The sequence below is a fragment of the Lygodium microphyllum genome, chromosome 14 (assembly GCF_053477565.2).
Source record: "Lygodium microphyllum isolate KBCC chromosome 14, Lygodium_microphyllum_v1.1.10, whole genome shotgun sequence".
Classification (NCBI taxonomy): Eukaryota; Viridiplantae; Streptophyta; class Polypodiopsida; order Schizaeales; family Lygodiaceae; genus Lygodium; species Lygodium microphyllum.
In genome coordinates, this window is record NC_141148.1 from 11,299,721 (window position 1) to 11,371,809 (window position 72,089).

A 72,089-nucleotide genomic window follows, 5' to 3' on the forward strand; every position below is an offset into this window, starting at 1 on the left:
GTGTGAATGTTATTGTGTGAATACTAGTGTGGGAGTCCTAAGATATAGTGTGTAAGTGCTAGTGTGTGCAAGTACTAGTGTACAAGTGGGATAGTAGTGTGTGAATGGGAGTGATTTGCAAGTCCTAGTGTGTGAGTGGGATAGTAGCATGCAAGTGTTAGTATGCGAATCCTAGTGTGCACGTGCTAGTTTTGTGAGCATATGTTATGACAAAGCATTAGGAGAAATACCAAATGCCATTAATCCACAATCTAATACATTGTGTAAAAGCCATCATACTCATTAAAAGTAGCAACATTAGAAAGAGCCATCAATTCACCATATAAGTGAATCAAGCCTCAAAATGTAGCCACGCCATAAACAAGAATAACAAGAGGGAAGAGCATCACCTATTACCTACAAAATCAAACAGGTAGATTGTTTGATGTGCATGTGTGATTGTGTAAATGGGAATGAGGTAAGTGTTTAATGCATGTGTAAATGTGTTTTAGTGTGTGTGGTTGTGGTTGTGTGTATGAGTGTGTAAGTGGATAGTGGAAATGGTAGCATGTGGAGAAGCAAGTGTGTAAGAGTGATGTGTTCATATGTGATGTAGGTTTAGTGTGTAAATGAATGTGTTTTCATGTTTATACATGAATGTGTTTTATGTGTGGGTTTGAGTTTGTTTTTGTATGTGAATGGATTTATTTGTGAGTGCACATATGGGTTGGTGGATGGCATAGTAAAGTGTACGTGTGGGGTGAGGGTAGTGGGTGGTGTAGGTGTGTTACCAAATAGCATTAGCATTCTTAAAAAACAAAAAGATTACCATAGAATCAAATGAGGTACCATTTTGAGTAATTTTACCATAAAGGGGAGGAAGGAGAGACTCATAACTATATGTCACAATTCTAACATTTCCTTCAACATCATTAAAAATAGATTTTTTGCAAAAAGGGGACATAAAAAGTTTCTTTATTTAAAATTTTGGAACATTTTGCAACATAGGAACTTGCAAAAATGCAAAATACAAATCAAGTAGGGGTAAAGTTTGGTACCTACATCCGTACAAAAGAATATGGTGAGAACCATGATTATTGATGCATATTACAGATGTCTCAAACCTTACCGGTTGTTATCCCTATCAACCCTTTCAATGGTTTACTTTGTCAGAATCCACGTATGGTAGAGCATCTTCCCAAGTAGCTAGATAGCTACATATAGTACCAGATTGAGTAGAGCATAAATGAGAGCTTGGAGGGCACACCATCTAGCAAGGTTTTTATAAGTGGAGGTTTCCACTAGGCATCATTGAGAGGCCTAAATCACATAAGGCATGGAGGATAGAGATAGATAGGGGTGGGCAACCTATACTATAGGTTAGTGGGGAAGTTATTTTAAGGTGACAGAGTGAAACATGATGATTTATAGGGTTGGGGTTGATGCATACATAAGTATGTAAGTACGTAAATAATTGTTAAGTAATATACAATTTTTATTCATACACATATATGCAGATATAGAAGCAACATATATAGATGCAAATAGAGAAGAAAAAGGGGGGTTTGGTTGATAATTACATAAGTCATTTGGTGATGTGTATAGGTATATCACTTTGATAACTTGCATATGTGTCCTAGCATTTCTATGCAAGTTTATAAGTTTCATTATCTTGCATGAGATTATCTAGCATTTTATATTATTAATCATTCATTACTAGATTTAAGTGCTTGTTTACGTACTACATCACATATGTATGTTATAGGATGGTCACCTTGCATGCTTGGATATCATTGTAGCTTGTGTGTAACCAGAGAAGTTCCTAATTAAGTACTCAGATCCATGGAATAAGAACGCTATAATTACCTAGGTTGGCAACATGTAAATCTGGTGGTGGATCCTCTTGGGTGACCTTGCAGTAGTGACAACCTTTGACTCTATCATCGTGCAACTTGGGAAGAATTTTTCATGATCATGGTCTCGTATCTTTAGTGGATATGATGGGCCAATAACCTACTATGGTTGGCTTAGAAGTGGTCCACTTCTTAGTGAGAGGAGGCAAAATGCATCCCAAGATGGTAGTCCCAAGGGTGTCATAATATCCGAAGTAGGACCCCTGGCTAACTTATATTTTCGTCCTTTTTCCATGTGAACTATGCTATTCTCCTCGGAATTCGATTATGAGTGGATGAATAGCGTTGTTCGGCCCCCCTTCTTGCCCATTTCTCCTTTTTTCACCACCCTGTTTCGACCTACAACTTTTTCGTTATTAATTTTTATAGGTGTTTTCAAGCTTCATTTTATTGTTTTTCCCATGTGGACACCTTCTAACCCCATCGGAACTGAGTTCTAATGTGCCAGCCCTAAAGATCATTTGTGTCCTGACATTTCTCCTTTTGACTGTCCTCCATTCTGGTGGACATCTCATTAACTATTAATTTTTGAATCCCTTTGTAGGTACGATTTTTGGGTTTCTCCCATGTGGACGCATCTTATCTTGATCGGAATTATCTTCTAATATGATAGGATTGTCGAGCACGTTCGACACATTTCTCATTCTCCCGCACTTCATTCCAACGATCGAATTCTCTGATATTAATTCCCGTATTCATTTTTGGGCTCGATTTTTGCATTTTTCCCATGTGAACGCCCTACATTCTCCTCAGATCCCCTGTTGCATTTTTCTAGTGCCTTCTGGCACATTTTCCATTTTTACAACGTTTCATTCCGATGCACACTTTGGGTTTTATTAATTTATTTTTAGTGTTTTTACATGTGTACACACCTCCCGCGTTGCGTGTGAACATCCGCGTTTTTCAATTTACACGTCTTTCGATGCGTCCATCAAACCGTTGGCCCCCGTCCCGACCGTCTATGGGTCCCGCCACTGCAAATTTTTTTACCCTCGCCCTGCGCCTGTGCACAGGATGATGGAGGGGACTACCTTTGATTTTTCTTTTTTTTACTAATTGTTTTTTACTTAATAATACCCTCCCCCCTCCCCAACGGTTCCCCTCTCCTCTCTCTCCTCTCTCTTCCTTCTTTATTTCTCTCTCCTCCCCTCCCTCTCTCTCCCCGACACCCCCTTCTTTGCTCCTTCCCTCTCCTTCTCTCTTCCTCTCTCTCTCTTCATCTCCTCTTCTTCTTCCTCCTCCTCTTCCTGCTCCTTATTCTCCTTCTTCTTCTTTTTGTCTCCTTCCTCCTCCTCCTCCTTATCCTCCTCCTCCTCCTCCTTTTTCTTCTCCTCTCTTACCTGTTGTCCGTTGCCTTCGCTCCGCTAGCCGTCGCCGCCGCTACTCCGCCCGCTGTCACCACTACTCTGCCCGCTGCCACCTACTCCCAGACCCCCACCCCAATCGCCCAGTCTCACCCACCCCCCAGCCCCTCCTAAGCCCCTATTCCCATTCCCACTCCTTTCCCCCCCAATTCCCCCCCCCCCCCCCCCCCCCCTCCCCCCCCCCCCTTGGATTCCCCCATAGAACCCCCCACCATTCCTCACTTTTCCCCTCTTTGCCCATGCTCTTGAGAACCCCTCTGTTCTCGTCAACACCCCCGCCGTCGACAACACCTCAATTTCCACGAAACAACGGGTCACCCACCACCACCTTGTCCCACCACAACGATTGCGGGTGATCCTGCGCGTGTGGGTGTCGTTGTGCCGTGTTCGAGCATTGCTCGTGAGTGTTCCCACGTGAGGACGCATGCCCGGTCTTTCATGCGGTGGTGGGGACGTGAGTAGCCGTTCACGTGTTGTAACCGTTCCTACGCAGTTCATATGTGTTGGCAGCTATTCTCATGTAATTTTCAAGCCCGAACCCATTTTAAAAATCCATTAAAAAACACCAAAAACCATGAAATAATAAAAAAACATTTAAAAATCTATAAAAATTTTAAAAATCACAAAACATAACTGAAAATTTCTTAATCAATTATTGATTTTTGGAATCATTTTTCTTTGTTGAACGCATATAAATAAATGATAAAAATATTATAAAAATTACATAATCCTTTCAAAATTTATTTAAAAAACATTAAAATCTAATTAATAAAAATTTGAAATAATTTAAAAAACCAAAAAAAATTCCACACTCTTTCATATTTTTTTCAATATTTCATGAGCTTGCATTGCCTATATAAATGTCGAACTCATTTAAAGGAAAAAAGACAAACCGACAAAACACCACACAAACAAACAATCTTACTAAATGGTCAAAAAATCTTAAAACAAACCCATGAAAAATTTTCAATCCCCCTTCCCTAACAATGTGATCATCCACATTGCACAAGTCCCCCATCTTTTTCTTTGGTGCATCATGGTATTCGTCTTTTGGTTTGTATTTGACAAGAGGCAGACTGTTCCCTAGTCACCTTGCTGTTACTACTTGTGGATTTTTTCTCTTTTGTGCGGATTCTTTGGACGCGGAGTTCGATTCAAACCTTGCAGGTGTCCACCCACCGCCAAGTTCCTTTCCTTTTTCCCTCTCCCACATACACTACAATACACCATCAATTGTAATTTAAAATCTACTAACCATTGCACCCACCAAATGAACACATTGCACATCATAAATGGTAATTAAAATGAACCTAACCATTAATTATAAAAGAAACCCTGCTGTTGCACGAGTATTGTTGCATCATAACCCACGTCATTTGTAAATTAAAATCCATTCATAGTGCACGCGCACATGCGCTACATACACATTTAAATTGTAATTAAAATAAACCCCCCAAAGTCACGCATGCATGCTCTTTGCGCCAAACATAATATAATTTTAAAAATGAATTGCATTTTTTGAGACCTCCAGTCTAGTCAGTTAGTTATTTTGTCAAGAGAGGGGTTGGGTTACAAAATTGATCCACCATACATTAAGGGTTTATTTAAAAATGCATTGCAAACTAATTTTTCATTAATTAAAATGAATGCGATAGTAATCACCCGCTCCCTTCACCGCACTTTAGGTGTACGCTCAATGATTACGGGGATTGGGATTCCTTAGTCTAGAGGTCAGTCATATTTGTCCATGATGGTCTGAATCGGTCATTCTATTTTCAGTCGAGTCAATGTCTAGGCTACAATATGCTGGAACTTATATATTTATTTTTTCGTGCTTGATTACGGGGATCAATGTGCTTGATTGTTTACATATCACGAAGCTTTCGGTCGCACATGTGCATAGGTCATGTTGAATTTTTTCGTATGCTATGGTTTACTTGGGGAAGTCTAGTCCAGTCCTGTTTTTTTTTTTTATGTTGTGACTTTTTTGTGATATCCTTCTTAGCTGTGCTTTTGTTTGGATTTTGCATGAATTTTTTCTATTTTTTCCTAGTTGTGTGTGTGTGTGGGCATCCTATGTAGTCTAAATGGCATCGTCTTCCTCTACTCCCCCACTTGTGATCCAGCATGTGTCATTGCCGGTACATGATTATTCCCTCCTCCTAGAGGTGGATTGTATTTGCCGTGTTGGTCTTTGTCCTTTTGTGGCCCCGAAGTTTCTGCCAGTGGACAACACGATCTGCTACTCCTTCCTGGCATCATACAGGAACTAGTCTTGCTTGGTTTATAACCGATGCTTCTACTTATCCATAGCCAACATCAGTGATGCATTGTATTTTCCTCTTTTAGCTTTTTTTATCCCTAATGGAAACCAATTATTGACAGCTAATGAGATCCTTTCCCTTCTTCAAAAGGAGACGTCTACCCATTTGGTGTCCAGCAAGGTTATTACCAGTTCAAGGGTTTCTATTGCTCCTATCACCTCCCTGATATACGGAAGCAAATTTGCCAGTTTCTACAAGATAGATTTATGTCGGGCAAGCTTGCATCTAAATGTCTCTCCAAGGAGCTTTTCACTGCTTCTATTTGGATCCTAGAAGGGGCTAACTTTAATTGGTCAGCCTTCATGCTAGTCAAGATGGATCAACATTTTCAAAGAGTCAGAAAAGGTCAAGGCAGTAATGTGTCTTATGGTGCTTTCCTTTAGAAGATTATCACTCTTACCCCTCCTCCTGGTGGTGTGGCAATGGCTGATCCTGCTCCTCTTCTGAAGCAGCCACCACCTCGTGTTCCATCCCCTCCCCCATTACATGTAAACTCAAATTCAAAGGATGAGCCCCCTCCAAGATTTTTCGGAATTAAGCACCGACATACTAAAGGGTCACCTAGTCCCTCTACAATATCAACTATAAATCCTCTGGTCAAGTATACTACCCCTCCTGTTTCTAGCAATTCCCTTCCTGTGTTCCTCTCATGTCCTAACCTATTTGCAGCTCAAAGAGATGGACAGCTAGATCAATAGATTCCTGCTTCCTTACAAACGTTGATAGGTGGACTGTTGCTCTCTCAAATAGTTTTTGATGTCCAGTCTATGTTAGAGACCTCCCTTACATCCTGTCTTCAGTCTTTTACACAGGAGTGTATACTTCCTTGCAAGACAAGGTGGATTCATTGACCAGCCAGTTGAGTAAAGCCTTGGAGGATTTGGCATCAGAAAAAGCTACCATGAGTGACATTGATAAGCAGATGACCAAGGTGAATGTTTTGATGGATAACCAGAAAGCCAAAATTCAGGAGAAGGAAGCTAAAGTAGCTACATTAGAAGTTGAGAATTTGTCCTTAACGACTGACAAAAATGTAGCTCTTGAGGAGACGTTAGAGACAGCTCATAATTTGGGAACTTGTGAAGATCAACTGCAACATTTCCAAGAAACTGTTGAGGCCCAAAAGAAGCTTATTGTGGAGCTTAATTAGAAAGTTGCCACTCTTTCTATTCCTCCTCTAGCCCCTGTGGTTTCTTCAATTGTATCTTCTAGGGAGGAGCTTAACCAATTGCAGCATAAAGCTAAGCGGTAAAGTAGAACACCTCCAACATCGCATGAATTGTGTGTAGAAAGATTTTATTCACTATTCTGACTTTGTGTCACCATCTCCTTCCTTTTGGGTTAAATATCATCAACAAAGATTTGTCTTATACATATCCTTAAGCAATGTGGATTTGGAACCTCCAGAGGATGGATGGTCAAATCTCTGGTTTGTAGATTTGTTAAGAGTTGTTTTTGATAGATTCGTGGATGAGTTGATTTCCCATGAAGTTCAGTTATTATCTTTTATGTATCTTACAAGCCATTTGCAAATCCTTGATGAGGAAGATCTAAATGTTTATGTGGGGGATGTGATCTTGCAAGGTGTTCTGTATGTGCACTTAGTGGAGCTTTTGCTAGCAGAGAGTTTAAAGACTTATCATGAGCATACATCTTGGTGTAAAGGACATGCTTGGCATCCACCTTTGGAGATTCCTGATTTGGAACCTCGTCGTCTCAAGAGTGTATTCCATAAATCTGATATCCAACCTTTACAATCTCAGTTATTGAGCTATCTTTCTGATCATCCATTATTTATTGATTCTTTTGTCTATGATCTTAATTTTTGTTGTTCTTTCTATCCATTGGATCCTGCAGATCTCTTGTCTTATTCCCTCATATCTTATCGTTTTCCTTTATATGTTTCTCTTATTTCATCTAAACATGATACCATTCCTCTTTTATCTTTTACTCCTTCTAGATCGCCTCACATTCTTGTGTTTACTATTTGTCCTTTTTTTCTAATCCCATGATATCTCCTACCCCTTATGAACCTCTTCCTACCATTCCTATTCCTTCTGTTTTTTCTATAGATTCCCTTCAAACCTTTTTGATGTATCCTCCATCTTTTCCACCTTTCTTATCACTTCATTTACCCTCATTCTATGACTTATCTTATCCTCCGTTACAATCTTCTCCTCTTATTCCATTGCCCTCTCCATCTGATTACATTAATCTTCCTCCCAGACAGTGCTGGATACACCTAGCTATGATCATGATATTCTTCGTTGACAACAATGGATGCTGCATGATTCTATGATAGTCGGTGTTTAATTGGCCTTTTATTTTAGGGTCCTGGGATACGTCTCTGGCATGTTCGAATTCTTATCTTCATTTTGCTAGAGTACATATTACTTCTAAGGATACCGCTGTTCGTCTTGCATCTCATTTTTGCTGGTAGCTTGCCTTCATGCATCAGCAATCTCATTTGAATACTCGGGAGAGTATCCCCTAGTTGATCATAGATCCAAATGTGGAGGTAACTGTTGCTCAAATGGATGTACTCTATTACTTTACACAGGCCTTCCCCACCAGGTTTATCATCTTACTGGAAATTATGTGTTGTCTCCAATTCCTCCAAAATGTACCTCAGCACTTTGTAGATGAGAACAAAGCCTTGGAACATCTTAAACCTAATATGCAATTTAAGAAGAAACATCTTCATCCTGCTTAGCAAAAGAGGGTTTTCATGATTGTATAATCTTTTTTCTTAATGAAAATATTTTCATTTACTCTCCATTTTTGGGAGTGTATGCCATTCAGATTACCCAATTTTGTGTCAAGTGTCAGTGTATGTGTATGTATTATTTTTCTCTCAAGTGGAGTTGAAGATGAAGATGAACCTAATCGTGAAGCTGATTGATGGATGGATGGATAGAAGAAACTTCTTATATCCTTTACCATTTTTTTTGTTGATTTTAAGAAGTGTTAATGGATAAAGGGTTTTTCCTTTCGTTGTATTATTTATCAAAGATATAGGTTATAAGTTGGGGTCGTAGTTGGATGGAGTTTTCATAAAGATTGATGTTGAAGTTCAATGATATGAGCTCTTGAATGAACTTGTATTTTCTTTTTCCTAGGTCGTGATGACGCTTCCCTTATTAAGTGTGGGGGTATGTTGAATGCTGAAATGACTACATTTTTTTGTTGATTTTTGTTATTCTTTAGGTCTGAATGGTTGATTTTTGATGGATTTTGAATAATGACAGATTATTTTGGAAGTTTTTGAGAGTGTTTTGGATGAGATTGATTATGTTTTGGAAGCTCATGATGATTTTCAGTAGAAATATGAGGCTCTGTGATGTTCCAATAGGTTCTGATTGGTTCTATTTAGCTTTTGTTTTGTTCTGATTTTCTTCTATATGAAGCATGGATTAATGATTGATGGAGGTTGATATCTTTTGAAAGATCATTGAATGGTTTTTGATAGTTTTGAATGGTTTTAGTATGAGTTATGTGGTTCTGATACCCTCTATTGACCTTCAGTAACCTTATGTTGAGCTTCTGTAGAGCCTCTGTCCCTGTTTTGTTCTGTTATGTATGCCTTAGTATGTGTTCAGTGGAATGTATTTATGATTTTGGAAAATTTTTATAGCCTTGAAAAGAGGTGAATATAAGTTCAAAAGAGCTTGACGAAGTGGAAGAAGCAACTGCTGAAGACTCAAGAGAAGACTGGAGTGAAGTGACAGTAGTGAGTTATGAAGAGACACTGTAGTGGCTCTGGTTACCTTTCATATCAACACACCTTTTGGAAGGGGTATCCACAACCAAAGAAGGATTATTATGAGTGATTATTGAGTATTCTAGTGAGGAGATGACGTACTATTGATTGAGAGAGAAAGAGAGTCAAAAATAGCCAATTCTATGCCAAATAATGTATATATCTATGAGAGACTGTGAGAGAAAACTATGAAGACATTGAATATGAATTCTATGTGATTATTTCCATTCAAAGTGGTGTTTCTCTTGTATTCTCTTTGTCTATCAATGAAAAATATAAAGAATATGAAGAGCAATATCAAAATTTTTAAGAATAAAGCTGCGGGAGAGTTGTTTATATGATGCTACGTGAAGATTTTTTATTATGGTGTACTTTTTCCTTATTGTGATCATATAAAGAATGAAAAAAAATCTTGTTGATGTTATAAGATATATTTTCTCCATAAGTGACCAAAACGTCGTGTTAAGAAAAATAACAATAGGAACGGCTGCATAGGTAAGGGTGACGAGGGCTAGTGAGTGGGTAAGGGACCCATTAAGGTAAAGTCAAGACATGGGATATACACAGACTTTGTGAATGACATATGCAATATGTATGCCCAACAGACACGCAGGGATGCATCTCCACTCTCAAAACCTTACTGGGTAGGGTGAAATGACTCCGCATGAACACAAGACATGTCACCGGATTGTACATTTATGTCCCCACACTTAAAACGTGACCATCACTTGCAAACAGAAGGTGTAGGGTTAGAAAAACTTGGCCTAGTTTACCAAGCATTGTGGTTGACTGTTGATGTCGCGTCCTGTGTCACAATTAGTTGTTGCAGGAGGTACCAATATGTCTTCATAGTGACCAAAACACCGTGTAAAGAAAAATAACAATAGGAACGGGCTCATAGGTGAGGGAGACAAGGGCTGGTGGGTGGGCAAGGGACCCATTAAGGTGAAGTGAAGACATGGGATATACACAGATTCCGTGAATGACATATGCAAGATGTATGCTTGGCAGACGTGCAAGGATGCATCCCACACTTAAAACCTTACTGGTTAGGGTGAAATGACTCTATATGAACACAAGACGTGTCGCTGGATTGTACGTTAATGTCCCCACACTTAAAACATGGCCATCACTTGCAAACAAAAGGTGTAGGGTTAGAAAAACTTGGCCCAATTTGCCGAGCATTGCGGTTGACTGTTGACATCACGTCCTGTGTCTTAGTCAGCTGTAGGAGGTACCAAGATATCTTCACAGCATACGTCAAGTGTGGCAAGGACTATGCAGCAGTACCCAGAGAGGCAACTTTGCTGATAAAGGTGTAGGAATTTGGGTGATGACGAAGGATATTGCACTCAATGCATAGTCACTTAAATGGGGAGGAAAGAACACTTACTCGCTCCATAACATACATCAATTGATGAATCTCGCAAAGAAACCCATAACGTACATCTGGTTTAGAATTTGGCAAGGAGAATTTGATAGAAGGAGTATGCCAGGGTGCACAATTGATGGTGCATAAGTATGTCCAACTCCGTCTGGCATAGGTGCAAGTAAGAAGGCCAAGGAGCTTTATCGTGCAGTGTACAAAACAGGGTGACATGTCATGTGATGATGGTAGAGACCCATCCCATGGTGGGTGCATAGGGAAAGGAAAATGTACGTTGCGCCAAGTGTCGTAACGTCCCTCAATCTCACCTCTTAATGATTGTTTTGAGGACACACCAGTCACACTCGACCCCTCTCTGACTGACTCTCTGTTGGAAAATACAGGAAGGCAACCCAATCCTTAAACCCATTATTGTTATCCTCACAATCTCTTGTGCAAAGGTTGTATGCCTTGTGTGCATTTGATGGTGCAGCAGTGTATCCCGTCCTATGCTGGCATACAATGAGAGAAGGAAGGCCAGGGGGCCTTATAGTGCAGTGCACATGAATAGATCGTGCGTTGTGCATTGAGAGGCCCAACCTGTGCATGCAACCCTCCATTCCATACAGCTCACCTCTCATTTGAATTGAAGGGAAAGGGCTGGTCACTCACCCCACCCTTTGTCTCACGCTCTATTGATAAATACAGAGGGCAATCCATACTCACAACCCATCCTATTAGGATGGAAGCTCAGCTTACTCAATTGTTTGTCGATGAAGATTGCTTCCTATGTTGCTAGCAACAAGGAGTTGACGATGAGGCATACCTAGGGACGTAGCCCATATATCTGGTACTGTAGATTTTCTAGAGATCATGTCATTTATGTTAGGGAATCACATGTTCAGCGGGGAGTACAGAGGCAACACATTAAGGGAGGTGGCTTTGGAATTTCTTCTGAAAAAGTTTCTGTTGATAATTTGGCTATCTTGGACTACTAAGGGGTGTTACCACCTTTTCCACAGCCAGCTTCCTGTCCAAGGGTGTTTCCACTTTTCTCAAAACGAGGCCTACTATGACATAAAATTGCTTCATTTTCTCCCATAACAGTTTTTTTCCTTTTTTTCTCTTTCTTTATTTCCTATTCCCGAGGGTATTTCCACCTTTTCTCGAAGAATATATCAGCATGATAGGGACCGAAGTCCTTTTCTCCCATGATCGATATTTTTTTTCTTTTTTAAAAAATAAAGATAATGGTAGAAATACCATATGTCAGGACCATCCTCACTAATGTTACTGGATCAGACGAGAAGAGAACAAGGTAGGGGTGGGAGGTATCTGTGAGGGGCTAGCAGAATGAGGCCGCCTCATGAAGTTCTTAAGGGCTATTAGGAGCATGAGAAGAAAGATAGTGCGACATCCAAAAGGGGAAGGGTAGGCCGACTATGATTGTTAGGATCCCTAAGGAAGGAAGTACTTCTTTAGGCGATAGCCATTGATAAGGAAAGGATCATCAGAGGCATTAATAGCCTACACTTGGATAGAGCCATTAGGGTTGATAGCAAATACCTTATAAGGGCCCATCCATCATTGTTGAAGCTTGCCATGAAACTTGTCAAATCACGAATCATAGGCCAGGACAAGATCACCTTCCTTGAACTCCTTGTGCTCAATGAAGCTGTCATGATAGGCCTTTCATCGAGCTTGTGTGGCTTCCATGCACTGTAGAGCCATCATGCGAATCTTGTCTAGACATTCCAAGTGCAGGAGATGGCATTGTAAGGACTTGTCATCTCCCAAGCACTCCTTGATAGCCACTTGTAGGGAGGGCAACTCTAGTTCAACAAGAAAAATGGCTTTTGTACCATACACCAACTGGAAGGGTGTCTGTCATGTAGCTACCTTATGGGAGGTTTTGTATACCCAGAGGGCCTGTGTAAGTTGATTATCCCAATTACGGTGATGTGCGGTAATCGACCTTGTCAAGATCAAGCAAAGGATGTAATTGGTGACTTCAACTTGGCCATTGGCTATGGGGGGTAATAGAGGGTGGACTTGCGATGGCGAATCTTATACAGCTCTGTGAGTTTTTCCATGACCTTATTAATGAAATGAGTGCCTCCGTCACTTACCAGCTCTAGGGGACTGCCAAAACGGGTGATGATGTTCTCGTACAGGAACAAGGCCACGCTATTTTCATCATGCTATTTCCATCATCCCACTTCAGAGCTTTAGCTTCACACCACTTGATGACATAATATGTACATACTAGGATGTATCTATTCTGATTCCGTCTAGTGGGGGGATCGATTGGACCTATGAAGTCAATGCCCCACTTCTCAAATGGTTTCAAAGGAAAGATCGATTGCAATGGCATGGCATTGATCTTGGTGGGTTTCCCCATCCGTTGACATGCATCACATAGCTTATAGTAGTCATATGCATCCTTATGGAGGGTTGACCACTAGTATCCTGCTAACAGAGTCTTTCTGGTTGTTGCTTCTCCTGCAAAGTGGTCTCCACATGGCTCGTCATGGCAAGCCTTTAGAACAATCCCAATCTTGTCTCCTGCAATACATCTTCTGAGCAGTTCATCTTTGCATTTCTTGTACAGTGCACCACCTAACAAGGTGTAGGGGGCTGATTTTAACAGAAGCTTCTTCCTTTCTCGACTAGAGATGCCAGGAGAATGTTGTTGGGTTGCCAATAAGTTGGCAATGTCTATATACCAAGGGGTGACAATTTCTACCAAGAACAGTGAAGCATTAGGGAGGTCTGGATCATCATGCTCCTCGTCTACATTCTACTGGATACGCGACAAATAATTAGCCAAAATGTGGGAGCAACCAGGTTTGGTGATTACCTCAAAGTCAAAATCCTGGAATAGAAGGAGCCATCTCATCATTCTTTCCTTCACATCTGCTTTGTTCATTAGGAAGGAAAGGGTCTCATGATCCACATAAAATTTAAAATGAGTTGACAACAGGTAGTGGCGAAACTTCTCTAGAGGGCAAACACCATTGCCAAACACTCCAACTCTATCATTGTATAGTTTCACTCTCTGTCAGTGACCTTTCTGCTTGCATAATAAATAGGTTGATCCAACTTCGAGGATCCCTTCTGGCATAGGATTGCACCTAAGCCTTCAACTGATGCATTAGTGTGTACATGGAACTCCTTCGTCCAATCAAGAGGTTGCAAGATGGGTGCCTCAATCAGACACTGTTTCAGAGTGCTGAAGGCTTTGTCACATTCTTCTGTCCAAATAAACTCCACATCTTTCCTTAGAAGCTTATGTAAGGGGACTGCCTTTGTTGCAAAATGGGCTATGAACCTTCTGTAGTAGCCCACATGGCCTAGAAATCCCCTCAACTGTTTGAGGTTGATTGGTGTTATCAAGGATGCGATCTTCTCAATCTTTGTAGGGTCTATTGATATCCCTTGTGCAAAGACAATGTGGCCCAACAAAACTCTAGAAGAGACTCCAAATATACATTTGTCGGGGTTGAGGGAGATCCCATACTCCCGGCATCGATCAAAGCATTGCTCCAAATGTCCCCAATGTTTAAGGATCAAACTGTAAACACAGAAGTCACCCAAATATACCTCAATAAAGCCATGTAGATGATTTTGGAATGTGGCCATTATGACTCTCTAGAAGGTAGCAGGGGCATTGCAAAGCCCAAACGGCATCACCCTGTAAGCATAGGTCCCCCATTCTATGGTGAAGGTTGTTTTGGACTGATCTTCTTCTACTATCTGCACTCAGTTGTATCCACTAAAGCTATCTAACAAGGAATGAAGCTCATGTCCTGTAACAGTGTCTAATAGTTGGTCTGTAAAAGGGATAGGAAAGTGATCCTTCTTGGTTTTGGAATTCAATTTGCAAAAATCCACACGTATGCAAAGCTTCCCATTCTTCTTGGGCACGACCACGATGGGTGAAATCCATTCACTATTAGCCATTGGATAGATGAACTCGGTTTCCAAAAGCTTTAACAGTTTTGCTTGCACCAAGGTGGAGTAATTTGGATTCATGCGCTTCTGTCGTTGTTGTACTAGCTTAGCATCAGGCTCTAAGTCAATGTGATGCTGTCATATTGTGGGATCAATCCCTTTCAGATCTTTATAGGACCATGCAAACAAGTCTAAATTCTATTTCAATAAGTTGTATAAGATCAACAACTCCCCTTATGGCAGGCTGCTACCCACCTTCGAGTGGCATTCAGTACCATCTGCATCCACAAAGGTTAACTGCCTTTCACCTTCCACTTCACGAATGAAGGTCCCAAGGACTGCTTCTGGGTAGTACAGATCCGACTCCTTCAAGGGGGTGATGCCTTCTTCTGATGTCCCACTAGACTCGACTTCTTGTTTTAGTGAGGACTTGGGTTGCTCCTTGGGATGCTAAAATGGTATTAGGACTATCTCGAATTTGGTTTGGGTATTAATTACATCAGAGCTCGATGACTCCTCTACTGAGGATGCATCGAGGAATGTCACATAATAGGGACTCTCGAAATTCTATTGGGCCCTTGGGGCTGATGCTTATTAACAAAGGGCGTCATCATCATTCTTTCTTGGCAAGGGTAGATGAAGGTGGCAAGAACCACTGATAAAAGATGGCTTATTTTTCTTAATCCATTTCTTATAAAGGCTTTGTATATGAGAAGATCCATTTACTAGTCCAAAGGGTACCACCATCATTCTGTCCAACACCATGAAGTCTTCTGCTTCTGAGGCTTTTGGGACTCCCTTTTCATCCATGTCTTCTTCGGATGGAATAGATTCTTCTGTCTCGCTTTCATAATCTTCTTCTTTAGGTTTATCATCATCCTCTTCAGGCTTTGACTCTACCTTTGTAGGAGCTCTATAAGAGAAGAACAAGTTCTCTGCTTTGCCTTCTGCCTCTGTTTATGGCTCTGCTATGGCCATGTAACAGGGAGAGCAATACATCCATGCTTCTATCTCACTGTCAGTAGTGATTTTAGAAGTTGTTCCTGGCTCAAGCAAGATGTATTCACCCATTGACAAGGACTTTGCATCTTTTGGGAGTTGATTTACAGTGTCCACCGTTAGGGATTGTGCCTCTATTTTCTTGGGGAGGATCTATTTGGAAGTATCTTCTTTTACTGATGTTCCATCTATAGCCTCATTGGGAGAGCTGGAGGAGATTTCCAAGGAGGTGGATCCATGTCCTTTTTTAGCACCATATAGCTTCAGCGCCACTTTGTTCGGTCCCCTACCCAAGGTTAGGGTTCCTTTGAACCAATCCGTCCTTGCTCTGCCTTCAAACAGTCATGGTCTTCCTAGCAACAGAGGGTAGGATGTACCATAAGAGTTTGGCTTTACTACTAGGTACACGAGCTAATAATCTCTTCCAGCCACTGTAGTCTTCACATATGGGATAGTGCCCAAAGGCTTGATTCTACTCTGATGATCTACCAGTCGAATAAGCCATTGAGTTTGTTGTATACCTTGGAGGCCTAGATCCTTCATTGTCACATCCGTCATTATGTTCACTGATGAGCCTCCATCAATCAATGCATTTGCAATAAAGCAACCTTCAATCCACACATCGGTCTCTGGGGTACCAGGATCTAGGAAGGTGTTAGTCACATCCACTTCCTTTACAGGCTCTAGAGCTTTGTTGGACTTTATTGTTGTCAGGGGAGCAATCCTTAGGCTACATCTTCTTGCGAAGATGCTTTTAAATCTTTTTTGGCAACTGAGAGATAGCATCAGCAACTGTCGGAATGTTAGGTTTGGTTTAAAGGTGTCTAGGCCTATTCTTTGATAGAATCCACGAGCTTCTCCAAACGGCTAGAGAATGGGGTGACACCCATTTTCATTTTCCCTTTTTCTTCTAGCAAGGGCATCATGGGAACTTCTTCTATCACTTGTGGCACTTCCTCCTCTTCTATCTCCTGGACCTCTGGTCATGTCTATGGGACTGTCTCTGTGACTCTCTGTGGCACTATAGTGCTCTGTACTGCACTGTTCTGGTTTTCTGTTGAAAAATTGAACTTCACTATTTTGGCAGGAGGATTATTTTATTTTTGGACAAGTGGTTCCTTCTTCTTGGCACGCGTGATGGAGGCAACCTCCACTTCCACCAAATTGGAGGCAAGCTCTTGGACCTTGGACTCATTATCAGCATTGTTGTTCTTCACTGGAGCTGGACTTGGACAGTTTTTTGCAATATGGCCTTCTCCCTTGCATCAACTGCATAAGGGCTTGTAGTCCACTAACCTTCTAGGATTTGGACAATTTGGTGAAATGCGTCCCTTTTCTCCACATCTGTAGCACTCCACTTCTAATCTCTAGCCACCACCAAACTTTCTTCCTTTGTAACTTTGGGATGGAAATCTTATGGGTCCAAAGTTAGGACCAAAGTCTCTAGGCTTTGACCCGATATCTTGGGTTGTCATCTTAGATTCTAGCAAGTTGAACCTTGCTTCTTCTTTCTTCTTTCTCCTATCATGCATCTCTTTCAGAGAACAAATATCCTCTGTATGGTTCTTTTTAAGACAGTAAGAGCATAAAGATCCAAGGATTGTTGGCTTTCGGGTACATATAGTGACTAAATGACCTGCTTGATGGCAGTTACCACACCAAGTATTTGACCACATCACATCTCTTCCTGCTCCTGCAACATTAGATATGCTAGCAGTATTCACTTTCAGTGTCTGCAACTATTCTGTGATCACCTCCATCAACTCCTTTTTTATATTTGCAACTGAGTTGGATAAGTAATCCTTCAAGATTTCTCCTCTTGAGGCACTTGCAGTAGAGTTTTGAGGAGTCTCTGTAATCACTGCATAAATAGGTTGGGTTGGTACAGAGGCGTCTTTATTCTGATTCTGATTCAAAGCTCCTATTTGAACTGTTGGTTGTTGGCTCTAATTGGTAGGGTTCCACTGTTGTTGCTGATTTGGCATTGGAAAATTTGTTTGGAGCCATTATTGTTGTGGTTGAACCATCATTGGAGGCATTGATTGTGGCCACTGTGGATTTGGTGCACTGTACTGTGATACTATGGATATCTGTTGGTATGGGTAGGGGACACACCAAATAGAGTCCCTGGGACTGTATTTTGTGGATACATCATTCCAGGCAACAGAGGAGGTGGGACTCCTCATCTTGAATTCATCGCCAATCTAGCTTCCACTTCATCGTATAGTCTTACACCTTCTATTGCAGCATGCAATGTGGCTGGTCTTTGTAGCTCCACAAACTTATGGACTTTTGGTTGTAATCCTCTGAGGAAGACTCCCTTTTGAATGTCATCATCTAGGTTATGGTTGGTCCATCCTTCAGTATTGACTCATTTTAGAGACATACACTTTCACTCATTCTCCAATAGACTAACTCAAGTTCATGAATTCCTCTCGCATCCGCTCTTCAAAATCTTCACACCTAAATTTAGTGAGAAAGGCCACCTTCAATTGGTCCCATGTGCCAAAAGTTCCTGCTATTTGTCTCTCATACCACCGAAACATCGCGCCCTTGAAAGTGGTGGGGAATATTGCCAACCAATGCTCTAGGGTTCTAGCATTGTTAGCCACACATGCTACCATAAATTTTACTATATGAAGATTGGGGTCTTCATTGTACTCTCTCTTAAAAATTGGCAACGGGACTACATTCGTTGGCCTATCATCAACATTTCTGGGACAGATCTGGTTAGGAAGGGGACCTCCAACAGGTGGAGGAAGGGCTTGTTGGGCCATTGGGACTTTTGTAAAGAGTTATGCAAGGATGTTAAGGGCGGATTCTCCTACTAGCTCGTTTTTGGCTTTGATTCTTGCTTTCTCTCTTCTCACGTACCTCTGAAGTCGTTCTAGCACTTGTCTCCTTATGATGTAATTCATGAGGGGGTTGGCTCCACTAAGTTGTTAGTGCTCCACAGAAGGGTAACATAAGGCTTTAGTCTTTGGAGAACTCTCTTGCCAACATTTCTTCTACTTCTTTCTTTTCAACATCTCTGAATTCTGCTTTCATACCACTATACAAAGGAAGGTATTCGGTTCTAAAGGTGTCAAAGTTCATGTGTCTAAGCATTGTTGTGGTGCCATCATCATAGTAATGCCAGCTTTTGATGGTTTCCACAGTGTATGTTGTAAAGAACACTTTGTCTACCAGCTTCCAGTGGGTTGCCAATTGGACAAATAGAAGATTGTCAGGACACCAAGCACCCCATGTAGCTTGCTGTTGAGCATCTATGAGCAAGTCCCATCTCTTTTCCTTCTTATTCTTGTGAATCTCCACAGATCACGACTCCTAAAGCTTCTTGACTATTTCCCCACTTGATGTACAAAAATTCTTCAATAAAGGCCAAATCCTCCATTGATACTCATTCTCTCTATTCTACTCTTCAGTTTTGTGGGAGGAACTTTGCTACTATGATGCAAGTTTTTGCAACTTCAACAGGTAGTGGAAACAAACCATCACATAGGGACCGCATCAGAATGGCATTGTGCTTTCTCCATGGGGCGATGAATCTTTTGTAGAATGCGGCCTTGGCAATGAAAGCTTTCAATTCTTTAATAGTGACAAGAACTTTACTCTCCATTGCTTTTCTTTCTCTTCAACAGTGCCACTTCTTCCATTTTCAGCCTCTGTTTATGTCTGTTGATGGCAATTTTCCTCGACTACGCACCAAAAACATGGATCCCCAAGAGAGACATCAAGGAAAATGGGTTTCTACTGCAAGAAAATCTATATTGTAACATCAACAAGCTTTTGCTTCATTCTTTATATGATCACAATAAGAAAAAAGAACACCATAATAAAAAATCTTCAAGTAGAGTCATATAAACAATTCTCCCACGACTTTATTCTTCACAAAATTGATATTGTTCTTCATATTCTTATATTTTCATTGATAGACAAAGAGAACACAAGAAAAACACCACTTTGAATGAAAATAATCACATAGCATTCATATTCAATATCTTCATAGCTTTCTCTCATAGTCTCTCATAGATAGATACATTATTTAGCATAGAATTGGCTATCTCTAACTCTCTCTTTCTCTCTCAATCAATAGTATGTCATCTCCTCACTACAATAATCAATAATTACTCATAAAAATCCTTATTTGGTCGTGGATACCCCTTCCAAAAGGTGTGTCTAATATGAAAGGTCACCATAGCCACTACAATGTCTCTTCATAACTCACTACTGTCACTTCACTCCAGTCTTCAGCAGTTGCTTCTTCCACTTCTTCAAGATCTTTTGAACTTATATTCACCTCTTTCCAAGGCTAGAAAACTTTTCCAAAATCATATATACATTCCATATAACACATAAAGAGGTATACACAACAAAACAGAACAAAAACAGAACACATACAGAGGCTCTACAGAAGCTCAACAGAAGGTTACAAAAGATCAATAGAAGGTATCAAAACCACATAACTCATACTAAAACCATTCCAAACTATCAAAAACTATTCAATGAGCTTTCAAAAGACCTCAACCTTCATCAATCATTGATCCATGTTTCATATAGAAGAAAATCAAAACAAAACAAAAGCTAAATAGAACCAATCAAAACCTCAACAGAATATATTAGAACATCACAAAGCCTATATTTCTACTGAAAATCATCATGAGCTTCCAAAACATAATCAATCTCATCCAAAACACTCTCAAAAACTTCCAAAACAATCTATCATTATTCAAAATCCATAAAAAATCAACCATTCAGGCTTCAAAAACAACAAAAATCAACCAAAAAATCTAGTCATTTCAACATTCGACACTTGAATATGTAAATAGTGATTTTGCAAGGAGTGTAGAATCTATGAGGCTTACTATAAGTTATCTTCACTTTCACACGGTGCAATCTCTTCAGTCTCTCAATTATAGCCATGAATGGTTTTATCTACAATTGAGGTAGAGCGTTGTAGCCACTTAGGGCGATAAGGAAGCTATATGGCCTACTCATTCAATGGGAGACTTGTGCATTGCAAAAGAGGTACCTACATTGCAATGTGATAGTGAAAGTGCCCTTCAGTTGGCGCAACATTGTCTTTCATGCAAATACAAGCACATTGAGGTGAAGTAATCACCTCATCAGGGGGAGTGCTTGTGGACAAGCACGTTAAGCTTGTAAAGGTTCATGCGGATGATAGCCATATAGATGATCTTCTCACAAAGAGTTTATATTTTGAGCACTTTGCACACTACATAGTACTAATGGGCATATGATAGTACCTTTATTTTCTTCTTATACTCCCATAGAGTCACATTGGCCTTTAAGTGGAAGGTGGTTGAGGTAAAGGCCCATGGCCTATACACATTGTACAATCATATATAAGTGAAGATAACAAAAAATAAGGGTACCATTCACTTTTTACCCACATAACTCTCTAGTGCTTTTATTTGTCTCAACCCTCTTGCACTCCATAACTTCTACCTCACATCTCACCATTGCTTCCCTCTCAATATGAAGTCTTTGAATAAAGCTCATCAAACTCTTGTGGCAACATCTATGCCTTTCTCCACCATCATAAAGAGCTACTTCTCTATATTAGGACGTGGATCAAAATTGTTAGATTGTTCAATCTCTATTCTCATTTGCACAAAATCATATAGCAGACAACATGTTAGAGCAATGTTAGATGCAAATTATAGACCTCAAGATGCTCCACCTATTTTTTGATATGTTGAACGAATTCTCAACCACTACTTATCCCTTGCATATGTGATTGTTAAACTATTTTTTCTTTGGGTAATATAGTCCTTTGATATTGTTAAATGCCTTTACTACAAATGCTTTTGTTTTCTAAATCTATAACAACTTAAGACTTTATATTCTCTCCTTGTATATGTACCATGGGCTCTTGTAACACAAACTCTTCTTTTCATTTGCAATACAATTTGCACTCTTTATAATGAGTGTAGCCATGTGTATCACAAATGCACTACATACTACGCTCCAAAAATCTTCCTTACATCCATTACTCCTTCAAAAACTATGCTAAAGAACCCACACTTGGACACGTATTGTCCTAGTTGGACTTCATAAATAATAAGCATTGTAAGTGGATGTGTGTAGCATATATGCTCCATACACATTGGGTAACAAAGTCAACTCTCTAAAATTATTGATTTTTCTTTGTAGTCACTCACCACTTGGATTGATCACACAACTACCAATATATTTCTTGAACATGATATGCCCACAATGGCTTCTATATACCTTTTTATGGATGAACTACCTATTCAATATACATTTTGCTATTATACCCTACTAGAATGTTAATTGTCAAGGAAATACATATCACTACAAACTCCCATCTATGCTTGGTCGTTTGGATATCAGTTTACAACTATCCATTTTGCAACATGTCATCCAAGTCCAATTTTTCCAAAATCAAGACCAAGCTCTCCCAAGCATCCCAAGGGTCAGTGTTGGCACCATGTGAGTCATCTACAAGAGGTTGGATATCACTTTTTTCCTACTAGATGGCGGAACCTCGTTATGCTCGACCTGGTCTAGTGGTGTAAATGTGTGCTTACTTTTAGATGCATTGCTCTGGTTTGTCTCAATGCCCCCTCCCCTACTTGACAACCAGGGTTGTGTGGCAAGATTGGACAACCTAGGCACATTGGACACCATACCCGAGTGCCTAATAGAGCAACATGGATAGAGGAGAATCCATGCATAGTACTTGCCCCCATTACAAGATTTGATGCAATAGCTTGTTGGAGTTGGAACTATTGGGCCTCCACTGTGATTGGATAGTGTGAGTCCTCAATGGTGAGGTGAAGAGAAAGTCACACCAATAGGTGGTGGTACAAAACGACCCATCTAAGAAATGGTTGGAGAAAAATTATTGGGTGAATGCTTGATGGAGAGGAAGGGGGGGGGGGGGGGGGGGTGACGAGGGCACGAGAAACTGTTGGATGGACCTCTCCATGGCCTCAGTGGGGTTATAGGAGGAGGTGCAATTGGAAAGGGAGGATGATCAAAACCAAAATTAAATGGTCGAACAACAAAGAAAGGTAGGTTGCTATGATGAGCAACAATCACTCTTGGAGTATTATAAAGGCCTAATGTAGAGTGGAAGGGAGAAGCAATAGTGTGTTCTTTGAGCTGAGACAATGGTATAAAAGAGTCATCTAACCCCTTTTGACACCACTCTTGAGAAGACATGATGTTGTCTATATTTTTTCCATGTTGTATGTCAATCTAAGGATATACAAGATATGAAATTGCATGTTGGACATGGGATAATCCTCTACTTATTTTACATTGGTAGTGAATACTATTGGATTTAATTCCACATTATGAAAATCAACAACCATGTAAATATTTTAAACCAAAAAACAATGACATGGACATCACTTGCACAAAGGGCCCATTATTGAGGGAAGAGCAAACAAATAAGATATTCCACCTTGGTGTAAGAAAATAAGATAGGTTCTCCATACAAATTTAAAACATTTAAACCTTTTAAGCATTGTGGCACGTGTTCATGAGCACAAACGTAAATAAAAAAGGACACACACCATTGAATAATGTTTTGAAAGAAAGCCCTATAAGCCTTGACATGAATGCCAAGGTGTTCAAAGTAACATAATCAGTTGTCCTATCCTTGACTCCAAGCATATGCCTTTCAATGATTATTAATGAAGATTGAATTCAATGGTATTAAATCGATAGTTTTTGCTATCACCATTAAGCGACTATGAAAACAAAATCACAAGCATATTTCAACAAACACCTCTACCATCTTAGCAAACAAAGAACCAAAAAAAAGGATGCATAGCAATGTTTAAGATAGATTTTATACTATGAGACATATGTAGTGCACAAATTTGATTACATAGTTTAATGGTCCTCCAAAAATTCCACAGTCTCATCCACAACAGAAAACTTGAATACATGCATAATTGAAAATTTTGTTTTTCATATGCTGCTAGTTTCTCATTCATCGTGTTTGGTTAAATTACATCACGGAATGTATTGTCCGCATACCATGTGTGAACGTCTATGACACATGACATCTATTCTTTCTTATTTTGGATGGAGGTTCAATTATCTCTCGAACCTCCATTTTCCCCCCAAGCCTATTGTTCTGCCCAAACCTCCATTTTTCCCCCAAGCCTATTGTTCTGCCCAGACCTCCATTTTGAATTCAAATTGCATGCGTGCATCGTTGAGGGGTTGAGGTGGCTTTAATGCCCCACATCCTCTCTCTCTCTCTCATGATTAGATTCTTCATCTACTTTTTGACTTATGAGATTGATCTCATATTTGATCGAGGGGAGATTGGGGCATGTGCATGCAGGTGGAAGCTTGGAGCAGGTTTTTGCTTGGAGGAGGTTGAGGAGCTTCGGGGATTTCGCTTGGAGAAGGAGGTTGAGGAGCTTGGGGCATGCAGGAGTTTGAGAAGGTGCAGTTCTCTCTCTCTCTCTCTCTCTCTCTCTCTCTCTCTCTCTCTCTCTCTCTCTCTCTCTCTCTCTCTCTCTCTCTCTCTCTCTATGCGGGGGCCAAGCGTGGTAGGGCGTAGCGGGGTGGGGCGAGGCATGGTGTGGCGTGGCGGGGCAGGGCATGGAGGGGCATGGCGAATGACCCCCTCCCCCCTCTCTCTCTCTCTCTCTCTCTCTCTCTCTCTCTCTCTCTCTCTCTCTCTCTCTCTCTCTCTCTCTCTCTCTCTCTCTCTCTCTCTCTCTCTCTCTCTCTCTCTCTCTGTGTGCGAGGGCCAAGGGTGGCAGGGCGTAGCGGGGTGGGGTGAGGCATGGCGTGGCGTGGCGGGGTAGAGCATGGAGGGGCATGGCGCATGACTCCCTCCCCCCCCTCTCTCTCTCTCTCTCTCTCTCTCTCTCTCTCTCTCTCTCTCTCTCTCTCTCTCTCTCTCTCTCTCTCTCTCTCTCTCTCTCTCTCTCTCCCCCTCTCTCTCTGTGCATGGGCCAAGCGTGGCAGGGCATGGCGGGGTGGGGCGAGGCATGGCGTGGCGTGGCAGGGCAGGGCATGGAGGGGCATGGCACATGACTCCCTCCCTCTCTCTCTCTCTCTCTCTCTCTCTCTCTCTCTCTCTCTCTCTCTCTCTCTCTCTCTCTCTCTCTCTCTCTCTCTCTCTCTCTCTCTCTCTCTCTCTCTCTCTCTCTCTCTCTCTCTCTCTCTCTCTCTCTCTCTCTCTCTTTGTGACATTAATATTTGAAGTTAATGTTAGTATTGATATTAATGTTAGTATTAATAGTAATGTTAATGTTGCATTTATTGTTATTGTTAATGTTAATTAATAGTTTAGTTAATGGTTGCTTATATATTATTATTATTATTAATGTATCGTTACTAATTACTAATGATATTTATATTGATATCGATATTGTTATTTTATTATTGTTATATTGTATAATAATATATTGGTTTTTTATTGTTATCAGTGTTTTGTTATTATCATTATATTGTATTTGTTGTTGTTGTTATTTTTTTATTGTTATTATTGTTAGTTATCAATATTAATACTAAAATAATAATAGTATAAATAATATTAATGGTATTAATATTAATGCTAATTAATAATTAATAATTAATGGTTGCTTATTATTATATTATTGTTATTATTATATTTTATTTTTTATTATTATTATATAATATTATATATATTAATATATAATAATAATAATAATAATTATTATTATTATTATTATTATAGTTATAGATTATAAATAGAGACAAATACAAATACAAATATTGATAGATATAGAATAATGAATATAGATATAATAATAATTATTGTTGTTGTTGTTATATATTACATATTTCATTATATATTATTATTATTATAGATTATAGATAGATAGATATAATAATAATAATAATAATCATTATAAACATAAATATAATTATATTATGTTATACTATCATATAATATGATATGATATTAATATTAATGTTAATGATATGATATAAACTTAATAATGTATTATATTATAGTTAATGTTAGTGTTAGTGTTGATGTTATTATGGTTATAGATATCTATTATACAATATAGATTATATTATAGATTGATCTATACTTTATATTATAATAAGAAAGAACCAAAATATGAAAGAGTATAGATATAACTGTTATTATTAGCTAAGTTATTAGTTGCTTTTATATAGTTATTATATTGTATGTATTTCTTAGTTATAGTTATTATCATATTGTTATATTGTATTACATTATCTAGGTTTTTTTATTTTATTCATATTATTATATTATATTGTATTGTATTAACTATGTTGTATTAATTAATTGATTTTAATAATTGAGTAGTTTTTTATTGTTATTAAATTTATTTAATAAATTTAATAAATATTATTATTTGATTTTATTATTATTAGTTATTAATTATTTTTATGTAGTTAATTGAAGTGATAATTATTAGTTGATGGTTATTAGTTAAGTTATTATTAATTATAAATAATAATCATCATCATAGTTATAATATTATAATATATAATATTATTATATATAATTATAATTATCAATACTAATGTTAGCTGTTATTGTTATTGCTAATTATTGATTTTTATTAGTTGTTTTGTTATTATTGTTATAGATATAGATTATTGTTAAAATTAATTAATTTAAATATTATATTATATTAACTAATTGATTTTAATAATTGAGTAGTTATTATTATTATTATTGAATCTATTTAATAGATTTAATTATTATTTTATTTTATTTTATTATTGTTAGTTTTTAATTATTTTTATGTAGTTATATTGTATTTGTTACTTAGTTAGTTGTTAAGTAGAGCATAGTTAAGTTAAGTGATAATTATTAGTTGATGGTTATTAGTTGTTTTTATATAGTTTTATTATATTGTATGTATTTGTTAGTTAGTTATAGTTATTATTATATTATTGTTGTTATTGCTATCATTGTGATGAGTTATTATTATTTTATTCTTATTATATTGTGTTTGTTGTTATTATTATTGTTGTTATTATTGTTAGTTATTAAGTTAATATTTTTAATTATTATTTTTGATTAATTCTAATTGCTAATGTTAATGTCAATGTTAATTGTTATTTTTATTGCTAAAATTTGATTTTGATTAGTTATTTTGTTAAGTATAATTATAGATATATAATAATAATTATTACTTAATTAATTGGTTTATTAATAATTATTAGTTATTAGTTATCATTGTGATGAGCTATTATTATTTTATTCTTATTATATTGTGTTTGTTGTTGTTATTATTGTTAGATATTAAGTTGATATTTATTATTATTATTATTATTGTTGTTGTTGTTGTTGATTAATAATAATTGTTAATGTTGATTGTTATTGTTATAAATATATGTCTATATTTATAACAATTATATATATTAATTAACTTTTTAGTTGTTTTTAGTTGTGTGTGTGTGTGTGTGTGTGTGTGTGTGTGTGTGAGAGAGAGAGAGAGAGAGAGAAAGAGAGAGAGTTTTATTGATTAGAATAAACATTTTAACTTATGCATTTTAAGACATCTTAAGATATCAATAATACGAATTTAAAACTATGTTTATTTTATTATCTTCTACATTAATTTTAGTACATCGAGTGGAAGATTCAGTACTCTCTCTCTCTCTCTCTCTCTCTCTCTCTCTCTCTCTCTCTCTCTCTCTCTCTCTCTCTCTCTCTCTCTCTCTCTCTCTCTCTCTCTCTCTCTCTCTGTGTCTCTCTGTGGGTCTCATGTAGGATGCAAATTTTTTAATATTTTGATTTGAGTTTGTGTAATAATTTGGTTTTATAGGCAAACATTGTGTTTATATGTGTGTGTGTGTGTATCTCTCTCTCGGATTTTGAAATAGTGGAGTTTTCAATGTTGGATTTATATAGAGAACACCTGCCCACACACTTTAAAATATGAGGATGTACATTATGTTAGAATAATCATTTTAAGATAAAGATATGTATTTTAAGACATGGAGTGCAAGATATCAACAATATGGGGATTTAAATTTATGTTCATTTTATTATCTTCTATATTAATTTTAAGATTTGTGTTATATTATCAACCCCTATAGGTACTAGGATGGAGCCATATCTCTTAAACTCTAATGTAGGGACTACGAATTTCTATACTTATGTTCCTCATGGATTATTAAGTAGTGCTTTTCTAAGGAAGGATATTGTGTAGTTCGCACCCTTGGACTTTAGGGCTCAATCTTATAGCATTCAATGCACCAGTGGCTAAGTGATAATATTGTTTATTTATGACTTTCATTATTGAGAGATAGACCAATCATTTACATTGCCATGTGAATTTTCTTGAAATACATGTATGTGAGTTAGTGAAGGATCTACTTGAGTCTTGCGTGTGGGATAAACAGATTGGAACCTCGCTCCAAGTGATGCGTACTGTAGTAAATATTATTGTGATCGGTCCTCTTTGTTTGGGGAAAAAACCTCATTCCAATTAAAAGCCCAACTCATTGGTTGTTGTAACATTATGTACATTAAAAGATCCATCCTCGACTTTGCTCATTACAAATTGTGATGTGGGTATAATTATAGAGAACTTTGAATTTCTCCATGGGTTGTGAACAAAGACAAGAGACTAAGAGAGGGGTTTCGCATCATGAGGGATGTATTCATAAGGATATTCAAATGAATACATCCATTGTGACAATAACTCTAATCTCTAGCCTACTAGGAAGCCATGTGAATTTGCTTGGATTATTTGTATGTGAGTTAGTGAAGGATCCACTTGAGTCTTGCATGTGGGATAAATAGATTGGAACCTCACTCCAAGTGATGCCTATTGTAGTAAATAGAGTTATTCAAATGAATAACTCTAATCTCTAGCCTACTAGGAAGCCATGTGAATTTGCTTGGATTACCTGTATGTGAGTTAGTGAAGGATCCACTTGAGTCTTGTGTGTGGGATAAATAGATTGGAACCTCACTCCAAGTGATGCCTACTGTAGTAAATCTTATCACTATCAATCACATGGTGTAAATCACATATGTTTCAAATTTAATGTATTGGAAGGCTAATCTAATGCCGTTTAGGATTTTTCACTATTTCTAAATTTTAAGGATAGTTGATATGCACCTTAATGTTAACGCGTGTTTTGCACAGCATGGAGGCTTTTGTAGCAAACAAGAATGTGTCTGCATCAAATTTTGTACAATGCATTCCTAGCGTACAAATGGGTATGCGCAAGGTGAAAGACATTACAAGGAGGGAGAAAGGCAATTCGTCGTGCACTCAAGCATGTTGGAGGATATGATAGCTCTATTGGGTTCTTGAGAATCATTCGTCGTTTGGATGGGATTGAGAAGCAAGTGAAGACATTATTTCGATATCAAAGAGCTTCGATTTCTCCTAGTGAGAACATTAGTAGCCGTCTAGAGAGGATTGAGAGAATGTTGGGGAAGAAATACGAAGGGAACCTTGGTGATGGAGTGAGGATACAGGATGAGTTGGAAGAAATCAAGGGCTATATAGGGGAGATATATGACCATATTTGAAAATATTGGCCACACCCTTGGATGATCATGATGAGAATATGAAAGATCTTATTGCCAATGCAGGTCGTATAGAGGATGGAGTATGTGAGTTAATTACTCGCAAGAATGAGAGCTTGGTCACACTTGGGAACATTGCCCTTGATGTGCAACTTACTTCTTTGAAAGTAAGTCTTAATAGGTTCTTGGCAATGTTGACCCAGATGAATCGTCGTATAGGCTCATCCCCTTACACTGGAGAACATTGCCCTTGATGCGTAACTTGCTTCATTCAAAGTTTATCTTGATAGGTTTTTGGCAATGTTAACTTGAAAGAATCACCACATAAGCACATCCTCGGACCTATAGTTTGCTTGGTGTATGTATAACCTCTACAAGACTTCTTATTTGCCTTATTAGATTGATGAAAGTCTACATTTTGAAATATGTTGTTTATCTCTTTTAGATTACAAAACTTTTTTAGAGCCATTTTAATGGTTTCTTTTTCCGTCTTTCACCTTGGTATTCTTTCGGTTGGAGCCTTGAACACCTTTGGATCTACAACACCTCAACCCTTTGGCAAGCCTATGTACGGATGTAGACGAACGAACATCCATTGGAAAAGGCTTGGGGAGAGAGAGAGAGAGAGAGAGAGAGAGAGAGAGAGAGAGAGAGAGAGAGAGAGAGAGAGAGAGAGAGAGAGAGAGAAGAGAGAGAGAAAGATTAGACAATGCTTGGTTGGCCTTCATTGAGCACTATGTACGCATGTGCTCACCATGGGCATATACACATTTGCTTATACATGTTGGACCTAATGCATGTTTATTCTTTTGCTTTCAAGTTTGAGTGGCGCTTGCTAGGCCTTTGATGATGTGAGAGTCGTGTGCAAATGTGGATGCATGGACATCCATTAGAGAGGGAGGAGTTATTAGTTGGCCTTTGGCGAGCACCATGTATGCATGTGCTGATGTATGGCCCCACTTACACATGTGCTCATACACGTGCCTCTTCTTTTATCTTTGAGTCTGGGTCACCTTGAATTTAGGGTTTTTGATTGCAAATGTGTTTATTGATTGTATCTTGAGTAGCTTTGAGATTTCTCTATTGGAACTCTTCTAATCTCTTGAAAGTTTCATGTAGCCATCATGGAACAAAACAATGCCATGGACGATGTTCCAAACATAGTACATTCTATGCCATTGAATGCATTTGATTCAATGGAATTAAAGAAAATGGCCATGACATCATCTCTTCGACGCTTGCCTGATTGGAGTCGTTTGCATGGGTATGGAAGATAGCTCTAATTGTATTTACGACTAGGTGTTGTATCCTTTTTTTGGAGATAATCATTTGTATATTTATATATGTTGTTGTAGCCAAAATGTGGAGTCTAATAGAGTTAGTAAAGTTAGTGTGCGAAAAATGAAAGAAGTGGCAAGGCAACAAGGAATGTGTGTTGCTAAATCTGCAAGAACAGCAAGGGTTCGAAGGAACACAGAGGCTGCTTCAAGTTCTTCAGACTTTAAACATCTAGAGGCAAAGATGAATGAGTTGATGGAATTGCATATGAGTTTATGCACATGTGTTGATCATGCACTTGCTATTTACTCCGCAGAGCTACATGAACAGGCTAAGGGTTTATATAGTGTTGTGTGTGAGACAAAGCACACCCAGAGTGTTCTTCAACAAGCCTCGAGTGGTTTGGGTGTTGAAGTAAGGGAACTTTCGATAATTGCATCTGAGACAAGCAGGTTGATGAATTTTTTGGTGAATGATATGTGGGCATCATTTTTGGGGCTTGGAGATAACCACAAGCCTCTGATTTGCCAGAGAGGTTGTCGACTACCATTCTTGCAGTTTCAAATGAATGTTAATAGGTTTAATGCCTTACTGCAACAATTGAGTCATCAAGTGAATGGTCACAACTAAGGGGGAGGACTTGCTCAGGATCAACCTTATCATTGGTTCCATATTGTTTTATAGTGCTTGGGCCACCCCTTTTTTGTGGTGATGTGTGGTTCCTTTTTGTGAGGCCTACATTGGTTTTGATGTAGCAAAGCTAAACTAAGTAAAATGTATTGGGTGCTTGCAATGTGATATGATACTTCTTTCTTGAGATTTCATCTATAGGAAGAGGCATTATCTCTTGCAATGTATATAGAACTTTGTTGATTTTTGCAATGTGATGTGTATAAGAGTAATATTTGATCTTGGTGTTTGGTCTTATTATAATATTTGATTAAATTTGAATGTTCATGTCTGTCCCTCCCTCCCTCTTTCTCTCTCCTTCTCTCTCTCTCTCTTAAGGTTTATAGGGAAAACTTATTGTCTTGCAATCTAGAGAGAAAACTTGATTGATTTTTACATTTAAATGTTCATGTCTCTCCCTCCCTCCCTCCCTCTCTCTTATGGTGATATATGCTTTATTTTTGTGAAACCTCTTGCAATTTGTGAAGAGATAAATGTGCTGCTATTTTTGTTATGGCAAAGGTAGTTCTTGAATCTTCATCAAGTCTCTGCTAAGTACTGGCATTGCAATGTAGATAGAACTTTGTTGATTTTTGCGATGTGATGTGTATGATAGTAATATTTGATCTTGGTGTTTGGTCTAATTATAATATCTGATTAAATTTGAATGTTCATGTCTCTCTCTCCCTCCTTCCCTCTCTCTTCTTCTTCTCTCTCTCTCTCTCAAGGTTTATAGGGAAAACTTATTGTCTTGCAATCTAGAGAGAAACTTGGGGGATCACTTGTTAGTTAGATAGAAATTTTATTTGTCTCTCTTTGGATAAGATATCTAATGATATATGGAATATAAATATATATAAATTTTATTTTGAGTACTAGCATTCCTTGCACGTAACATTGGGTTGATTTAAATAAATTACTATAGTGTTTTGAATTATGTGATTCTAAATTGGTTCTACTCTTAAGTCAATTTGAAAATACTAACTCCAATCAAGTCTTTTTTTGAAAGAATGCATGGTCTCTCTTGGCGTGTAGGCTTTGTGAGAATCCAGTCAAGATGGGATTTTCACATCGGTCAACTTGCAGAGATTATGTGTTACACATCCATAGGCATAGACTTGACTCTATGCGGCATAGACGACGACAAGTTGCTAGGCTTAGGACTCAAATGATTCAGCTACGAACAAAACATGGTAGAAGGGGGCACAAAGAGATGTATTTTGCTATGGTTGGGTGCCAAAAAATTTCAAAGAGAGAAGCTCTAGTTCACGATAGTGTGATCCATGAGGGAGTTCAGAGTACCTTACATAGTATGCAAAATATGCCTTCTCGCATGGGGGTTCTAGATGGGAATGGTGAATTGATTGAGCAACAATTTTCTTTTGCTATGAATTATAATTGCAATAATGAAAGAGACAAAATCTAGAAAATCCTGTGATTAACGAGTCACGTGTCAATAATGGTCCAACCTTTAGCCCTCAAAATAGAGGTTTTTGTTCCGTTTTGCATGCTTTGCCTACAATGGATATTCATCCTGCAACTACAATATTGCTATTTCAAGACCCAATTGTGCATTCCATGGGAAGTCTTTCTGAGATGTGTGAGCAATGTTCGGCTAAATTGTGGAGATGTGAGACTCAAGTGCAAGGATCGGTTTTGTTTGGTAAACATTGTTGTCGGAATGGAAAAGTAATGTTGCCACTGTTGCAACATCCATCACAACCATTGCATGATTTGCTGTATGGGATACATCCTGAAAGTTGAGTATTTAAGAATAATATACGGGCATATAATAGTGCTCTTGCATTTGTGTCACTTGGTGCCAATGTTGATGAGTTTTTATATGTTGCGGGGAATTCTTATATCTTTAGAGTGCATGGCTCCATTTATCATCGTATAGGCCCTCTACTTCCTAATGTGCAACAATAGGAACGGCCAAGATTTGCACAACTTTATGTTTATGATACTAAGCATGAGTTATCTAATCGATTGGGTGTTATGCCTAATTTATTGCCAAATTTACTTGGGGAGCTTCAGTATATGATGCATCAATACAATGTATATGCACAAGCTTTTAAATCCGTGGGTGTGCAATTGCAAAACAATCCCTTGCATGATTTAAGAATGACTATTTTTGGCATTCAGCAGGCTAATAGGCAATACTTAGCTCTAGTGGCAACTGAAGTTGCGGTTATCATGCCAGGACAAGGTGATGAGAATAGTCTCGATCATCGAGATATACATATTTATAGTCGAGATGGACGATGTATTGCTATTTCGAACTTGCATAGGGCATATATGCCAATGCTATATGTTCTTCTTTTTCCTATGGGTGATGATGGTTGGCATGTAAGGTGCCTTATAGTAATGTTAATATTTCAGTAAATGTACATGGATTGTCTACTAAGGATTGTGTTACTTAGATGCAATTTTATGCATTTCGACTACAAGTGTGTGAGGACATTGAGGTTTGCATGTTGCTTGGTGGTCGATTGTTGCAATAATTTATTATTGATGCTTATTGTAGTGTAGAGCAATGTAGGTTGGCTTAGTGTCATTAGAATCAATTAGTTTTACACTCAGAAGTTTATAAAGGCTTGGCAGATATGATGGGATTGATGGATAACGGGCCAGTACAAGTTATTGGTGCCTTTGTTGGTAAAAGGGTGGTCTTCTTTTACTAGTGGGCCAAGGCACATGTATTAGGTGTATCAAGATGCCATGGCTATAGTGCAGAGCAAGGGAAAACCAGATCTCTTTATAACAATGACATGTAATCCAAAGTGGTTAGAGATAACTAATGCTTTATTGCCTGGACATATTGCTTATGATCATCCTGATTTGACTGTTCGTATCTTTCATAAAAAACATGTTGATATGATGCATACATTGTTGAAAAGAAATTTGTTTGGAAATGTTGCAGGTTATGTTAGTGTGATTGAGTTTCAAAAGCGAGGGTTGCCATATTCTCATACTTTGTTGATTTTGGAGCACCCTTTTAAACCCTCTAAAGCATGCCATTATGATAGGTTTGTTTGTACTGAGTTTCCTGATAAAGCAAGGTTTTCAATTCTGTTTGAAACTGTCTCAAAGTGCAATGTCCATGGTCCTTGCGGTGTGTTGAATCCCAAGAGCCCTTGCATGTGTGATGGTCGATGCATTAAAAAATTTCCTCAGAGGTTTGTGAATGTGACAACTGTTGATAGCTCTGGCTATCCTATTTATAAAAGACGGGATGATGGAAACACAGTCACAATAAATGGTAATACTATTTATAATCGATGGATTGTTCCATACAATCCTTACTTGAGTAAGAAATACAATGCACATATAAATGTTGAGGTATACTCAATAGTGACAATTGTTAAGTATTTGTATAAGTATATATACAAGGGACATGATCGTGCAACCATTAAGTTTTCTATTGGAAGCTCAAGGTTGAATGGTACAAGCATCCGTGAAGTGGATGAGATCAAGAGTTATTTAGATGCACGGTATGTTTCTGCTTGAGAAGCGTGTTGGTGAATATATGACCATGCATTGCATAATGAGAAGCCTGATATACAGCGGTTGCAAGTACACTTGCTTGGTGAGAATTGTGTGGTGTTTCGGGATATAGACAATATATCAGATGTTATGCAAAATGAAGATGTTAAGAAAACCACTCTTATAGAGTGGTTTGCATGCAATCGTGTTCATCCAAAGGTTCGAGCTATTCGCTATCAAGACTTCCCAATGTATTGGGTGTGGAATGCACAGCAAAATGTGTGGACAAAGAGAAAGCATGGAAATACATGTGGTCGAATATACTTTGTGCCACCTACATGTGGTGAGCGTTATTACTTGCAAATGCTCTTAACAATGTCTTGCGGATGTACGTATTTTGAGGATTTGTGTACTATTGGCAATGTGATGTACAATACTTTTAAGGAAGCTTGCATTGCAAAGGGCGTGTTAGAGGGTGATGATGAGTGTGCAATGTGCTTGAGAGAAGCTGCCTTTGTGTAGATTGGTGTCCAATTACGTGCTTTGTTTGCTGCAATTTTGGTCTTTTGTGAGCCTGCTCACAACTTGCTCAGCTTTGGGATAGGTTTATGGCACCAATGGTAGAGGATATTTTGTATTAATTGCACCTGGAGCATACACATGTATCTTCTACAAATCTGCGCCAAGAGGCATCAAAGAAGGCTTTATTACATCTTCACGACCTTTTGCAGCAGCATGGGTGAAGATTGTTTGACTTTGATGGATTGCTAGAGCCTCATCAAACAAATTCTCAGTTGTGTGCTAACCCTCTTTTAGAAGATGAATATGCATATGATATACTAGAGCAATGTAGAGTTTATCTTTCTATAGAGGCAATGTTGAATGACGAATAGAGAGTTGCATATACTGCAGTTATGGATGATACTGGTGCAAACTCTAGGGATGTTTTTTTTAATGGATGGTCCCGGTAGGTCTGGGAAGACATTTCTTTATAAGTGTTTGCTTGCTAGGCTACACAGTGATCGTCATATAGCATTGGCAACGGCATCATCTGGCATTGCTGCTTTGCTTCTACAGGGTGGTCGTACCGCTCACTCGAGGTTTAAAATTCCATTAGATCTAAGTAATCGATCCACCTATAATATTCTTGTTCAAAGCGTTCTTGCTCAAATATTGAGACGGTCGAGTCTTATTTTGTGGGATGAGGCTCCCATGATGCATAGGTATGCATTTGAGGTAGTTGATAGAACTTTAAATGATATTATGAGTTGTGATAAACCATTTGGTGGAAAGGTCACTTTACTTGGAGGTGATTTTAGACAAATCCTTCATGTCGTGATGAAGGGCTCCTGTGAAAATATTGTTAATGTGACACTATGTTACTCTCATTTATGGCAGTGTGTTAAGGTGCTAAGGTTATCTGGGAATATGCAGATGTCAACCGTTGGTGATGTAATCAATAATGGGTTTATTGGTTGGATTCAAGGGATAGGGGATGGAGTGGGTATTACAAAGAACTGTGATAAGTTGCATACTCCATCTGTCATGGTATTAAAAGGACACTCTATTGAAACCTTGGTTAATAGTGTGTACAGTGAAGTATCCATTGTGACAAACTTTAGAGTATATTTCAACGAGCATGCTATACTTGCAGCGCGGAATACAGAGGTGGACTCTTTGAATCATCATGCATTGCAATTGATGCATGGAGAGGTTATACAGTAATGTAGTGTGGATTCTATTGTAGAGGCAGATGGTAGCTCATTTTTATACTCTAAAGAGTATCTAAATATACTAGATCATGGAGGTGGGTTTCCTCGACATCTATTGCTGCTAAAGATGAATGCACCTATTATTCTGCTTAGGAACTTAAATCCGGAAAAAGGTTTATATAATGGTACACGGTTGATATGTAAGGCATTCAATAGAAATATGATAGATGCTGAGATAATAACAGGAACAAATGTAGGGGAATGAGTTTTCATTCCTAGGATCACTTTTATTCCTAGCACTTTGCAATTTCCATTTACTATGAGGTGGAGGCAGTTTCCTATTCGAATGGCGTTTGCTATGACCATCAATAAGTTGCAGTGCCAGACTGTGTCTATTGTTGGTCTTTACTTGAAGGCACCGATATTTACACATGGACAGTTGTATGTTGCATTTTCAAGGGTGAAATCCTCATGTGGTGTGGGAGTCTTGCTAGATGAAAATGGGAGCATTATGAATGTCACAACGAACATTGTATACAAGGATGTGCTTCAGAAAATGCAATAAGGTGTATTGCTTTTTTGCAAGGATGCATGCAAATATGTGTTTTTTTGGAGGGTACAATGGTATGCTTGCTTTATTGCAGGGATATATCCATTGAAATTTGATAGCTTCATAGTCGCTACTTGGCTCATATATGAAAAGGCCTTTATGCCATGTTCGGTTGGTATACTGTATAGTAACTAATTATTTCCCGAACCTGCATTATGTTTAAGTGTTTACTCCACTTCTGTAGATGCCTACTCCATGTTGGGACTATTATCCAGCTTCTGAGTATTAGAAGGAACTACAATGTATCTTGCACACAGTAACAATGAATGATATTATAAGAAGAACGCTTTGAAGGGTCATTGAGCGTTTATACGATGATGTCAATATATAGATTTTACTTCCAGTTTTTATTGAGGTAGTACATTGTGGATATACCCAGTGTTTTTGAGTGCATATGGGTGAAGCTGAACATGATAAGAGGTTTCGATAATCTCACACTGATAGAATATTAAGGGGGTGGCCGACGTATGAATTTAAAGACCTCGATTGCTTTGTGACGCTACATCAAGCTATGACAATGCCTATTGAGTGGTTTGCAAGTGTTAGGCCAGGTATTGTTATTCTAAAGTTAAATAATCTTTGTCAATTATTAGATGTGTTTACATTTACATTGTGGGTTTCTAAAATTTTAGGTGCAAGAAAGAGAGGAAAAACTGTCATGTCCCCTATAGCATTGCCAAGGCGAGGAGTGGCAACGGGACTTGCTTTACCTAACCATGTTGTGTTGGAGAGTGGAAAATTTCCCCGTGTTTCCTCGAAGAAAAGAAAGCTTTGTTTTGGTTAGGCTCCTTATGAAATTTTTGGTTTTTTTGTTCGCATTGGCGCAATCTCTAGAACAAACTTTGCTTTTAGGCTCTGCTACTCGTCTATGTGTATTATTAATACTAAGAGTTTTTTTGTAATGCTTGGATACACTTAAACTTTGTAATTGTAATATCCAAGGATAATATAGAGGTACTTCTAACTATTGCACAAAGCAAGTATGGATACAAGTTTACAAGTTTGGTGCATGGTCATTGCACATATATATGAGTGTCTGTACACCTACATACAAATGTATTTTTAGTCTTTTATACGTGCATATATGTGAGAGAGAGAGAGAGAGAGAGAGAGAGAGAGAGAGAGAGAGAGAGAGTGTGTGTGTGTGTGTGTGTGTGTGTGTGAAAGGGGGGAAGAGATGGAGGGGTTGGGGGGTAAAGGAGAGGGGTAAGAAAGGGGAGGGAGGGGGAGAGGTGAAAAAGGGAGCGAAAGGAAGACATAGAGGTTGTAGAGGGAGAAGAGAGATGAAAAGGGAGGAGGGAGGGAATGAGGAGAGAGAGAGAGAGAGAGAGAGAGAGAGAGAGAGAGAGAGAGAGAGAGAGAGAGAGAGAGAGAGAGAGAGAGTAACAAATATATGAGAGGAGTCACAGAGAGAGAATGGGAGGTGAAAAGGGGTAGAGAGAGAGAGAGGAAGAGAGCCAAAAAAAATAGTAAGAGAGATTCAAGATAGGGAGAATATAAAATATGCATTTCGTATGTCTTTTGTTTGTGATCAGGTGTAATGTTATTTCTAATTGTAACATGCAAGCAAGTATGGGTAAAGTTTATAGGTCTGGTGCATAATAAGAGGTGTTGTATATATATATAAGTATGTATACACCTAAATGCAAGTTCATGTCTATCCTTTTGTGAATGCATACGAGAGAGAGAGAGAGAGAGAGAGAGAGAGAGAGAGAGAGAGTAAAAATAGAGGGAAGAGATGCAAAAGTGGTGTGAGGGGTTGCAAATAGAGGAGAGGGGTAAATAAAGGGAGGAAGGGAAAGGTGGAAAGGAGGGGAGAGAGGAAGTGATAGGTGTTGTAGAGAGAGGAGAGAGATTAAAAAGGGAGGGAGAGGGAGAGAGAGGGGAGAAGGTCAAAGAGAGAGAGAGAGAGAGAGAGAGAGATAACATATATGTGAAAAAATTCACAAAGAGGAGAGGTGTGAAAAGGGTGGGGAGAGAGAGAGATTGGCAATAAATAGTGAGATAGATTCAAAAAAGAGAGAAAATACTGAGCACGCATGTGACCTCTTATGCTCGAGGACACAAAAGAAGAATATGTGTTCATGCTATGGTTGTGCAATTGTACAAATGTTACAACTATATAGATGTTATAGTTGTGCAATGGAAGTGAATTATATGGTGTTTTTACACTCAAGGATGGCAAAGTTACTATGCGATAGGGAAGCGGAGCTACCCTGTTGCCTCGCTTTGCGGCAGTGAGGCTGCCGCAAAGCGGAATAGGGTTCCTTGGGCAAGGAACGCTAGTACAATATTATGATACATGCCTCTTTTACTCGTCTGACAAATGTACAAAACATCATCATGCATGTAGCCATGTCTGTAACTATGCAATTCATATTTCAATGATGTGCCACAATTGTAGCGAAACCCAGAAATTGGGATAAACATGTTGTGCATTTGAATAGTGTATCCAATTCATAGAGATGATTTCATGGAGATGGGTTTTGAAATCAGCGCAAGACTAAGGTGTTGCAATTCAAAAAATATTGCTATGATTTAATTGGAAAGAGGCATGCCAATAACTTGTCAATGTTACGAATAGGGAGTACATTAATGTTGGGAATAGGGAGTACATTGCATAAAAAAAATTTGAAGCCAATTATGCATGCTGGCAAGCTCACAAGAGTAGTTGGAGTTTGTGGTGCTCGTCGATTCCAAAGGATGCACATAAGCCGCTACGAGTGGTGTCGGCAATCCGTTCACTATGTGTGGAAAGCATAAAACTGGTGACAGGGAGAAGCAAGCATAGGTGGGAAAGAAGACATTTGAAGATGTGAAAACGGTGGTACACAGAGTGCTACACCTAAGATATTGATGGTTTGATTAGGTCAGAAAGAGGCATGCCAATAACTACTGACAATTAGGAACCGTGAGCAGATAGCATTGAATCAATTGCAAGCATTCCATTTTATCTGAAAAGGTTACCAAAGGAGCTTGTCGATGATTCAAGAGGTTGCACTAAAGCCCTGGTAGGTGCAGGCAAGGGTTCACTACGTGTGACAATCAAAAGATGGGTGAAGGGGAGAAGGAGATGTGCGAAGGAGCACTGTTGTTTGACATCTTAGATGAACAAGGACGAAAATAGAATTATGATTTGCACCCAAATGGAGTGATGATGCTTACCAGGGAAAAATGAACAGGTTGCAGTGACTTCAATTCTGTCCTGGGTGATGCTCACTGTGGCGATGGAACAGTCTCTTTGAAGGCTCGTTCACCAACCTTGGATACAGATGTGTAAGCCAAATTGGAGGACGAAGATGGAGACGTGAGCCTTGATAGGAGGAGGAGGATGCACACGACAATGCAAAACAGAGGAGGAGGAGGAAACAATTGGGGGACATTGCTAAATAGAGAAGTAGGAGGCAGTGAGGTCCCATTCCTTGGCTTTTAACGCCAGGAGAAGATGGGGAGGTAGTTACAACATCGCTAAGACAGCCCCAAAATGCCATGGCGTGTGAGGAGCTGCGTGGATCAATGCCAACTGGGAGAAGGTTTTGGCTTGGAAAACAACCCATGGGTTGTGTTGAAATTCTTCCCCGGTTTTTTTGGGAAACCAGTGTGCGGGGTTTCCGATTTTCAACGAAAATCTCCCACACACACACAAAAAAAAAACGTGGCGGGAACCGCTCCCGTGGCATGCGAAACAGCAGATTCGGTAGGGAGGGCGTTGCGACCCTGGTTGCGAACAAGGGCCTAGTGGGAACACGTCCCTAGATCCCAGGCGCGTACGATAAGGAGGAACGCGCGGGTCAAGGGGTAGTGACAATAAGAAAGTAGATTCTCTCTTTGGCTCTGTGTGCGCGCTGGTGTGTAGGCGCTTCAGCAGATTGTTGAGCCTGGTTTTGAATCAGGCAATGGAGAAGATGGGCCCAACACATCCCCATGCCCATGGCCACGGAGACCACCATAATCATCATGACCATGGCGACGACCATGCGCACAGTCACGATCACCTACACAGCCACCATGACGAGCATGAGCACGATGATCATCACCACCATCATGAGTATTGTCTGCGTCGTTCTGATTAATGAATGCTTCTTTTTTCCTGGATTGCAAGATTGAAGCATAAAGGCTGCTTGCTTTACAGAGATATTGATGCAGAGGGTATTGGAGGGGCCACGATGGCAAATTGTATCATTCCCTTGATGGATTGGCTCCGCACACTCACGAACCTCTGGAGTCACCTGGATTCTTCACAAGGAGAGTCTCAATCGTGACTTTAGAGAGCGAGCTTTTACCGTTGGCATCGGGGGCCCGGTCAGAAGCGGGTCAGCTCGACAGCCGTTTGTCTAGTCCTTTTCTGAGTACTTTGAACAACGGGTTATTTATGGTCTTCTGTTTTCTTGCAGAAAAACTACACTCATACTTGCCTTGTGTATCGTGTTGCGAGACAAGTACAGTATTGCAGCAGTGAGTGATGCCGATCTGCGTGTTCATGACTGTGCCCTGTGTTCAAGAATGCGCACAAAGCAAAATTTGGAGTCCAAATATCTTCAAAACCACACACCACCACCCCCTACAAAAAAACGAAAAACCTAGTGAAGCATGGCGCCCTTGCTCCTGAGAGGATAAGATCTACAGAAACTGGTGGCTGTCCTCATGCAGCTATTCGAGAAGATATAAGTATAAACCTTGGCCAATTGGAGGATCTATCCAGGAGCTTTTCAGCAGATATTTTGCATTGTGAATCAGGAGGTGGTAAGGGCCTTTTTCATTCTCCCCACACTACACTTGAGCAAAGACAGGCTGATTGCTGCAGATTTCCCTATCTCTTAATGATGTCAAATGTCTACTCTGAATTGCTTGACTTCTTCTTCTGATAAAGTGAAAAGGTAGGGGGGGTTGTCTTGGTCTTGGTGTATATATGCTTGGGAATATGGGCTTTAAATGGTGTTTTAGGTGCGTGAGGACATGGAAGTCAAATACTGTTATCGTTACATTTAGCTTCTACAAGTTTGGGACATACTATAGGATTGTCCTTAAGGGGGGCAGAAGTGGAAATTCAGATGCCTAGGCAAAGACTGCAAGAGTCACTGTTAAAAAGGGTGTGTTGAGGGTTATTGTTCAGTAGGACACCAGAAGATTTTTCTTCTATAATGATCTTTCTGCTTACGGTTTGCTATTATCTATGTTGGGCCATGTTTTCTTTCATTCTTAGCTAGACAGGATGAACAATCAGCCCCTTCATCCTTTTTGTAGTTGTTGGGAGGACTGTTCCTGCTATTCATGGTCTTTCCTTAGCCTTCCTGCATCTGACACCACCCTCAACTTCCATGATGATTCTATATTGGCTTTTATGCTGGACTAGTAGGTGCACTATGCACCTAGAAGCCACTCCCGTCATTACACAATAGCACATCAGGTTGACCAGCCTTAGAGATTCCAAATTCTACCCTCATCTTGCTTATTGGCCAGATGGGGTGGACATACTATGTTGGGACTACCCTAAGCTATCCCACTTCTACCTAATCCATATGGTTGTTTGGCTATGGTGTGTGTCTTGTATATAAAGACATGTCTTCATGCACAACTAGAGTAAAATTCCTATGCCTAAGCTCCTTGCTAATGGAAGATCTAGTTGGTGGCATTTGTAGATTGTGCTAGATTCTCCCATAAAGGGGAATGTTTCCCCACATTTTTTACAGTTTATATTCTGTCCTTGAGCATCCTTTTGTGAAGACATGTTAGGGTTTGCTCTGAGAAAACATAGAATATATGAACACGACTAAGCACAATAATGCAAAACAGAGAACAAGATAATCATGCAGTAAATAAATGAATGCTGTAAATGAATGAATATGTGTACAAGATGCTCAAAGGCAAAGCTGTCCGACAGCTGATGACTCTCATGGGAATGGGCTGAAGGAGGAATTGGAGTGTGATGTCCACCAAAGATGGATCCCAAGTGCTGTAACCACCAGTTGGAGCTGAGAAGAGGCTGAGATGACAGGGTGGCGGGCTGGAGACCAAAATGCAACCTCTTAGGCTGGAACTGGTAAACAAAGTAGTGTACTACTTGATAAACAATGGCACCTGGTCAATACAGCAATCTAGAGCTGGGCAACAGACAGAAAAAGAAGATCTGATGGTGGCTGGCTTGCATACATGCAAATTCCAGGTAGGACAGGTCATGGATGAAGGCAGATTGCTGACATCATCTGGTGGGGAGCAAATGTAGCAGTAGGGTGGGGAGTAAATGTAGCAGTAGGGCGATTCCAAGAGGCTGGGCAGTACCTGAAATCAGGGTGCCAGATGTAGGGGAAGGTGGCAGCAGTTGTCAGAGAGGCTGGACAGCTGTGTGCTGATGGTTGGAACAAATCTGATGCTAAGTGACTAAGCACACCATCTACTTATATATAAGAACCAACCAAATAGTGGAATTCAAGATCACTAAGAGCCATGCGTTTACTACATTGCCATCTCCTATACAAAGAGATCGTATGTGTGAGTCCACATATCAGATTGCAATATAAGAGTGCTTCTTATTTTTCTCACTCACTCTCCGTGCTCCCCCCCCCCTTTCTTATACACTTACTCTTCTCACTCGCTCATTCCAAGACGCATTGCTTACAAAAACACAATATACCCTAAGTGTAAAGTGGGGGAACAAGGACTAGGGGATTAGGCATAGAGCCGGTCGACCAAGGCCACTGGGTAGGACGACACTCCTAGGGAGTTCATGCTCCGGTCAGGTGTGTCTCCCTAAGTTACAACCATAGCACCTCTCCTCGTACAAAAATTGGGTCCTCAAGTGTGAGACCATACCACAGGCTTTCCTCAAGTTTGACCCAACTCCCAATTTCACTAGCACGGACATCCCGCCCTGCACAGTGAGGTAGGCACACTCCTTAGGGAGTGCACTTTCTCTTCCTTTTCAGGTACGTTTGACAATTTGCGAGACAACCACCGACTTTGGAGGCCCCCATTACCCACTCACTCTACTCTCAGCCTCCACAACCTCGCATCCATTTGGCGATCCTTCTTCTCCACATACAATCTCCAGGAAGCCCTATCCTCGACTCACATGGAAACCATTCAACCACCCAATCCTCATCATTTTGGTTGGAATGTCTTTAGCAAGCAATTCCACACCCAAATTGATTGTTTTCTGCAAAGTTCAAACTCTAGCCACTGGTTATCTGGTGTAAACAGCAAACCCCAATTTTGATGTGCTGTAAAACAAAGCCTACATAGCCCAAGTTACAGAAAGCAAAAGAAAGAGATTGATTGTCTTGACTATCCAGTACCTTAGATTGGCCACAAAACACTCTCCGCTTGCTGTTCATTGTGAAAAATCAGCAAGCACGCATCTCCTTTTGTTGCACTACAACTCTCCAAACTTGAGCTGCTCCAAAAGTGAGAGAGAAGAAGAGAGAAAGAGAGCTCCAAATAGCCAATATCAAGTTTCCAAATGAATAACTAGCTGCTCCTTAATCAGATCACATTTTTGCTTAACGACTAATTAATGACTTGATCATTAATCACAAGTGAGCTACTTGTTGGACAAAAGTTACTTGCGCATCTCACACGTGCACAACTTAATTATGCCAAAGCATTTAGTTAAAAATAGATGTCCTCGTAACACCACTCCTGTACCTCTATGCTTGCATCAAAAATCACCACAAAAGGCTCATTGAGGTATGGCAATCTCAACAGTGCAACACAAAAGAATATGCACATTTTTTATGTATCCTTAGGATAAGGATACTCCATGATTGTCTTGACCTTCTCAAAATCCATAGAAACTGCCCTTGCAAAAACGATGGGCCCCAAATAAGAGACACTTGAACCAAATTTCCAGGAGCAACAGGTACTCAGCAAGTGGGATGACAAAGTATCTGTCATTGTAGGAGCGAGAGATTCAACTCATAGAGGGTTCTCAAGTTTCAAGTGCTTGTTTAATTGTGTGGAACTTTTATTGAGCCAATTGTGTTTATCTCTAGGAGTTGTTTTCTCTTAGCAGCTTGGTCATACATGTTTGACTAACTTCTCTCTCTCTCTCTCCCTCACACACACACACACACACGCACACACACATGCATGCATGCGTACAATGCATGTGTTCCTATTCTTCTCATATTTAAAAGGTTTTCATGCAGACAATCTGGCTGCCAATTTCAGCAGAGAGCTTGCAGACTATATCATGTATATCATAGATGTTACCGGAGGTGATAAGATTCCTCACAAAGGAGGACCAGGAATTACACAGGCTGATCTTCTGGTGACACTTTGGTCTTTCAAACTGCCATAATTATCTGTATTGCATCATTGAGCACTCATCATGTTGGTTCTTGGAATGGGATGTGGTTTCGTTATTGTGAGTGATCAATAAGACTGATCTAGCAGATGCAGTGGGTGCTAATTTGGAAGTGATGGAACAGGATGCTCTCAAAATGCGAGATGAAGGCCTTTTTGTATTTGCCCAGGTTTGTTGCTGACATGCTTACAATGCTGTGGGATATCAAATTCATCTGGCATTGCTTATCTTCCTTTACTTTGCATCATTGTACAAGATGTGTGTGTATACATGCATAATACAGTACTTCAAGATGTTTGTGTCAACTTTTACCTAGTGAGTCTCTTTACAATTGCATATTTATGGACATGGGGAAACAGGTTAAGCATGGTGTTGGATTGGATAAGATCGTAGGCCATGTTCTAGAAGCATGGAAACAAGCAACAGGAGAGAAACAAACTTGATGGTTTTGAAGATTACAGCATGATGCTTGTGGCCATCAGATTATAACTTTGACATCGTATGTTGTAAAGTCAGAGTGCTTTACTGGTGAGAATTTTGCTCAGGAAGGAAAATTAAATTCATGGTATACTCTTCTGCCTTTGTATATTAGTCTTTGACTTTCCCAGTTTTTAGTTTTTGGACTAAAATTAGGAGGTGCTGTCTAATGCTTGTCTTCTACAAGGATTGGGTTGTCTTTGTTGTTACAAATTAAAAATCTGTGTGCGCAAACGTTTCTGTAACTCCAGATCTTTGAAGTAATTCCGCTTTCTAGAAATTATAGAAAGGACACTCTAGATGTGAGACCCTTTCATCTCCATCTAAAAGAAGTGGAACCACAAAACAATAATGATGAGAGGCCATATACACAATGCGGGAGCATTACTGAACCATCTTTGTTTGGTTGATCATCCCAAGCTTTAAAGATCTAGGCATAAGCTTACATGCAAAGCATTGTGGACTTCTCCATAAGTTGAGGCTATATCTTGTAAATAACGTTCTTTATTTTCTGTCACTTTGAATGGTCCAAAGCATCGACTTGGCAACTTGAGAAATGATGAGGTTTGGATGGACCCTATTTTATGAGATTTCAGCAAAACATATGAATGCCCAACCCACCTTTACTTTTTTTGAGTATTTACCACAACTCATGCAATCAGGCACCATCCTCTTTTCCTTGCTTATCCCTATAGAAAGGAGCTAAAGGTCCTTTCCATCTCCTTCTAGGTTGTGCTGCTGAAGCTAAACACAAAAGCCACGCATACAATCATGGCTGCCAAAATCGTTTTAATACGAATAATTTACTACCAAACCTCAAGGGGATATTGCACTTCATTGTGTTGAATGTTCTTGTTACCGACCATTCTACCTTTTGTTTCATTGTGATTACCTTGCCATAAGGACATCCAAATACTTGAAGGTATGGCCTGGTTGAATCCTAGTTGCACAAGCCACTCCTTTGGCTAGCTCCACCCCAACATCACGAGCTCAGTTTTTATGTTGGCTCACCATTGACTTGACAATTTTGCAAACTATTGATATGCTTCTAATAGGGCCGCCATTGATTGTTGCTCAGTCGCCACTACATTTGAATTATCATTCGCAAAGAATTACCCATAAAATTGTGGCCATTGAGAAGGCCCTTAATCTTTCCTTGCACAAAACCATGTTGCATGTATCACTCCACAAGAACTTAAAAGCCATTGTATTAGCCATAACTTTGGAAACCACATTTACCATGGTCAAGGATCTCCATTAAGAAATCTTCCTCCCATCCAAAGACTTCGGAATTGGCTTGATTAGGCCCTTGTTGATTCCTTTAGAACCCCCATCTAACCTGACACTATTGAGTAATTTGCAAGTTAGAGAAGCAACTCGTAGGAGCATCACCTAGGATTTTTCAAATTTCCATCATCTGGTCTTTAGTAGCCTCAACTTTACCCAATTCTTGATCTCTAATGTAATCTTCAAATTCTTTGAAGAGTTACACAAGAATCCAATCATTGGGATGCTTCCCAAGGCACACCAACAAAGTTTCTTGGCATCTTACCATGTATCTTGGTAAGATATGTAATCCCTTTCATACAACTCGTCCTAACATATATCAATGAGTTGTGTTCTCTTAGTCATCTTGTTGTAGAAAGGCTTCCTCTTTTAAGAAAGAGGTATTGAAATAGAATGATAGCAAGCCACTCATGGAACTACCACTTGAGATAATTTTGAAAGTACACTCCAAGAGGTATGACCCAAAGATACCACATTTAACATCGATATCTTGCAACCCTAGGGCACCCACCACCCTCAATGATCGAGCATTGAGCTTGTTGCCCTTCACGTCTCCCTCGCATGTTTATTGTGCGAAGTGAAGGGGGGCTTCTTACTACATTGAAGACCAAGATCAAGTCTTGTAATTGATGTATTGTCTCTGGGTTTTCCAATGCTTCCCTTTCTTGCAAACATTATGTTTTGTATGAAATGAGATCACTCTCCTTCATAGGGGTCATGTTGTAATCCCCTAATAGCATAATATTGTCATTGCCTAGTTAGTCCCTTATCTCTTTCCAAAGGTGGGCTCTATCAATGGAAACATTTGAAGTGTAGATTGAGATAACCATGGAGCTTTTCTCTCCCATTTAATCTTGCTTGTGAATCCATTTTCACCTTCTCTCTCCCATAACCCTTCTAATTTGTGCTTATCACTCACCACCATCTTTGTTTGCCTTCTTTCCCTTCCAAAGTAGTCCCCATAAGTTGCATATCCCTCAAATTTGAGGTCTCTTCTTTGCCCACTTGTCTCCTACATGGCCCTTACAACTGTCATACTCCTTTTCAAGAGCCCATAATAGTTATCCTTATATGCAATTGATCCCAAATCCTCGATGTTTCATGTGATTATTGAAATCTTACATGTGCCATTGCTCTTGTTAGCTTACCATGTTTGCATCTCCAAATATTATACCATTAAGGGCAACTAAAGAATTGTGGTCCACTAGTCAATATTTAGATTCATGATCATTTTTCAAATTTGTAAGCAAGCCCATTCAGTGGATTGTGAAGGGAGAAACTACTTTAATTTGAGAGCTTTTGATGTGGATGAGTGAATGTTATTGCCCTAAGCAAGCTCCATCAACAAACAAGAGTACCCAACATTATAATCCATTGGATAGGTTGTTCTAGTAGTCTAGTACTAAACAACTCACTTGAGAAAATTGCTATACTTGGCTCATATTGTTCTTCATATTTTGTTCTTATCCTTTAAGTTTGATACTAGGTATCCACCTTAGTGATGGATATCACTAATACATTTGTAATAACTTTTTGCTTTAGAAAGTGCAACTTTGTTGTAGTGATGCTCTATTACTACAATTTTTTTTTCTTAATTTTAAAAGTGAAGAATCTATCATGATGAAGGTAATAGAGTTAAGATAATAAATAGTCCCTATTAAGATCTTAACCAAAATAATGCAAGTATATCTAAAAATTGACAAAATAACCATTTCCATGTGTTAGATTACGTTAGTGTAGTATATGTTTTAGTTATATTTTCCCTCATAAATAGTGAGCTAGAGACAGTCTTTATTTGAGGATCTTAGATCACTTGGAAGGCAGCTTAATAAGATATTATGTATGTGGATGTCCATGCATGTATGTATGCTTATGTATATACACACAATAACATAGTACTTGCAAAGAGGTGGTAAGAATGTAAAACGCAATCTTAAAAGTTACTAAAAGTATAAATAAAGCTAGTTGGAAGTTTAAGAGGTGCCAAAAACCACGGTGACAATTTTTTAGAAACATTAGAGAAAATCAAGGTATTAGTAGGCATGATATTTTTTACTTTTATTATGATGTATTATTTTCAAACATGGGTCAAGCACACTCATGCAAAATTTAACTTATGAAGTCATAGATGCACACTTTGATTCTCTTAATGTATGCTCAAAAAACTCACAAGTCATATAGATCCATAGATAGTTCTTTTCATAATGTAGGAAGTCCATGCCATAAATCTAAAGTCATATGCATGTAAAAGAGAGATGTCTAGACTTGAGAGAGGCCATACATTGAGGCCACCTACATTGTAAACCCTATGAATGTAATATATAAGCTACATAGAATCTCTCATTTTTGTATGTGCAGTAATTTGAGCCCCTGCTTTCACCAGAGGGAGGGAGGGAGGGAGGGAGGGAGGGAGGGAGGGAGGGAGGGAGGGAGGAGGAGGAGGAGGAGGAGGAGGAGGAGGAGGAGGAGGAGGAGGAGGAGGAGGAGGAGGAGGAGGAGGAGGAGGAGGAGGAGGAGGAGGAGGAGGAGAAGTAGTAGTTATATTAACATTCTTTTCGATGCCTATAGGACAAAGGGACACAAATTAGAGCTTTTAGTTACAATTCACTTTGGGGAGCCATTGGCACAAAAAGAAACCTACATCGAGGCGCCATTAGAACCAAAAAGAAAACTAACTACTAAAGCTATCATAGTTACTAATACATCATGAACTAAAAGTAAGTTAGGCCTTGGGCTCTATCAACTCTCTATGATGTTTTTGCCATCTTGATAAATTACCATTGCCCCATAGCATAGTGTTGAGGCTTTTTGAACTCCTCTATGATGACTTTGCTGCCTCAATAAAGTACCCATTTGCTATCCTTTCTAGTTGACTTCATCTTAGCAATTTCACCTAGTCGTGCTTTGAGTTATGCTCATGTAAGTTCATATGTGATCCATAGTTTGGTTCCCTTCAAACATATTGATTGATTTAATGCTTAGGATGTACTATATTTCTAAACTCCAAAGTTGCTTGATTCTTTACTTCCTTGATGATTTTTTATGGTACCAATTACCCGAATCATTTTTTCCCTTTGGTTCTACCGAGTGTGTAAGTACTTTAGCACAAGCGAGTCTTTCCAAACCGCATTCTCTACTTCCAAATAAACTTATTGATGTAGATACTCCTTCCATGAGCTCGGCTTTGGATTTGGTGTGGGTAGTGATGCCAAGGCCACTGAGAAATTCTTTAGGTACATCTCGTTGTTAGGGTAAGAGCTCATATATAACTCTCACCCCTAGGTGCTGCCCTTGCAACCTAGGGGGAGGTGATGAGAAAGATTAGAAGCTGCTTAATTTGTATGTCTGGACAAACTTTTATGTGAAAGAGCTTGTAAAGTAAAAGAGGGAAAAAGAGAAACTATTGCTTAAAACTCAAAATGCACAACACAAGACTTCAAAGAGGTAGCTTAATGGATGAACTACTAACAGACTATGAGGGGATTATTGCTATGGACTTTGAATCAAGATAGATCTATTCAAACTCGAGAGAGATTGTTTGCTATGGACTGATTATTTACTAACATATTCAAACACAAAAAGGTCAATGTCAACTTATATGAGAGAGAGAGAGAGAGAGAGAGAGAGAGAGAGAGAGAGAGAGAGAGAGAGGCCTCTACTCATTGCTCTTCTCTTCTTCTTCTTCTTCTATTATACTACATAGAGTTTTTTTACTCTTGGCAATATCAGAGACATTTCAAATGTGGATCAACAACTTGAGGGCTAGAGGAGGTCTATCTTGAAATGTGAGATCATCAACCTTTCAAGAAATATAAGATTGGTGAGTCTTGGGGATCGAGTGGAGAGGAATGATTGATTTGGAGTTAGAGTATGAGCCGATTATATGAGAGAGAGCATAAAACTAGCGAGGAGTAATGAAACTCCTGAAAGAATAAGAGTCCATCAACATCCCGTTTGTTGCATGAAAGTCACAACATTTTTTTACTTTGTTGCTAGGACCAAGGTAGAGTCCTCTCTTTGTGTTTGCTCTTACTCTCACCATGTGTTGGAATAGGAGGCCATTAGTGTTCTTGCCAAAGAATTGAACCTTTGCTAAAGAAAGCATTGTATATCCAAAATAGGGATAGCTAGTTTAGGGAGATCACCCATTATTTTGGAATAGGAGGTTGAGATTTTCCAAAAAGAATTGAACCCTTGTCTCGGCAACAAAATCAAAATGTTAGGCTGAACACACAACAATTGAGACCAAACTTGTATTATTTTAGAAGCTTCAACATCCTTGTCTAAATCTCTCTCACATAATTATTTCACACTCCACTTCAAACCAACCATGCATCATTGGTTTCTACCTAAGGAAGCAAGAAACACAAGATTGGTTTCAATGTGTAGTGACCTTGCCTTCTAGTTCAGAGCTTGCTCTTGGTCCATTAGGGGAGTTTTGAGGTCTTGAAAGTGCCCTATAAGCGATCCTAGAGAGAGAAAATATTTTAGGAAATAAAATATTTTTTATTTTTAAAAACTTTTATATTTTGGTAAGTAAATATATAAAAAATTGATAATAATTCATTATCGTGATATTCTCATGGTCAGATCAAACTTAGAAATCTAGGCCGTCATAAAGGTGACAAAGATTGTCATAATAAAGATCTTACTCATCCTCATTAAAGTGAAACTAATATTAAATTTGAATTTCTTTCGATGTTTGATTACTTCCCTCCATTCTCACTCTCTTCTTTCTTTCCCATCCTTACTAGTTTCTTCTTCATTTTCTTTCTTGTTTCTAATTCATATACTTTTTCAATATTATATTCTAATTACATTCTTAGCTATGGAGATCAGTCATCCAATGATCTATGTAGCTTTAGTAAAAGGCATATATATCATCTCATATTGGGTTCGATAGTGAGCATGAACCAATAAGGAAGAGAACAAAACCCATTACTATTATATAGTCTACGAAACATATACTCAGGTTTGAAGAAAAGAAGAAATTTAATCTTTGGTTAGATGGCAAGCTATATCCCAAAGATCCTAGCAAAAATAGCACTCTGTCTTTCTATAATAGCCATTTATTGTTAAGGTTCATTGGTGATGGTTATAATGGGTTTCTAGGCTATACACTTAACTTGGTTTGCAGAAAAGAATGTCCTCAAATTGGAGAACCATCTTTTGTCAAAACATAATAACGAGTTACTACAAAAGCTAGAAGGCTATCCACAGAGGATTCATTTGTTGGAGAAACACATCAAATCTTATGAACGAAAGCAAACTATTTTAGGACTTCAAAATTGACAAAAGGCTCTTAGAAATATTGAGAGTCTTAGACGAGGAGGTGGTTATAGTAATAGAATCCAAGCTGCAAGGTACATTTTTTTTCACTTTAAAAATATGAAATATGACATTGTTTATAATTAATTGCATTGATTTGTGATGTTGATTTTGTTTAGGTCTCTTCTTCAACCGAATGCAAGTGAAAGAGATTCTTTGAAAGCATCTTAGTTTTATTATCATCTTCTTCCTTCAGTAGTTTCAAAAGATATTTTGGAGAAGAAGAAATTTAATAAGGCAAAGAAACAATGCTTGGAGTCATTTATAAATGATCTCTCTTTGGATACTGAGCTAGTGTAGAAGACACTAGATAATATTGGTATGAGTTGAGATGATTATATACAACTTTTTCAACTTTTACAGTCAAATATGAAACAAGGACAAGTACGTAATTGCATACTTCTAAGACCATCAATGATTAGAACTATTAGACAAAGAGTGAATAAGAAGGTAATGGAGATTCTGGGTGAGTTTTTCCATATTAAGGCTACCTTCAGGGGCAAGAAAAAGGAAGTTGTATTCAATGAATTTAACAATATTTTCCTTGACTTGCCCAGCCTATAATGCTTAATGATTAGATTTTATGACTTGTCACTAGAAGAGGTACAAGGAGTTGCTAGATTTATGGTTAAACTTGATGAAAGTGAGATTTTAAAATGTACAAAACTAGAGAGGGTCTCTATTATCTTGTTGAATAGAGCACTTTCATCAGATCATTACAATCACTCAATATCATTTAGTGTTCAATCGAAATACAACATCTGGTGGCTAAGAGCATTCGAAGTAGATACAAAGGATTTTGATATATTGTATTGGGTTTTTCATCAAACACCAATACTTGATGTTATTAAGAGATACCAAGCAAGAGAATAGCTATTTGTTGAAAGATTTGGAAACTATAAGATTAAGTGGCACATAGCTGGTGACTTAAAGACACTTAAATGTATGTACAATGTATCAAAGGGAGCCAACTCTAGATTTCCTTGCCTATATTGCATGTCCCCAGCCATAGAGTTGAACTCAAGCAATTGGAATAGATCACCCTTTAGGCACAACAAGGATCCATAGTTTAAGCCAGTCTTAGATATTCCTTTAGTGAATGCCTATATCTGTACACTTAATGTGCTTTGTAGGATAATTGAAAAGCTTGTTTATCTTTATATAGGATTTACATGAAAGCTGAAGCCATTATTAGCTAGAACAGATGTTATAACAAAGATTGAAAAAGTTTTATCTGCAATTGGTTTGCATGGTAGTAATGTTGTTATCGAACTAGATCTTCAAAAGTCTAAGGATGGAAATTGTGTCCCCCAAAAAATCATCTATTGGTGGAGTGAAGGCTAGAAGGTTCCTAGACTTTCATGGGAGACTTGGTAAGATAAACTCTAGGAATGGTGGCTCAACTATTAGATACAATCAATGGAAGTGCCTGCACAATGCATTTAAGGATCATGCCGATAATGGACAAGCTTGGAATAGAAAAGCCAATGTTTGGGAAACATTAGACAAAGTATTCTTTTATTGTGATAAAATAGAGTGGAATGATGATGATCTCAAAGACTTCAAAAACCAATTGAACCTTTTTAAAAAGGTAATGACATAAGCTTGGGGCAATTAACACTTCACTCACTATATGGTAAGAAGTTTGCATATGTATGTCTCTTTATTGTCTGGCTCATATAGGATTTTCTAATTGAAAATTTTTATTTGTTAACTATACAATATATTTTATACAACCATGCTCCATATTTTATCAAGAAATATGGATCTCTATCTATTTGGTCAACCCAAGATATGAAAAAATCACATTATTAAGTAAGAACGAAATACTTTAGACACAAAAGACATGGAGATGGAAGATACAAAGCAAACAGTTTATTAGGGGTTTTTCAATGGTTCTACCGACAAATTTGACATAAATTCAAGCTCAAAGTTACAATCGCATCATGTAATGCATTATCTTTGGCAAGGACTATATCCACTATTACCCAAAGAAGAAAAGAGGAATATTTAAACTCTTGTGCAAAGCAAAGATATTTTGAATGGTTACAAACTAGACAAAGAGATGGAAAAAGATGGGTTTCAAGAAACCTTTAACATCTTTTAGTCTGACTCTTGTAAAAGAGTCTTTAGTTTCAGGAAATCTTTAACATCTTTTAGTCTGACTCTGTTGCAGAAGAGTCTTTAGTTTTAGGAAATTCACTAGGTCTTCTAAGGGAATCTTTTGTTTCATCCCACTCGATGAGACCTCTATATTTCAAAAACTCTTGTTTCCTATAGCCTGAAAGGAGCTTCAAATTCTTGGCATCTCCTACATGGGAGAGAAAATAAAATGCAAGAACTCCAAAGTGTCATGCCCTAGATTGACTGTATCTAGGCATGAAGCCAAAAACTCTTACAGCTTTTTCCTTCTCCACCAAAATTATATTGTCTAAACCTCTATTGAAAGCTTGGGATCCAATCACCTTGGATATATATTTCAAAGCCATTATTGGTAAGCTTGGAGAGCTTGACAACCTGCTATGATAAATTGCAACTGTTTGATTATTTAAGCTTCCAATATAATGACCAAGGCCTTGACTTTTGCCATTGACTTTTGCCAAGCTTCAATGGCCTAGAGCCCTTGGCTCTTTCAAGAAAGTTGTCTGCATCTTCAATTTCTATCTGCACAATAAACCACAATAGTATAAGTTGTCAATAGATAAACATCCAAAAATATTTGTCTATAATGCATAATATACTCCAATATAAATCACAATGAATATCTTAGAATTATCTTTTATACCTTAGGATTTTCATCTTCTTCAAGAAGACTATCATCATATAGATTTATTGAACTTTTTGGTTTCTTTTCTAATGGAGACTTCAGTTTCTCTTCATACTTCATGTTATCAATACCAAGTCTCTGTTGAATTTATAAGTACTCTTCCTTTGTAGGTATCCCCTTCTTTCCATATTCCACGATCTAATTAATACAAGAATGCAAGGCTATAGAATTGTCTTGAAAATTATCTCCCTCAACATCAAGAGTTGCTAGCAATTCCTCTTTATAACCTATAAAATTCTTATCATTTTGACCCCATGCAGCAAGGATTGCCAAACAGTAATATTCTCTAAGATAAAAAAGGTGTTGAATATCATTTGGCAATACATGTCTCTTTTTGTTGATGAGATAACTGAAAAATGTTGGTACACATTCAAGAGGACATGTTTCAATCTCTACGCTCAACTCCATCTCATTTTCTTTCACTTTTGTAATGTTTTTACTTTTAAACAAAGCAACATCAAATCCCTGTACTAATTGGTTCTCAATATCCTCTTGAAACATTTCACCATTCTCTTCAACTTCTTTGTCTTTGTATGCAATATCCTCCATCTTCTCTTGTATTGTATCTGAGGAACAACTATCCATATATTGAAGATATACAAGACATCCAACATCCTTTTGTACAAGAAAACATTGTTGTTGCTGATTCTGATGAAAAGGATAATCTGCTTTCCACTTCTTGAATTCTTAATCAATAAGGCTAAACCTTGTTTGCAAACTTGTTCTAGTAGCATTGGAAGCTTCCATTACATCTCTATAATGGACAATCTCTCAATCTCTAGGCCTTCCACATGTCTATAATAAAACTCCCTAAAATCCTTTAGTTTATCTTAAAGATACTTCAAAAGCTCTTGCAAATCAAAGGGAACATTGAGCATATCTTTGATATAAATAAATCTAGATGAATTTTCAGTTGCATGAAGAAAATCCAATAGCTTTTCATTACAAGTATCCTCTAGATTCTCGTTCTCCATTTCCTCTAAAGACAACTTTCTTTTAGTCATCCTGATTACTCACAAAAAAAATCATAAAATAAAAACAAAATAAAGGGCATATATAAATCCACATTTTCTCATATCCAATAGACTAAAAACAGATTGCTAAATTTTTTTAGGAAATACAAGATGCATGAAATGCATTAAAACTTTATGCAGTAGAGAAAATATGAAATTCGAAGTCTCATCGATCAAACTTTGTTTAACATTTACGACTCATGAAACACGAAAACAATGATTCAAATCGTCTCACAGTTCATAAAATCATGTTTCACACATCACTTATAAAAAAGCTTGAAGAATTTACATTTTATACATTCGAAAAATTTGAACAAAACAATCTATCAAGAACATCAAAACAACATCGTTTAACATGTGTACTAGACGAATGTTGATAGAAAAACAAAGTAAAACCATTATATAATTTCTAAGTCTCTGGTATATCTTTCTCCTCTTAAACCAACTAACAAGATGGATCTTTCTCCTCTTAAACCAACTAACATCTTCAATGCCTCTCGAAATTCAGGATTGCGTAGAAAAATATTAAGAAAACTGTGATACCTGATATTTGCAGGCCTTGCTCCTGAGAATAAATGGTTTCTTGTAACAATATGCTTGGTTTGGCTTGTGATGCTTACAAGATAAATAGTTGTCGAAAACAAGACAAGATACGTGAAAGAAATAGTAGTCAAAACTCGAACATGAGTGCTCATATATATATATGCCAACGATCACCGCACGTTTGATAAAAAAGTATGCTGCAGTAATTCGGAGGATGTGCGCTTAAAATGAAAAAAACTTAAAAATCGGAGTCATAAAAGCACTATCATGCTGAAAAACTTCCCATTTTCTTCGTGTTCCTCTTAGGTCTCCAAATGAGCCTTGAATCCACAAAGAGTGATGAAGATGATTCAAGGATTTAATTTGAGTTACAACACTTCAAGAGTGTGCTCTAAACATGCCTAACAAGCTAGTTGATACTCTCTTACGAGACCCCTTTCAATTCCCAATACACAATATTGAATATGTTGCACTTGTTAATCAACTATTATGCAAGATATTGTGCTTAGACTCTGCATGTAATTAATAAAGGATTAGCACCACAAAGTACTTGAAAGTTCTCCAAAGAGCATCTGATATGGTATTTTTGGACTCTGATTGTGTTTAAATTCTCAAGAATAAAGTGAGAAGTAAATGACTCAATTCTTCTTATTGGGATGAGGTATAGTTTAGCAAATTTTATTTTTATTCACCATATTTTTCTAGCAATAGACTTTTATGTTGATGCTTACTATCTCCATTCCTTTGCTAGGTGTGTAATGCATGAGCTCCTCTTCAAAATACAACAAAAGATTGAGGTTCTTGATCCATCTATCTCATACTATATGAGGAGTGAGCTTGATGCAAGTGCCTTTGACCATTAGTTCAATTCAATTGACTTTGAATCTTTGGAGCTTATTCTAATTTCATACAATGAAAAGTAAGTAATTTGATATTTTGTTAGATTTTATGAGATCTTATTTTGCTAGATTATTAAAATATTTTTGTTTTCAGTTCTCATTGGAGTCTAATTGGAATAGACTGTGTGGAGAGGCAATGTTTCCTCATCAATTCTATAAAAGGAAGCCATGAAAATGCCAAGTTGTAAGTTATATAATCTAGGATCTCCTTGATATTTTGATCTTTTTGTTGCAGGTACTCTAAATATTTTAATCTTTCTTTTGTAATAACTCTAAATTTTATTACCTTTTTGGTATAGAGTTGTAAAAAGATTCATTGAAGTGTTAGAGAAAAGGTCTCCCATGCTTTCTGACTTACTTGCAACAATACAATATAAACAAGATGCGGTAAGGTCTTGATTAATATGGTTGGAACATGCAAAGAAAATTTATTCTAAAATCTATCATAAACAAGTTTCTTAGTTTTACTTTATATTGTTGATTGCAGTGTCCTAATTAGGATGATAGTTACTTTTGCGGGTGGAAAGTAATTGTAAATGTCAGAAGATTGGTTCAATTTATTTATCTCAATGATGATAAACTCATAAAGGTAATGTGAAACATACTAAACTTTAAGATAGAGTTTTATTGTGAAATAGTCCATTGTAAAAAATAACAATGAACTAAAATTATTTTCTTACAAATTCATGATAGTTTACAAGGGATTGCTATATAAGTGAGTACGTTTGATATATAATAACAAAGCTCATGAAGTATATAATGGCCAATTGTATACAAGCGACAAGAATGGACAATAATGAGAGTTTGGACATTGAAGGAGAGGAGGTGCATGTAACTACAACAGGTAAAGCTATGCCTTTAATACCCAAGGCAACCAAAGTATAAAAGATAGGCAAAAGGACTCCTAGAAAGGATGTCCCTTCTCCTAAGAAAAGCTCTAAAAAAAAGTAGTTTTGCCTTAGATTGTAAGTCATTGTGTATAAGTCATGGAGATAACTGACAAAAATTTGTAAATGTATTTTATATCGATAGTAAAGAGATCTTTTCTTCAATATCCTTGCATTGTATATTTTTCTCTCTTCTTGTTGATATCTGTTAAAAAAAATATTACAAATATTTATTAATCAAAAAGTGAAGTCAAATATACACTTAAGTGAATATAATATGAAATAAAAACTTACTCATTTGTTATTAAGTTGAAACACAAATGAGTATGGTAGTTCAATATCTTCATTTTGTAAATCCATCCTCACTTGATGTAGCGTACATGATGATCTAACATTTAGGATTGCAATAATGTCCTTATTGTACCACACATCAAGATCCACTATAGGATCTTTGTTAAAATTATCAAGATTTTGATCTAAAGTGATCAGACTACATCCAATATAATGCCATCTACTATAATAAAAGCTAAGGATGAAATTTTGAGTAGCAATTGTATATTTACAAGCTATAGAGTCTTGATCTATCTTACATGTGTTAGAGGGATAGACATCTACAAGACAAATGAACAAATGTTATAATGAAAAATCTTAAACCAAGTTCAAGAAAAGAAAGACTTTAAGAATCAAATCCTTACAATTTGGTTTATGCATTGGAAGATTTGAACTCCCAGGTTTCAAATATAGTTCTCTATACATAAACACGTGTTGCACCAGAACTTCTTTTATGCTATTCTTCTTTACTTCAAGCTTGAAATCTCGGATTCTACCCTTCCAAGCAGAGATGAATGAGCTCTCATATCTTCGCCTTTTCCCATGTTTTTCATGTTGCATGGTGATCCAGCTGCCTTTGCTAATGATTGTAGAAATCTATTTTCCATCCTTTTGGAATGAGTTAAACACTGATATGGATGTGATTTGGGAGCTTGGACACCTTGCTGAAGGTCAAATTTCTGTATCCATAAGAGAGAGAGAGAGAGAGAGAGAGAGAGAGAGAGAGAGAGAGAGACAGAGAGAGAGAGAGAGAGAGAGAGAGAGAGAGAGAGAGAAGATAGGCTACCACAAAGGAGGAAAAAATACGAGAGGAACAAAAGAAAGGAGGGAAAAAAATATGTACCAAGCTTTTTACCAATTTGAATTTAGAGTAAACATGTCATTATCATTAATTCAAACATATCATTAAATAAAAGTGGTCGAGATTGTATATCATTAATGCAAAGAATGTCATAATCACGAATATAAGAGGCTAAAAATAGATATTGATAATACAAATTAGTAATATTATTATATATGTATCTTTTTGTAAAATAATTTTTTACATTTTTAAAAATAGAAGTTTCGTTACGGAGGCTTTGCTCCTGTTGATTTAGAGCACTCTCTTTCTATCTCTTAAAAGGCATTTTCGAGACCTCAAAACTCTCCTAATGCCATGTCTTCAAGCATGACCTTGGACGCTTCTACCTTGAGATTGGGATTTGAGAAGTCTAGAGATATGTTGCATTCTTGCCCACACAAGGCTTGAAATGGTGACATCTTGATTGCTTGTTGAAAGACATCATCATAAGCAAACTCTACCAAAGATAAATGTTCAATCTACCATCTTAGTTCTTCGATACAATTAGGCCTTAGAATATCTTCAATAGTCTGATTTATCCTCTCAGTTGGACTCGAAGATGGTTCCATGATCCAAGTGATATACTCTCCATAAGCAAACACCTCAACTTTTTCGGATACACATAGAGCATGCCCATTGTCCTTGAGATGTATTTCTTGTGTTCTAACTAAATTTCTCATAAGGAATATGATTTTTGTTGAGGCATAGATATGGAGTTTGGATCTCTTGTAGGTATAAAAGCTACATATCTACATGTTGTAATTGTAGGCATCTATTTGAGGTGGACCTCTGTAATATTCCCGCCATAAAACTTCATATCAAGAAAAAAATTTGGGCTTGATGTTTTAAAAATTACTCATTGAGTTATCATATAAGTGACCGCACGTAATATTGAGTCTCGCATTAAATCAAATCTGCAATCTGACACGAGACAACACCTCAATGTTCCCAGCCAGCAAGAAGCAAAGATGCCTAGTAAATAATATTATGACGTCTTGATTATAATATTTTTCGCATTATATTTGATTTAGCATTCCTGATTCCATTTAATGCATCAAAGATTGCATTGATTTTGCAACAGTAAGACAAATCGCAAAATCCTTGATCAGTAGACAAAGAATGTGCAAGAATGAGCATGATATTGAGTAAGTTAAGTATCAACGAGTATGTCATGATTTTATAAACTAGATAAGACATGAGATAACTTGGCTAAAAACCACTATATGAAGTCGTTTTGAAGAAACAAAAAACATTTTTGAAAAAATAGATTAAAAATCATGACTTTTACATCTGGAGGGAGAGAAAGCATTTTAAAATCATCCCCATGCCACCATCCAACAGATAAGCAATCAAAAAGCATTTTTTATAAAGCTTACTTAGCTCTTGACAAGTAGCCAAAAGAATGAGTCGATTGCATGCTCCCCCTCATGGCTATAAATACACCCCCTCTTCTTTACAAAGAAAGCAAGAAGGAAGACCTCCTGATAATGTAAATTTTTCTCTACATCTCTTTTCCATTCTAGCTTGAGCCTTAAAGGAGGAAAATACCCATCTTCTACCTCATTTCCATTTTCTCTACCCCATGTTACATCTTCCTTCCATACAGCCATATCGCTAAGAAAAACGCTAGCGAATTTTTTTTGGATGACCACCAACTCTCCTTGAACTATCATGTTAATTTCACCCGACATCCATGGCTCCACGACGTCGCAAAAATTCAAGAAGCCCATTTGAAGGAAGAGAAGCAAGAAACTCGGCCGATGGAGAAAATGACGCAGCAGGAGTTGGCGAAACCCATGTTACTACAAACTTGATAAAGGTAACATCTCGTTAGTTTGGAAAAAATTAATGTTTTATAAGCTTATCACTATATTTGGCTTTAAATGATTATAAACGCATTTTAAAGAAAATATATATGAATTACCGCTTAGAAAAATAGCGTAAGTAATATAATAATTAACTATTCAATGAAAAGAATCTTTCACTTGGAAAAGGAATACATGCTTATCATTAAGAAAATATCATAATTATGGTTTATTTTGTGATATTAATTGTTATTCCATTAATGACGCATATTATCAGAATAACAAAAAAAATGTAGATGATGTTAGGGAATGAAATATTTTATAATTTTTGCGTGAAAGTGACTATCTCTATTTGATTTTGCTAATGATAAAAAAAATACATATGAGTTTTATAAAAACATTATAGAAAATCATTTAGATAATATCATGAAATAATCAATGTATTAAATCAATAAAAATTTGCATAGAAAAATATATACTAGATGCACATAAATTACGTATGTGAAAATATAATTCAATGTATAAAAGATGAAAGAAAATTTACACTTATGATTTTTGCATTGCTTAGAATAAAGTTTTTAAGAAAAACAATGGGCATTGCTCTTAGGACATAGCTAAATGAAAATTTATCTTTTTAGATAACGTTGAAAGTTTAACAAATGATCAGACATCGTCAATTAAGCCATAGAATATGAGTAGAATAAAATAAAATATATTTTCTTACTAAAAACACACTCAATGTTAATATTAATGTTATTAGCGAGAGCGTTTCGATATCATGAGTTGATCCACGTATGAATTATCGAGAAAACCTTACCTAAAATATCAAGAATATTGAAGCAAAAATAACTATGAAATACTTGACAACCTTGAAACTATTAGTATCAGGAAATTAAATAAATATTGGAAGTCTGTAGGACTTGTTGGACATTGATAAGAATTTGTCGATACAAATTCCAATGTCTAAATAGACTTGAAAAATCATTTGAAATCCTGCTAAGTGTGGGTTAGGGCAGGGTAGCACATGAATTGCCTGCCATAGGTATAAATACCCATATTATCTTTTAGGAAAAAAATACCAAGTTTTCATAGGGATAAAATAGACTTCAGATTTGTGAAATAACTTGTAGATTCGAAAAAAACGAGTTGCAAGTAGGAAGCGAAACCCTAAGAATAAGGTGGCGCCTTAAAAGAGAAACCCTAGAATTGGGTGGGATTGCTTCCTATGCTAAAAACACTCGTTGTTGTTTCTTTTTTTAAATTTGTGCATGCATTGATGGTTGCATATGAAAGATTAATTGTGCTTGTAGCAATTAGATCTGATTGTAAATATATAATCAGGATAATAAGAGGAAAGATTGCACTATGCCTCCCCCATGGATAAACGTGGAACCCTACTCTAAGGGAGATTGTTTTGTACCACCGCAAGGAGCTTTGGACTGGCCCCGATGACGAGAGGTCGCTCAGTGAGGAATCCGTTAGGCAGGAGGAGGCCAGAGTGACAGGGGGCTCTGGTCGTAAATTTATCAATTGCTCCTAGGAATTGCCTGACCCTCACATAAATCAGGGTGGGATCCTGGAGTCCCCTGTACTAGTGAAGGGACAGAAATCTTGGAGGGTTTGTTTTCTTCTACACATACATAAGGGATTTTGCGATGAATGGAGGTTTTATCTTTTATGTAGGCAAAAGGGAGCATTGTAAATAACTTTGCGAAATAATAAATAAATATGTTTTGCCAAAAGATTATTTTTCTCTATCTTTGTGTTGTGTTGTAAAATTACGCGAAGGAACCTATGATAATAGGTTAATTAACGAAGTTGCTTTCATATGTCATAACTTAATGTGATAGGTAATTAGAAAACTAAAGAATACCATTTGTGGGAAGTGAGTGGACGAGATCCATGATGGATCCGTCCTACGGATGGGTGGTCCTGGTAAGCTAGGAGCTTCTCTCAAGAGATTGAACGAAACGTTAATTAGGAAAAATTAGGTAGAGCCAAGTGTTGACTTACATAGGGTCAGGTCTTAAAACCTTGATCAATAATTATCTTAGGGGAAAGGTGCAACGGTTGTGCCAAAACTCCGTTAAGGTTTTCTGAATCCTGACTAGTTGCTAGAAAAAAGTGTTGCACTCCATGAACCAAGGGTAACTACAATCTCTCTAGTCGGACAAGAAGCCCTTGTGGGACACCTCCGATGGAGCTAGTTGATGCATCAAGATCTCAATTGTCAAATTAGGACCCCGATCTTGCAGGTTGATCCTTGTCTAGCTACGAGGTGGAATCTGGGAAACCTAGACAATAGACCTTGTGCATTCTTGCGAGTGCCAGGCGAAGCCATCTAGGATGGTTCTCCGATGGACCACTAAAATGTGCTGCCAGGGAATTGTTAGGTAGGCATGTAACAACCTCAATTGGATGTAGAGGTGGTTTGTTAATTTACCTCTCTCTCCTTGGTGGTTCAAAGTCTTATTTGTAGCATATAGTTGCTTGTAAGAAATGAGTTACTTAATGTGCAACTCAAGAAAACAAAAGGTAGAAACAATCCTTCTACTAAATGTATTAAAACAATAATATGGACGTGTACAAGGTAAAGATTGCCAACAACAAATGTATGTTGCACTCTAGCCATGGGTGCAATCCTATACTCTCATGTGCTCCAATCCTTGAAGTAGAATAAACTAGGAATCATCTTTTTTCATTCTAAAAACACGTGCAAATCTTTAAAAGACTAATCTACAATCTTGTTTTAAGCTAAGTGTGAAAAATGCACCCATTATCTTGCTTGCTTACATGGATTGTGAAACTTTATGTCATATTTTTCTTATAGAGTATAAGTGGAAGCATAAGAAATTGGACTTTATAGACTTTTCATATTTATGATTCTTTTGTTATGGCTTTAAATAATTGTACACATAATAGGTTTGTGGAACATCTTGCTTGCCTAATATTATCGGAGTGTATTGATGCAGCTTATTTATGCCCACAAGTAGGAGTGCCTTCTAATCACCTCAACCACTAATGTTTTTGGCCATAAAACTCATTACTATATGCTTTTGAAGTTGGAAACACCATGCAAGGGATCTAGGGAACAATGCCTAATTACAACATAGCTATTAATGCTGTCAAACATTGTGGTCCTTAAATTGAGTGTCTTCTTAATCACCTCGATTGGACCGTAACATCACATCACATAGTAGATTTGAATCCATAGTTCTCAAAATTTTACACTTTTGTAGGTAAAGACACACTACATGACACATAGAGGATAAGTCCAACTATAGTGCTTCACATGAGAGTATTAGACATTTCATCCATCCACTTACAGTGTAGACTTCAAGTAATCACCATGACTGACTCTAGACATCACCTTGATTGATTGATTTTAAGGCCATAAAACTCCTTGTTACATTCTTTGGAAGATGAAATGGTAAGGAAGAGCATCCATGAATCAAGAACTGCACACAACATATCCATCAGAAGCATTGCTTGATTTGTTTGAGCAATAATTGTGGGCCTTTAGAGATCACCTCTACTAATTCTTGACATCACCTTGAGTGATGGTTTTGAGGTCAAAACATTTTCTAAAAAGATATACACATTATAATCATGATTTTTTAATTTTGAATATCTATTGTTTAAATTGTATAATTGTAATTATGGTACCCTTTACATTAATGGCATAGGGTTTCATTCACTTTACATGAATTAATGATTGTGATTCCATGATAATCATGAGTAAATCTAAATTCAAGTCACAAAAAAGCTTGGTGATTCAAAGTTTTCTCTCATCTTTTTCTTTTCTTTGGCTTGTTCCCCACACACACATTCTCTCTCTCTCTCTCTCTCTCTCTCTCTCTCTCTCTCTCTCTCATGTGGATAATATGAGTAAATCTAAATTCAAATCACAAAAATCCTTGGTGCTTCAAAGTTTCCTCTCATCTTTTTCCTTCCTTTGGCTTCTCTCTCTCTCTCTCTCTCTCTCTCTCTCTCTCTCTCTCTCTCTCTCTCTCTCTCTCTCTCTCTCTCTCTCTCTCTCTCTCTCTCTCTCTCTCTCTCTCTCTCTCTCTCTCTCTCTCTCTCTCTCTCTTTGTGCTGTGGATATAGAAATTCGATCTTCAACAAGGTGCCCAAGATCGCAGATCACTTCCATACCAATGTTTAGTTCATTCCCAAATGATAAATAATGGATCTCTACTAGTATTAGCAAAGGTAGCTAGGATCACTAAGTAGGTAGGATACACGAAAAGACAAAGGTGTGAGGGCTCATTCATCTTTGCTTGGAATGGTAGAATAAAAAACTTTAGACTTGGACCAAACAAGAACAGTGTAAAAGAGATACTAGTATAATATGTGTTTATAAATAGAGATTTATGTTTGAAACCTATAACCTCAAACCTTCCAATACATAGAGATCTAATTGTAAGTATTTGATCCTTAATGCTTATCTTCTCTTGATTAATGTTTTGTATGGTTCCATTGGAAAAGAAATGCATAAAGGAAGGAAAAAAACATACATTGCAGAGAATGGGGTATTCTTTTATGATTTCTATGTTGCCCCCCACAACATTGCCAATGGGTTGCAATATTTCCACTTCCTTTTCCTGAGGTTTCAAGCTTTGAATGGTCTTTGCATTTGTAATTACTCTCTAGCTATATAAACTGCTATCTTCTTGATGAGGACTCCAAAATCATCATCAATTGAGAAGATATTTCAAGTTATTTATGGAAATGTGTATCATTGCATTGATAAGCAATGTTAATTCATTAAATCTTTAAAGGAAGTCCATGGAAATGCCAAGATGTAAGTGTAATGATTCAAATCCTCCTTCATCTTTTGAACTTTTTTTACTTATAAAATATTTAGATTTCTTTTTTAAAATATAGATGTGCAAAAAGATTTATTGAAATGCTTGAGAAAATGCCTCTAATGCCTTCTAATCATCTTGCAAAGATGGAGTATAGACAAGTTGTGATAAGTTCTTAATCAAAAGATGTTGAGATAGTTCCAGATGATGGCACATTAAGAATTTTGTATGTTTTTTCATCTATAAGAGGAATTGGCTCAAGAATCTTATAAAATCTATATCTCAACCTTCTTAAAATAATTCTATCCATATCGATGAGAGTCAATCCATATGGACAAGTAGCAAAAATCTAGGCATCCTGGAATAAATTAATAAAAAAATATGTGGCCTCCTGGATGCAATTAAGAGCTATCCTTGTCCATCTCATACCAATGAGGTTATTTATCAAGAATGATACCTACTTTTAAAGGCAAAAGTGAGGTCAGTATATGTATTGAAAGCCTAGATAGACAACAATTTATTTAGCAATATTCAACATCAAAGTTCCATAAATATTGGGAGCTCGAGATTACATAGAGATTTGTACTTGTCTCAATGCTTAGTATCTTCTAAGAGGTTTGCACTTAAAACATGATTTCTCCTTATGAAGAATACATTTGAAATACAAAGAACAAAGTTTTTGTAAAAATTTGGCTTAAAATAGCGAGCTCTTTTATATAGAAATCCTAAAAACGTGTCAACAGGACTAGATTTTTTTTTTAAATGCCACATTTTCAAAAATATGTACACTTTTTGAGGAAAAAACAAAACCCTCATTTTTCTTTCTCAGTTCATTTCTTCCAAGCACTCAAATAACATAACCATATGCACACACTCAAGCCCTTCAATCTACAAGTTAGATATGATTGTCAACTTCTCTCAAATGTGTCTATTTGATCCTTTAAGATACTATAAATCAAACATCACTTATTTTCTAGATACATTGGTATAAATAATTACATGTTGAACAACAAGCATGGTTACTTTTTGCAATATGTGTTTGAAAGTAAAGTTGAAGAACTTCTCATCCAAACATATTCTAAAATCTTTAGATTTAAAGGAAAACTTGGTTGTTTCATAAAGTACAAAAATTTCCTAATTGATAGTGCAAATTTATATTTTGCATGTCTTAGAATAAGATTTGATCCATTTAGCACTTGATAACTAGTTTTTCTTCCTTGTCTTATGAAATACGATTTCACTTCATAGCTCTACAATCTGTATTTTATAAATTTGCATTTCTTATAATAGCTCACAAACTTTCTCCTTGGTTTTTGGTTTCGATAGAGAAAAGGCACATACAACGCATTTGTGATATAAAATGACAAAACGGAGGCTATCCTTGGAAAGGAATGGAGCAAGAATTGATTGAGGACACAAGTGATGATAGGCTCTTTTATTTTCTTAATTAAACAATAAATTTATCTAGATTCAACTACATCATGACAACGTTGAATGTTTCTTTCAACCTTCAAGAGCTTCTAGAGGATTTTGCTAACAAGCTTCAAGTTTATAGAATGTTGAATGTTTCTTTCAACCTTCAAGAGCTCCTAGAGGATTTTTCTAACAAGCTTCAAGTTTATAGAGAATATTATATTAGGCATTCCACGAGTCATAATTGACAATTATATACATTACATTGATATTATTCAAGAAACTAAGCTCCCAAGACAACTCTTATTACCAAGTGGAACCTCATTGAAAAGGAGTTCAAGAAGCTTGAAGTCAACTCCCTTTATCATAAGGAACAATAACAATGTCTTCTTATCCAGAAGGATATATGTTTTCTTGTGTTCCTTTAGTACATGGAAGATTCATCTTCAGATAATGTGCAAGAGAAAAATAGAGAAGATTTGCATATGCAGGATGAAGAGGTTGAAAAAAAGGTAGAGATATTTTAGGAGGAGATTGAGATTTAGTTGGTCCAAGGTTTTGATACTATTTTATTTAAAAGTGAGCATATCACAAAAATAGAGGAAAAAGAGATAGATTTGAATGCAGAAATTGAAGAAGACACTCTTATTTATATAGTCACATTTTCAAGTTGACTTATCAATAAAACAAGATATATGTTGCTCAATGATTGGCCATCCTTGCAAGGTGGTTCCTGAATGATAAGGATTTCATTGCGTATGACCATGCTCACTAGCAACTCTTGATTTGGGGGGGGGGGGGGGGGGGGGGGGTGGAATTTCAAGATAGCTCTATATATTTTCATTCATAGCTTGATTAGATATTGTGAACTATAAATAGAAGCAGTTGCCCATGGAATAAGAGTTCGCAAAGGTCCAAAAAAGACTTGGTATTGAAGACATGGGGTATGAAGACAAAGTTTAGTCTCCATTAGAGGAGAAGCCAAAGAACTCTATGAATGTTTATGATGAGAGCTTTCTTGAAAGAGATGAAAACCCCAAGGTATGCAAGATATTTTAAGATCTTTTATTAGACATAATAGATAAGTGATTTTAAGATTCTCATCAATTGAAAAATAAAAGCTTTTTGATTGTTTTTCATATTGAAATCAAAGACCCTAACAACTTCTTGGGAAGAGCCAAGGGATTTGGGCCATTGAAGCTCAAGGCATTGACCACTACATGGGAAGGTTAAACAATCACACTATTGCAATTTATCACAACAGATTGTCTAACTCTCCAAGTTTACTGATAATAATCTTAAAAACTATTTCCAAATTGATTAGATCTCCGGCTTTTAATAGAGGAGTGGAAAATATAATATTGGTGGAGAAGCAAGAAGCAATGAGAGTGTTTGGCTACAACCTAGTCTCAGTGGATCTAAAGCAAGATATTTTGGAGTTCTAGGCTCCTACTTACCCATGTAGGAAATGCAAATGATTTGAAGCTTCTCCGAGGCTATATAAAACAAGAGTTCTTAAAATGTAGAGGCTTTATCAAGTGGATTGAAACCAAAGACTCCTCTACAACAAAATCAAACTAAAAGACATTAGGGATTCAAGGTTTGCCTTGAAACCCATCTTTTTCCTTATTTTTGTAGTCATTGTGAGAACCTCAACTTTGCACAAGAGTTTAATATGTCCCTCTCTTTTTTTTGGGCAACTATTTATGTAGTCCTTGCCAAAGGGGATGCACTATATGATATCGTTGTGTCTTTAAGCTTTAGTTTGTACCCATTTGTCTATAAAACTATCCAAAGACCTCCAACAATATATTTTCTTTGAATCTTCACTCGCAATAGCTTATATGACTGAGACATTTTGTTCTTACCTAATAATCTGATTTTTCCATGCTACATAGTTAACCAACAAAGAAACTAAATTGAAAATCTTATGAGTTAGTCAATAAAGATAAATAACCATGTGAGTTTCTTATCATATAGTGAGTGAAGTGTTGATTGCCCTAGGTTTTTATCATTTTCTTTTTGAGAAGATCAGATTGGTCTTTAATATCACCATCTTTTCATGGTTTTTTTTTTTGCAGTAAAAACATATTGTTTCTAACGTTTTTCAAACTTTGGCTTTTCTATTTTGAGCTAATCCATCATGAGCATGATCCTCAACTATACTATGTAGAGATTTCCATTGATTATGCTTAATAGTTGAGCCACTGTCTCTAGAGTTTATATTTCCAAGTTTTTCATGTAAGCCCAATAACGTTCTAGCATTCACCCCGCCAATAGATGGTTTTATAGGGATAAAATTTCTATCCTTAGATTTTCAAGGATTGGGTTCAATAATAACATTACTTCCATACAAACCAATTGAATATAGGACATGGTCAATCTTGGTTATAGCATCATTTCTAGTTGAGTAGGCTTAAGCTTCCAAGAAAATCCTATAGAAAGATGAAAAACCTTTTCAATTGTTCTAAAAAATGCATGAAGTGTACAAATCTGAGGGATAAACTTCCATCCAACCAAAGATCAAGATTATTCTTTCTTTCAAATCTCAACACATGTTTCATGGACTCTAAGATAGTGTTGGGTTTTGTTCTTTTTGTGGCCGGTTCATTCTCACTTTTTAGCTCAATATGAAAATGATAAAGAGTTCTTTTACTAGCAATACAAAGATCATTGGATTCATCCATAGCTAAGGGTGTGTTTTGATGAAGATAAATATGAGAAAAATGGAATTTAAAAAAAAAAGAATAAGGAAGAAACCAACAAAGAAGGAGAATGAATGAATGCAATGAGGATGGAGGAAGGCAATCAAAAATTGGAAAAAAATCAAAGTGAATATTCATTATCAAATTTTTGAGAAGGTAGGATCGTTATTGGGCCAATCATTATCACCTTTATGGATGTAGTGTTTTCTAGGTTTAATGTAAGCCTTGAGAACCTCATGGTAATGACATTTCATGATTTTCTACGTGTTTTTTAAATGAAAATAAACTTCTTGAAAACCCACAAAATGAAAATTTTTAGCCCACATATTTTCTCTCTCTAGGATTTCTTACAAGCCTATTTCAAGTCCTCAAAACTCCCTAGTGGTTGATCCTGCTAATGGTACTTGGATATGTCAAAGCTCTGGAATGTTACAAATCAACAAGGAAATTTCTTGCTAGCATTGCAATCAACTTGTGCATGTATTGTCTCGATGCCCCAAAAGTAGAAACTTAACAAAGTAAATAAGCTAGAACCACGATGCCATGAATGGCACAACCCATGTTTTCACATATTGTCCTAAATAGAAAGCTTCAATTAGTAAGGCAATCATGCTCTCTATGATTTTAAGCCTATTTGGTATTAAGTCATTGGATCCATACCATTGAGTCTCACAATCCTCACGACTCAAACCAACAAGGCCAAAATCAACATTTTAGGATCCTTAGTAGCAATGGATCATTCATTCAGTGAAAGAATCATATACTCAAGAGATATATTGCCAAGGTAATTGTTAAGAGTGAAGGCACAACAACATTATTAATTGGCAAGTGTGTTACTAAAGTACAAACCAGTATCACGGCACGAGAAATGGAGAAAATAGAAAGCAAAAAAGTGGGAGGCTACTCTTCCCAAAGGATCAACTCAAGGTCATTGGAAAAGTTGATTGGGTCAAGGAAGCTTAAGAGTAGCTTTAAGGCAGCCAAGTGGCAAAGTTGAATGCAAGTACCCACAAGCACCATGCCACAATTGGCTCCCATATGCCCTAGTATCTTTGGACGATTTGTGCCCAACACAGAGAATAAAGTTGGGTTATAAAGAGTGTCTTCCCAAGGACAAATGCGACTAACTTAAAAAGAAAAAATTAATAGGTGAGGATGTGGATCTTGGGATGATCACATCTTTGTCCTTCATGTACGTGTCATTGCTAATTGGCAATTAGAATCCATTTGTTTGGGGGGCCTTCAAATCTTGGATAGAAAGTTCCACTAAACATATTCTTACAAACACACCTTTCTAAGAGCTTAAGTCAAGTGCATACATTTTGAGCATTATGTCCAACAAATTCAAAAACTCTAAATTTAATAACTTTTGGGAAGGACTTAAGAGGCATAGCATACTATTAGTTTTGTTGCCTTAGATAATGCAACTATAGTATTAGTTGTTGACTTAGGTAACATATGATTGAGGGAATAATTGATATGGCTATTGACACAAATATTCTTACATCTTCAATGCTCCAAATATGAGGTAGTCTCCAATTAAACATGTGCATTTCAACTTGACTATGGTGGAGGAATCAAAAGATCAACCTATTGGAGTCCCTATAGGACTAGTTGCTCAAGATTGGAGATAAACATTGCTAGTTAGCTTTATTGCCATGAAAGAAGTGGTTTACAATCTCTTGCTA

The 72,089-nt window shown here is 37.5% G+C and overlaps 1 protein-coding gene across 1 annotated transcript; it reads left to right on the forward strand.

Moving 5' to 3' along the window:
* Nucleotides 1-40,832: 40,832 nt before the first annotated feature.
* Nucleotides 40,833-46,149, forward strand: LOC148025324 (urease accessory protein G-like). The gene is made up of 6 exons (XM_087692246.1): nt 40,833-40,984; nt 41,083-41,301; nt 41,420-41,679; nt 45,081-45,202; nt 45,363-45,407; nt 45,598-46,149. Exons 1-6 carry the CDS (start codon nt 40,833-40,835, stop codon nt 45,679-45,681), a joined length of 882 nt encoding a protein of 293 aa, XP_087548372.1. The 3' UTR covers nt 45,682-46,149.
* The last annotated feature ends 25,940 nt before the right edge of the window (nt 46,150-72,089 follow it).

Coding starts and splice junctions, on each gene's coding strand:
- LOC148025324 (XM_087692246.1), top strand. CDS start 40,833: ATGGAGAAGATGGGCCCAACACATCCCCATGCCCATGGCCACGGAGAC. Junction 40,985..41,082: donor GATCATCACCACCATCATGA/GTATTGTCTGCG, acceptor ATATTGATGCAG/AGGGTATTGGAGGGGCCACG. Junction 41,302..41,419: donor CTGAGTACTTTGAACAACGG/GTTATTTATGGT, acceptor TGCGTGTTCATG/ACTGTGCCCTGTGTTCAAGA.